Genomic DNA, 63,831 nt, shown 5'->3' with positions numbered 1-63,831 from the left:
GTGGGGACGGGCACCTGGCCCCAGGCAGAGAGGCCAGTACCGGGGCAGGGCGTGGGGACGGGCACCAGGGCAGGGCGTGGGGACGGGCACCAGGGCAGGGCATAATGGAAGGCATCGGGCCAGGGCGTGGGGAGCACCAGGCCGGTAGGTCTTGCTGTGGTCGGTGGGGGGTGCAGGCGGGACTGGAAGGTTGGGATGCAGGGAGGGGCAGCCCAGGAGCCCAGCCCCCATCTTCCAGGTGCCCGGGGGTGTCGGCACCCGCAGGCCCCACTCAGGCTATTTTTACCCCACGGCTCCTGGCGCGGTTACTCATCTCTGCGCCATTTGGACAGAACCTGCCTCGTTCGCACCAGCTGAGAGCCAGAGCCCACTCCCAGCCCTGCCTCATCTGCATATATTTGCATTTGAATAGCAGCAAGAGGGGGCATAAGCAGGGGTGTGGGAGGGGGAGAGAACGGCTGTTCCCAGCCTGACCCCCCCCGGGGAGTTTTCACACCTGGAGGCCCCCCCGCCCGCCCCCCATCCTGGGACCATGGACCTTGCTCCACATGGGGGGCCAGGCTGGGGGAGCCTAGGGGGGGCTCTGTCCCACTGTGGAATGTAACACGGGTTCCCAAAACTAAAAGAGAGTGGGGGGGAGGGGGCATCCCCCCCATCTGATCAGACCAGCCCCGCCCAGCGCTCTGTTCCTGGGCTGCGGCTGTAAATCAGCCCAGGTAATGGGCCCCCCTGGGGGCAGCTCCACCAGCTAATTGGGCTCAGCTGCAGGAGTGGCTCCCTCGAGAGGCAGCGTCGCTGAACCCCAGCCTGGCTCAGCCGCAAAGTGCCCCCCCGGGGGGGTCCCACATGGGCCCGGTGCAGAAACAACAAAGCTCAGAGCCCTTGGCCTGGCCTCCTGCCCCAGCCCCCGACACCAGCTGGGCCTGGTCCGCACTCAGACCCGGGCTGGGCCTCGGCCGCGCTCAGACCCCGGTGCTGGGCTGGGCCTGGTCCGTGCTCAGACCCGGGCTGGGCCTCGGCCGCGCTCAGACCCCGGTGCTGGGCTGGGCCTGGTCCGTGCTCAGACCCGGGCTGGGCCTCGGCCGCGCTCAGACCCCGGTGCTGGGCTGGGCCTGGTCCGTGCTCAGACCCGGGCTGGGCCTCGGCCGCGCTCAGACCCCGGTGCTGGGCTGGGCCTGGTCCGTGCTCAGACCCGGGCTGGGCCTCGGCCGCGCTCAGACCCCGGTGCTGGGCTGGGCCTGGTCCGTGCTCAGACCCGGGCTGGGCCTCGGCCGCGCTCAGACCCAGGTGCTGGGCTGGGCCTGGTCCATACTCAGACCCGGGCTGGGCCTCAGCCGCGCTCAGATCCTGGTGCTGGGCTGGGCCTGGTCCGCGCTCAGACTCCGGCTGGGCCTCGGCTGCGCTCAGACCCCGGTGCTGGGCTGGGCCTGGTCCGTACTCAGACCCGGGCTGGGCCTCGGCCACACTCAGACCCCGGTGCCGGGCTGGGCCTGGTCTGCACTCAGACCCCGGCTGGGCCTCGGCCACACTCAGACCTGGGCTGGGCCTCGGCTGCGCTCAGACCTGGGAGCACAGAGATGATGTGATCCCCTCGGGCCAAACACCCACGGGGAGCCGGGCCAGCCTGGCCGGCTGCATCTCCTCCCCCAGCTCCAAGCCAGCAGCCAGCCACCGAGGGAATAACCCAGCACGAGGCTCTGGTGTTCAGAGCCTGGGGCCTGGACCAACACCCTGCTGGGTTACATGCTGCTCAACAGCTGCTGCATCCCACCCCAGAGGCAGCTGCATTTCAGTGCAAGCAATCCCTGGTGGCGTTGCCATGTGCCACTAAACCACTGCTGCGTCAGTGCCAAGTGCCCCCTTTGCACCGAGGCTGGGGGCTGAGAAGGGCGCAGGGAATAGCATCATGCCCAGCGGGTCCCCTCCCACTGTATCGTGCCAGGGCCGCCTGTGTGAACCCCGTCAGCCCTGCAGCCACATGTTCAGTCTCTGGTGTTTACAGCCAGGCCCCTGGGCCTCCCCAAGGAATCCGGATCTGGGGATCAGACCCCAACCCGAGGGCCCCCCGCATCACCACCAAGGCTCATCTCGGGACTTGGCGCCCTGCACCCCCTGGCAATTCCGGCTCCTTGCTACGCCCCTGCTCACCCAGGCTGACAGCGCTGCGTGTGCCACAGGCGCCAAGGCCCTGCTCTGTAATTTGCCTGCTGATGTTACTCACTGCAAGCTGGGGAGGGGGAAGGGGGCTCGGGTATTTATAGCAATCAGCTCCTGGAGCAAGGATCCTCCTTTTCCCAGCCAGCCAGGCAGGGCGCATGAGAAGCAGTGTCCGGAGCACAGGGAAACTGAGGCAGAGAGGAGCTGGGAACTGTCCAAAGTCACCCAGTGGGTCAGTGCTAGAGCTGGGAAGGGATCCCGCATCTCCGGCTCCAAGGGCTCTGAAAGCCCCGAGCAGAGCTTCGAAATCCGCAGACTGGGGCAGGCGTCTGGGCATCACCCCTCCCCCTAGGCCCATTTCCCACCTGTCTCCCCTACATCCCACCCCCAGCAGAGCCAGGCCTCCCACAGGCCCCCAGCTTGGGCTGCTCCCAGCCAGGCTCAGATTAACCCGCTCGGCTTCCCGGGAGAGGCCCTGGGTTGGGATCTGGCCCATGGCATGTGACAGCAGGCATGTGCAGGGGGCGCAGGGCGGGGGGACAGTCACGCAGCTGCCCCCGCCCCCCAGCTCCTGCTTCCCCAGGGCCCGGCCCCAGCACAGGTGGCAGAGCCATTGTTCTGTTCTCAGCGAAGGCTATTTATACCCAGGGACACCACGTGCTGCTGTCTATAACTGTATCCTTCCGCCTACTCAGGGAAAGTAGTCTGTCTGTAAAACAAACTTGGGGCGAGCGCTCGCTCAGACTGAGGCCGGGCTGGACTCCCCTCGGCCAGGCGTCCTGCAGTGGAGAGCGGGTGCTGGGGGGGTACGACCCATCTGCCCCAGCCTGGGGAAATAGCTCTGCCTGGGCACTGGGAACCACCAGACCTCAGGCCGGGAGCCTGCACCTCCGTGAAACGCTGTTCATCTGCGAGTTGGCACCCCTAGCGCTGGGGGCGGGTGGGGTCAGGCCCCTCCTGAGCCCCCCTCCTGCAGTACAGGCCCCCTAGCGCCACACTGCCAGAGGAGAGCGCCCCCTGCTGAGCCCTCGCCTGCTGCCTGCAGCACAGCGCCCCCTGGTGCCGAGCCTGGACAGCCGGGGAGAGCGCCCCCTGCTGATCTCTCACCCTGATCCCTGCAGCACAGCGCCCCCTGCTGATCTCTCACCCTGATCCCTGCAGCACAGCGCCCCCTGCTGACTCCTGGCTCCCTGCAGCACAGCGCCCCCTAGTGCCCAGCCTGGAGAGCCAGGGGAGAGTACCCCCCTGCTGACCCCCAACCCTGCAGCACAGCGCCCCCTAGTGCCCAGCCCGGACAGCCAGGGGAGAGCGCCCCCTGCTGACCTCTCACCCTGATCCCTGCAGCACAGCGCCCCCTGCTGACTCGTGGCTCCCTGAAGCACAGTGCCCCCTAGCGCCCCCAGCCTGGAGAGCCAGGGGAGCGCGCCCCACTGCTGACCTCTCACCCTGCAGCACAGGCCCCTTAGTGCCGCACTGACAGGGAAAAGCGCCCCCTGCTGAGCCCTCCCTGCAGCACAGCGCCCCCTACTGCCGCCCGGACAGAGGGACAAGCTCCCCTTAGTGAGTCCCGCCCTGCTCCCTGGGTGGCTTGGGGGTTTGCTTAGACGTCTCCCAGCCACAGAGCGACTGGGCTGAACCTGGCGTCGCTTTGAGGCCCGACGCGCTCGGGGCATGAGGGGCAGCCAGTGCAGCCGCAGGCCGGACACCTCTGCAGGATTCACCCCGGAGAAGGAGGGTGGCAAAGCAGGAGAAGGCAGCCTCAGGCCAGGCCAGCTGTGGGGCTGGGGCCCAGGGGGATCCTCACTCCCTGTCCATGCACCTCCTGCTGCAGCTGCGGCGCTGCTCGCGGGAGAGCGGGCAGCTGCGGGCAGTGGGCGGAGCAGGAGGACGGGGGAGCCGGCCACCTGCTGTGCAGCCAGATGGGAGGCACGTATGCCGGGCCGGTATCTGGGGCTGCAGCCCAGCTCAGGGCCATAAGCAGAGATGGTGTTGGAGGTTTCTGCAGCTGAACATTCAGGCCCATGCCCCAGTGAGACGAGCTAGGCTGGCAGCTAACCCACAGGCCTCCGGAGCCCAGCACTATCTTGGGCCTGTCTCAGCCCCTTCCTTTGCCTCAGTTTCCCCAGGGATAAGTCTGTTGACCTAGCCTAGAGCGGGAGCTCCTGGCACCGCACCCCTGACCTCTCACTGCTGCCTACACACCACAGGCATCTGCTTGCTGGGGGTGGCAGGGGCCTCCGCTCTGGAGGACACTCACTCCCACACTGCCCTCTTTGGTTTCAGGGAGATTGTTCGACGGGTTATGGAAGCACCTCGAAGCCCCACTGGGCACAGAGGAAGAGATCTAGAGAGGGGAAACTGAGGTACAGAGAGATGACGCATCTGTGGCAGAGCTGGGAACCAAACCCAGGGGCCGATTCAAGTCTGAACCGTTAGCCCAGCCCTCCTGACAGTGCGTGTTTGCTGACCCCAGGAACTCCAAGCCAGATCCGCGTCCGGCAGGCTCCAAGCCCCACAGAGAAGCTAAGAACATAAGAACAGCCAGACTGGGTCAGACCAAGGGTCCATCCAGCCCAGTGTCCTGGCTGCTGACAGTGGCCAGTGCCAGGGGCCCCAGAGGGAATGAACAGAGCAGGGAATCACCAAGTGATCCATCCCCTGTCGCCCATTCCCAGCTCTGGCAAAGAGAGGCAGGGACCCCGTCCCTAGAAGCTCTGTTCCTAGTGGGGATTTGGGGAGTGCCTGACCCCAGCCAAGGCCTCTGGCAACACGGATTGGCCCTGCAAGTCTGGAAGGACCTTGGGGCCCTGGCCAAGCGCTGGCGGGGGAGGTGCCAATGCCCAGCAGAGATTGGCACAATCAAGGATCCATTGCAGGACTCTAACAGAAGGGGAAGGGCTGACTGCCGGGAGGACAGCTTGAAACTGCCCCCGAAAGACCCACTCGCTGCTGTAAAACAGACCTAAAACGTTCCCCCCAATCCGACCAGCCACCCACCCCAACCTGCAGCAAGGACACCGAAGAAATGAACATCGCATGCCCATCAACACAGGATTGTCCAACCCAGAGAGCCCCCCAACTGTGGGATTATACCACATCCTCAGGCACCAGACCCCTCCAGCAGTGACCCACGCACACAGAGCCCAGCAGCCGGGTTGGTGTGACCTCGCTCACCCCCACACACACACACTGTGAGGGAGCTCGACGTGACCCCTGTATTCAGTTTGCCTGACCCCCTCCATTAAAAAAACCACCTCCATGGTTTGCAGCAGGCCGGTGAAGTGCAGCAAGAAGAGAGCCCTGGGGCCAGGGAAGTACCTTTTCTTTGGCCCATGAAATTCCAGCCAGGTTTGGCAGAGATAGTAACTTTTTAAGCCTCAGCTTGTGTCGCCAGTAGGGCAAAATCCTCATTGAACGCGAACATTCCCCAGCGCTGGGCCCGTGTCCCGACCGAAGCAGCAGCAGCACTGCACAGGAAAGGCCTGAGAAACAAACGTCTTCTGCAAGGAGGAGGGGACCCTAGCTGGGCTCTCTCCTGCCAAGCCCCCTGCCCAGCACACGGCCCTGGTGGGCCAGGCCATGGGCAGGGCCCAGAGAAGGAGGCAACTGGTCAGTATTTGTATCCTGCTCAGTCAGCAGCTCCTGCCAGTGTTGCAAGGAACAGAAACGGGGTTTTCTCGGGTGCCCTTCTGTCCCCCCAACAGCCCCAACTCTGACAGCACTGTGGTCCCCCCACGAGAGCCAGGGAAACAGAGAGTTGCCCCAGGCCACAAAGTGAATTGGGGCAGAAGCAGATTTGCTTTCAGGACCACTTGACTCCGAACCCGGTGCTCACTCCACCAGGCCAGGCCAACACTCGGCACCGCTGCAACTCCGGCTCCAGCTGGCTTATGCTGGACACCCAGAACCTGAGACGCCTGTGGGGGCGGGTGGGGGCACCTACCATCAATTTTGCTGTCAGTGACATGCCCAGCACCGCACAGGGACTCGGTGGCAGGGGCCGAGATAGAATCCAGCTCTCCAGGGCAGCATTCGGTTGCCTTAACTCTGAGATCCTGGCTTCACTCACGGCAGCTCTTCCAGCTCAAGAGCCAGTGACCTACAGACAGCCCCATGCACTGCGCGGTGGCCACTGGAACAGGCCGTCCAGCACACGGAGTGAGCCAGGGCTCGGGTGGGGGGCGTGCACAGGCCTCTGGCATTTCCGGAATGCTTGGCTTTGCACCGTCAATGTTCATGCAATGCAGGTTTGTGTGTTGTTTATATCTCAACAATATACACATCAGTTCTGTGTGTATCTGTGTAGACACACACTCTCTGTACACCACACAGACACTCCAGTACGCCTGGAGTAGGAATCCGATTGTCCATACAGTTGTGTGTGGAGATACGTAACTACTTACACCTCTCCTAGTGAACACTGCACACTCGACACAGAACCCGACGGCAGAAACAGAACCTACATGCACGAGTGTCCCTAAGTGTGTTCTGCTGATCACAGGAGTGGTGCTGCATTGTGTGTGTGGATACACAGACACACTCATTCCCGTAGCTATACGAGATGGTCCCTATTCGCACATGTGCACAACAGCAGAGCTGTCGAATTATTCATGAGTGTGACTATCACATATTGTGCACCCCCCAGCCACAGGCTGTGTCTGTGCACACCCAAGAGTGTGGGAACTCTACACACAGACATGGACAGCGGCAGCACTGGGGAGTTGATTGGTGTGTAATTGCACAGCACCGTGTATGCATGTTTGTGCCTGTAGGTTTGTGTGTTTGTGCCTCTGGGTGTATGTGCCTTTGGGTGTATGTGTTTGTGCATATGTGTGTGTGTTTGTGTTTGTGCATGTTTGTGCCTCTGTGTGTGTTTGTGTGTGTTTGTGCATGTGTGTATGCATGTTTGTGCCTGTGTGTGTTTGTGTGTGCATGTGGGTGGGTGGGTGTGTTTGTGCACGTGTGTGTTTGTGCACGTGTGTGTGCATGTGTGTGTTTGTGCACGTGTGTGTGCATGTTTGTGCACGTGTGTGTGCGTGTGCATGTGTGTCTTTGTGCGTTTGTGTGTGCGTGTTTGTGCATGTGTGCATGTGTGTGTGCATGTCTGTGTCTGTGCGTGCATGTGTGTCTATGTGTTTGTGCAAGTGTATGTGTCTGTGCGTGTGTTTGTGCACGTGTGTGCATGTGTGCATGTTCTGTTACTACAGCTCCTCGCGTTTCGATTTCAAGGAACCATTGTGGTCTGGTCTGTGCTCCTGCAGGGCACAGGCCGGAGACCTGCCCCAAAGGCATTCCCAGAGCAGATCTACAAACCAGCCAGTCATGATCTAACAGCCCTGGGCTAGAGAATCCCCCCAGACCCTTGGGGCTGCAGATCTGGGTTCTATTTTCTCTCCAACATGAGGCGAGAGACTCGCTCATTTCTTCCCAGATGAGAGGAGCAAACGTGTTTGTGCAGTTCCACTCGCCAGCACAGCTCCCACATGGGCGAGACCTGTGACCCCTGCGGTCTCTGGGCATCCAGCAGGATTGGCCTTTCGGAGCCAGGGTGGGACAGTGATGTCCCCTTTCTGAGAGCCACTTTGCAGCCCGGGTGTCACTTTTCCAAACAAGACAAGCAAACAGCAGCTGCTTTGGGTGCGAACTCCACATCTGGGGATTCCCCTGATGGCCACAGCAGGCGGGGGCCAAACCCCTTCACAGGAGTTTGTAACTCGCATTCAAGGTCCCTGCTGCTTCCTGAATCTCACCCAGTATAGCAGCTCACTGTGTGTGTCACTGTGTCGCTCTGTGTGTGTGTCACTGTGTGTGTGCTGCTTTGTGTGTGTGCATTGCTCTGTGTGTGTGGCTGTGTGTGGGTGTCACTGTGTGTGCATTGCTCTGTGTGTGTGGCTGTGTGTGTCACTGTGTGTATGCATTGCTCTGTGTGTGTGGCGCTGTGTGTATGTCACTGTATCGCTGTGTGTATATGGCTGTGTGTGTGTGTGTGTGTATGTATATATAGAGAGAGAGCGAAAGATCTGCCTGGGTTGGCTGGGATAATGCTCGAATTACCGACCAGCCATGCTGCTGGGATGTTACTAAGTATTACACAAGAGGACCGTGTATTTATAGATTATCGCAGGTGGGTTTTTTGTGTCTCCAGTTTAAAAACCCCTTAAAAGACACAGGATCTAAAGACATTGTCACTCCGCTCAGCCAGGGGGTGAATTAAATCGCTACTCTGGGTCCCGTCCCCCCCCAGACTTGGCTACTCCAAACACTTGGGCGACAGATCCGAGACTGCGGCTGGAGCTCTAAAGAAGCCAGGAAACCAGTTGCCGCTGGGCTCCCTGAGGGGCCGGGCCTCAGGCCTGACCCTGGCCAGCAGAAGTGGCCATCAGGCCAAAGCGGTTTTAGATCCCACAGAGCAAATGAAATTGGCCTGAAAGTTCCCCTGGCGCCAGCCACTGGGACCTGGGTTCTCCCCCCACTGCCCAGCAAGGGAAACCCCCCAGTGTGGACCCCTGGCTGTCCACACTGGGCGCTGGCTGAGTCGATGTAAGTTATGTCACTCAGGGTGTGAAGAGGAGAAGCTGAAAATAACCAGATGACTCCCGTGGATTTCACCAGACTTTGGATCTGCCCCCAAACGCCTCCTCCCCACCCCCAGCCCACCCCTGACAGCGGGAACATTTGGGAGTTTGGGGGTCGGAGGGTCCCACTGAAAATAACCCCCCAGTTCAATCCAACGAGCCCCCTGTCCCAGGGGCTGGCCGGCTCCCCTAGCACGACCCAGGGGCTGTGGGTGGAAGATCAGCCCCCGGGCCAGTGCCCGGCCGGACCCCGCCCCGCTAAGCCCGGAGTTCGGTTCCCTGCCCGAGCCCGGCGAGCGGGCCATTCAGGGCGCCGCCCGGACGAGCGGGTGATGGGCGCAGGGGTCACTCACGTGTCCCATCGAAGCGGGTGGCGATGGTGTCCAGGAAGGTGTTCTGGGGCGCCAGCAGCCCCCGCATGGCCACCGGCATGTCAGCACGCGGGGAAGGCTCCCTCCATCCTCCCGCGGAGCCGCCCCCCGGGGGGGGTCGGATTAAATCTGCAGCTAACCCGACCCCCCCTCGGCCAAGCGGCGCAGCCCGAGCCCTGGGCTCCCCCCAGCGCCCCGGAGCAGAGCCGCCGTCCCGTGCCCCGGGCAGGGCGAGCGGAGACTCCCAGGCTCGCAGCCCCGGCCCCAGCGAGCTTTTCCCGAGCCCCCGGCCAGGGCGCAGCGCAGCGCAGCGCAGCGCAGCGCAGCGCAGCCAGCCTCCGCCGAGCTTCTGAGCCCGCCCCACGCCGGCTCCCGGCTCCCCGGCGGCTGCCCCGCGCCGCCCTGGCTCTGGAGCCGCGTGGAAACGCTCCCGGGCGGGGCGCGCCGCCCAAGCTACTCCGCGTGACGCCCCCGGGAGCCCGGCCGGGGAGGGGCAGAGCCGCCCCCAGCTCAGCGGTTACCTGCTCCCGGGTTCCCGTCCCGGCTCGGGGAGGAGCTGGAGTCAGGACTCCTGGGTTCTTCCCCCGGCTTTGCCACAGACGGGGGTGTGTGTGTGGGGGGGTGACCCCAGGGGACCCTTCTTTGCCCGGGGCCCCCGGCGGCAGGATGCAGGAGGGGCCAGCCTCCCCCCGTCCAGCCAGGGAGCATCGATCTGCTAGGGCCTTGGCCCGCACCCTGCAGCCAGGGCTTATTGCAAAGGGGGGAGGGGGGACTGGGGGTCTCTCCTCTAGTCCCATTGGGCGCTGGCAGGTTTCAAAAGCAACTTGGCCAGGAATTATGTAAACACCAAAAACCAGAGATCCAGGACCCTCGGCCCAGCCCCAGGCTCGGGAGGTGGGATCAGGGGCCCCCCTGTGCCAGGCACACAGACCCCAGGTGACAGCAGGGCCCAGTGGTGCCAGATGCTGCCCAGAGCACTGACACTGCGTTGCAGCAGGTGGAACAGGCAATGCCCAGCCATAGTACCCCAGGGACAGCCAGCCAAGGGCTGGAAATCCAGCACTGAGCCTGGGGAGTGCCCCCCCGAACAGGCTTCTTCCTTCCCACCAGCCTCGGGCTCTGCTTTATTAACACTGCCAACTCCTGGGGCGGGAAGGGGTCATGCTGGGGCCAGGCAGTGCCAGGCCCTCCTCGCAGCAGGGGCTGGGGTTCAGGCTGACCAAACTCCCAGGGGCGGGACCCTGCCTTCCCTGCACAGCAGGGCGCTTGTGGGCTGCCAGCAGAATGCACCCCCCTTGCTGGGCACTGCCTGGCAGGCTGGGTCCAAGCAGGGCCAGGCTGGGGCTGGGGGGTTTGCCCAGGCTGAGCGCCACACAGGGTTCAGCTCTGCCAAGGCTGCAGGGGGAAGTTGGCCTCCTGGGGTTGTGAGCTGGGAGCTCCCAGGCCCAGCGCTGAACCCTTGGGCCCTGCTGGTGAAAGGGGCTTTGGGGGAGCCCCATGGTGCAGGGAGCTGGTAGGAGGGCATTACACCATGGTGCTACCTGGGCCGGGCGGGGGGAAGGGAAGGGCCCAGCGCTGCTCTAACCTACCTGGGGGCCAGCCCCACCCTACAGGCAGCTTCCCCTAGAGAAGCTCAGAATCAAGCCCAAGGTGGTTTCCTGGCAACAAGTTACCCAGGTGATCCCAGGGAGAAAGGAGCCTCCTGCCCAAACTAGGCTCAGTGCCAAGCTCTGTGCCCCAGCGAGCTCCCCGCCCCTGGTGTTCCAGGGATGCTGCACATGGAGCCCCAGGCTGGGGCTTCTAATCCCCCCAGCGGCTGCCCCCGCCCTGCACACCTGAACCTGCCCCACCTTAGAGCTCCCCCCGAGGTAGCAGGGAGGCTGGGGGCTCAGTGGAGTGAGGACATCCACTGGGACAGCAGACAGGAGGGAACTGGCCAAACATCTATCCCCTCCCATGTCACTCCTTGCGGGGAGAGGAAGAACTGCCCCGGGGCAGGTCAGCCCAGGGCTTCCCCCTGCAGGGGCTCTTGCACCCCCTCTGGAGCAGCTGAGCTAGGGGATACTGGGCTTGATGGGCCTGGCTGGGAGCTGCCTGGCAATTCCTGCTTTAGCAAAGATCTGTCTCCAGGCCAAAGTGCAGCCTCCACTGTTGCTATCCCTGGAATTGTAAAGGTGGCAGATTAGGAACCCTCACCAGTTACCCTGCGACCCCCCCGTTTTCTCCTCCTTCAAACCTGTCCCCCGCACCTTCTCTCCCCAGCGTTCTCTTGGACCCCCACCGGCCCTGACCGCAGCAAGCTAATGGCTGCAGACCCTCAGGCTGGTAGGGTGACTCGGTCCGGATCTGTTTGCAGGATCAGGGCCTGGCAGGTGGTTAGAAGCCAAGGGCTCTAACACGGGAGCCTGACCAAGGCAGGAGAAAACCCAGTGCCTGGGACTGGTGGCCATCAAAGCTCACAAGGGAGAGCAGCCGCACAGAGCAGGAACTGCCAGTGGTTTTCTGGCCACAGCTCAGAACAGATAAGTACCCAACGGCCCCTCCTGGCTTCCAGGGCCAACAGCTTTAGCAGTAACTGGGCTGGACCCCATAGAGTTTGTACTCGATGCTGCGGGCGGCAGCTTCTCCCCAGCCCCGCGGGACTGAGTCAAACCAGCTCAGATCAGTCACGGTGCCAGGACAGAGGGGTCACCCTGCCTCCTGCTACCTGCTCCCCGAGCCCCATGCTGGCATGGGTGGCACCCAACCTTTGGAAAAAGCCTTTGTCTGCCAACGCAGGATCCAATCCCCAGCGCGCTGCGTGGGCTGGACTGTGGGCGAGCCAGCTAGGCAGTGAAACGGGAGAGAAGAAAAGGCAGCTCAGGGAGCTCCTGGAATGAGGCAGCTGGTGTTAGAGGCAGCACAGCAGGGCTGGGGGCAAGAGGCCTCAGTCCCTCCCCTCAGGTGCTGACAACCTTACCTGGCAGCCGAGGGGGGGATCACAGCCCTCCAACGCATACCCCAGCAGGCCCTCTGGCATCACCCAGGGTCCTGCGCAGCCCCAGGGAGATGCAGCCGCAGCCTGAGAGCTCACAGCTCCATGCCTCCTGTGGGCTGGGTTTTGAGATTAAACGTGCAGGGTTCACTTTTTGAGTGTGGGCCTCCGTCTCACAGGTCAGGTGAACCTCCCCAGCTGCTATTCCCAGTCGAGGGGAGAAAGCTGCAGGCACTTGCTGGCCTGGGAACTCGGAGTCCTGGGGAGGGTGGATCCTGGATTAGCCCTGGGTGCTGGAGGGAGATGGGGATAAGAACCTAGACAGGAGGGAGATTTCCACATTACCAAGACTGAGCCCAGTGTCTCAGGCACTAGACTCAGGAGCTGGGTGAGAACGGGTCCCGGGGTCTGGGCCTGGCTCCAGTGGCTAGTGCTGAATGTGAACGCAGGCAAAGATCTCCCTGGCTTAGACACGCAGCAGGCCAGTGGGCAGGGCATGGATTCTACAGCTGGCTCTGCCACCAAGCTGGCAGGTGACCTTGGACAAGTCACTTCCCGTCCTGTCCTGGGGCTATACCATGAAACCCTCAGGGCAGGGCCCATGTGCAGCCCTCGGCAGAGCGGGCACCAAGGGGGGTGAGGCCATTGGCCGTTAGCACAGGACCCGCCCCCAGCGCTTTGCACACCCAGCACTGCGCCCCACCCACCTTTTCTGGGGGCTAGGAGCAGAGATGTGGAATTTCTTTGGAAACCCGGAACACATGAAAGCCAGGAAGACACACTGAGCGGCCCAGTCTCACTGGCTGCAGCTGGTGCCTTGAGGGCAAACCCCAAAGCGACACACTGATGAAAAGTGAGATTTTGTACAGACCTTGCAGTTCCAGTAGCTGAAAGCGGGATTAGCTACAAGAAAGGCCAGTTTAAACTCCCTTAATAAGAGAATGGGGTGTTCACCTGGGACTCAGGAGTCCTCAGGGCTATTCCAGGCTCTGCCTCTGACACCTGGGCAAGTCACCTGGACTCAGTTGTCCCATCCTTGAAATGGGAATAACGACACTGCCCTCCGTGAAGTGCTTTGAGACCAGCGGATGACCAGCCTAGAGTACAGCTATGAAATAGGGTTTCTATATCTCTCTCTCCTCCCTTCACAACACACACAAATCACAGATTTAAAACATTCAAACCTAACATGCTGCAGAAACCCTCAGAGTATCTGGAGGCATTTAAGAGCTGGGAGGGGCTTTATGCTCAGGTTGTGAAAGCCTGATGCACCTACGATTATTTGTGATTAGACAAAAGAGTGAAAAATAATTGCAAAAAACATCTGCACTTAAAAACAACTTATTTAGCAGTGCCCTTGGTGACAGCTTGATTCCCCTAGCTGTCTGTATTTATCAGCACTCTCATCTTCGTGTTCCTGGGCACTGGAGAGCCCACAGGGTCTTGATTAAGAGACGTACGTTTATTTCCAATTTCTCAGGACTCCCCTCAAGCCAATTTTCCTATTGCAGCGAAGTGCACGTAGCTGCAGCTTGTGCCAGTGGCAGTGACACCTGTGCAGACCCCAGGGCTGGTTTAATGGCTTTTATTTATGACCGGAAAGACCAATCTGTATTAGAAACCAGGGGAAAACTCATAACACTGGGGATTGGGTTTTTATGTACAGATTTTGCACGTAAGAAGTTCCCTCTGAAGAATGTCAGGGCCTTCAGCTGTTGACAATTCCACGGTCTGCACAGGACAAACTGGGGCCAGCGCTACCCATTCTGGCCCTGTGTTGCCTGGGGGGGGAGACAAGGGAGGAGTGTGGTCCAAAAGCAGGTAGCCTGTCCCCATTTTAACTGGTAGGGAAGCAGGAGCGAAGTGACTCAGCTGAGGCCCCGCTGACTCAGGAGGAGCAGGGAATCGAACCCAGGAGCCTAGGCAGAACTAGATCTGACACTGCCTCTCAAATAGGTCCCTTCGAAACCCCTTTCCAGCTGCTCCCTCCCCCTGGCAGCGACTCAGGGATGGGAGAGAAGGGGAGGGTGCGGCTGTCACGTTGATTTGCTCCAAAATGCCAGTAAAGCCGCCACAAGCAAAAAGCAGCGTTAACGCAGGAGAGCGCGAAGAACGGGTTTGTGTTCCTCTGATTTGATTGATGAAAGCTCCCAGGGGCAAGGGAGAGGGAAACAGATTCAGGGAGGGATCAGGCCTTGGAGACAGGAAAGGGGGCAGACGGCAAACGGGATTCCATTTGCACAGCTTTTCATCAGCGCATCTCAAGCTTACTGGCGCTAAGGGGACCCCGTCCCCGTCATATATTTGGGAATGGGGAAGTCTCCATTCAAATACTTGGCTGACCAGCACTGGAAACCCAGACACTACACAGCTGACCCCAAAAGATGCTGCCTTGTGTCACCGAACCCCTCCCTGGTTTATTCCAATGCCTTGCATTCGACAGAGCAGGGGAGAATCAGTGTGTAATGGCTGCATGCAGAACCGGCAGCATGAACCAGGTGGTAAGTAACATACCCTGTGCCTTTGGGTGGAGAAGGCTGCAGAGGTCAAGCCAAGAGGCCATGTCTACACCAGGAAAGAAGGCACATTTTTAAACACATGTGGGTAAAAGCTAGGCTCTCCTCTGAGCAGCTTGTAGCATGCCAAAGGGCTGCATCTATGTCACATTTACAGTTTTTTTAGCGACATGTTTTCAAACGTCACCAAGTGACTGTGCACTGAATAGCCGGAAGCCATCCACGTTCTCTCATCTCAAATGCTGCTGGAACGGTTAAAGCTCAGAAGTTGGGGGGTTATTTAGTAAAACTATTCACCAGACTCAAAACCCTGAAAGGACTTAATTGCCAGGCATAAGAAATTCCATCACCACAGGAATGTTTGAGGATGATCTAGACACCCAGAAATAAGCACTTGGAAGAAAATCACTTCCTCTGGTGCAATCACCACCACAATGCTGTAGTTCATGCACCAATATGCACAGAGACTTTGCTATCAGCATTTCCCTTTTAGGAGGGGTTGTCAAAGAACCACAATGTGGACTCCACATGAGGTCCCCATTTCAAGACTCAAACTATTCCTCTTTCCACAATGCCCAACCTCCTCAAACCCAGCAACTATCTCCAGCCAGAAGGAAGGAAGCCGGGAGTTCCCATTCACTGTCTGATCTGTAATGTCACAGCTCAGATTTTGTCACAAACAGGTGAGGAATGAGGCATTTTCAGTCTTCATTAAGTTCTAGGCACTTGACCTGAGGCCTGCTAATGACCCTGGCCGGCACTGGGATGGTGCAATCCCTAGCAGACATGCCCCCGCTGTGGGATTATGCTGCAGTCACTGACAGCAAAGCCAGGAGGGAAGGGGGGTTTCCTGTCCCTACAAACAGGCCGCTACAGAATCGCCCATGTGGAATTTCAGCCACATCAGTTCCTCCAACTCATTTTGCCTAAGCCTGAGAACACGTGGTCAGAGACCTGCTTTCAGTCCCCACCGCTCACCCCAGAGGTGAAAGCTCCTTATCCCACCCTTTCCGAGCTCGGGAGTGACTGAGCAGTCCCCGCTGCAGGAAAGCACAGACACCAGTTCAACGTGTCCATCGTCAGCATCGTCTTTATTTGTACAACTACCAAGAATGCTATGAGCAATCTCTGACTGGTGTTACCCAGGGTTAGCACTGCTAATTGTTATGGTTAGCAATTTAGTTTAGGAACAACATGGGGTAGGGACGGGCAGGGGGGAATAAAATAAAGAGACCTCCCCCCCAAACATTAAAAATAGGGAACATCTAAATGTGCACAGGAAATATGCATGGGCCTTTACAACTGCTGCTTGGCTCCACTGAACGGTCCCGATAACAAGGGTTTGGGACTCGGGTGAGCAGTTTCAGCCTGGGCTACTGCCGGGATTCAGATTAGCTGCAAGGAAAATGAAACAGATTCTGTATGGCTCCCTCCAATCTGACAACTCCCCTAGTTAAAGCACCAGCACTCACATTTCACAGCGACCCTCTTCATTGCCAGCATGAACCGTGTGCTGTTACCAGTGAGAGCTGGCTGGGGGGTGGGGCTCCGCTCATAGGTTGCCCCACGAAGGACCACAACTGGGAGGGTATTTTTGCCTCGGATTCTGCTGGGGGTTCCGTGGATAACTGAAGGAAAAGGAGCCATTGGGATCCTTGGAGTTCCCAGGGGAAGCCGCAGCTCTGGCAGCAGCAAGGTGCACTCCCGGTAAAGCATGAACCCGTCACATGGCAGTAGCGCATATGGAGACGCATTAAGTAGCTTCCACAAAGAGAAGAAAACAAAGGAAACGCACAAGGGAGGAGAGAAAAACGTGGCACAAGAGAGAAGTGTAAACGTTCCCTTGTTAATAGCTCTAGCTAGGAGTGTCCTACGGTCCAGTTATCAAGCCGAATCTCTGGAGGGAATGGAAATCTGAAGCCTCTCAGGAATTTGCCTCTTCAGGCTGGCTTGACCTTGGCTTACGCTGTGGGAGCCCCTTGGTGTCTGTGCTGGGTGCGCCTGGATGCATCTGTGCTGAGGGGACGGGCTGGCTCGCCAGGGAGGCGGCACCAGTTCCACTGGTGCCCATGGAACGAGTCTGGCCAGGGTCAGTAGCAATCCCTGGAGGTCGGAACTGGGAATTCTGAGACCTAGAACTGGACTGATACCAAGGCCCATTTCTGTACCGGTTCGTACTGTCGTGTCTTCCTAGATTGGAGGGGCCGTTATGGCGCTGGCCTTGGGGCCGGTAGCCTTGGCCTTGTCTCCTGTTACCCTGGAAGACCTGAAACAGAAAGAAAGGCTGGCAAGGACTGGAGAGAGGAGACTAGCAGAGCCAGCAGCTGCAAAGAGTGAGCTACATGCAGCAGAGATCTATGAACCACTCGTGCCAAGGCCCTGGATGATCCCCTCTCCAGCTGTCACCTTTCCAGCCACCCTGGAAGCCCCCTAGCCCAGTGGCACCTCAGGGGACTGTCTCAGAAGACAGGCGGGTGTGGTGGTGCGTTAGACGCACTCCTCCCCAGGAGATGTTGCAGCATGCAGCTGTGGCTGACTTCGTACCGACAGCTGCCATTGCAGAAGTAGGGGGTGCTGCTCTCTGAGAAAAGCCAAGGTTCCTCCAGTCATGCTGTGATGCCCTGCACTTTTATCATGCCCTCTTGTCTTGTGAGCAGGGCACACAGCCACTGCCCAGTCTGCACCAGGCAAGACGAATGCCCTCAGACCAGGCACTTGGCAGGAGGGACCCATTAAATACAGAGGAAATGGCCCTGAGCTAGGGTTGAGCTCCATGCCGTATTTAAAGGCTTCTCTTGTGAAGTCGTCACTTACCTCTCGGTGAGGCTGGTATGGACAGCTGCCGGTGCTGGCTCCAGCTGCAGGTGTTTCTGCCAAGGACGGGGGCTTCCGGCTTGTTGTGGGAAGGCTGGGAGCAGAGGCACACTCCAGGGTGGAGGGATTGCTCGGGCTCAAGGACACGGACATGACGGAGCTGCATCGTGATCTGATTGAGTAACTGTTCTTTGGATGGGAAACTGCAATGGAACCACAATGAAGGATGGCGTAAAGGAATTGCACACCCCTCCACACGCGGTCCCTGAATCTCACCTACTGTGGGCAACAGTGCTGTTCACTCCATGACAAGAAGGAAAGAACAATGTTCCGGTGTAGTTACACTACCTCCTCACTTGCTGCCAGCCTACGATCTGTGCCAAAGCTCAGCTGGCCGGGGTCAGCACCTTGGCGTTACAATGCCCCGGGAAAGGGCCCTGACTGGCACTGGGCCCAGAAAGCACCGCACATTCCAGCGAAAGCCGACAGGATCATGTCCCGTTTTCATCACTAGACGTGTTCCTCCTTCCCCAAACTAAGCAAATTGCTGATGAAGGAGACCACTTCGCTCCTGCACAACTTAAGGGCCTGAGAGAACTGACCAGCCTTCCCAGAGCTTTTGTGGGGTTTAAATAGGATCTGGACAGACTCTGGTAACACACCACACTGTCAATGCTATTGATGTATTCACATTTATACATACGGCTACATGGGGTCCCTGTTCTCACACCATAAATTAAACATAAACATTAAACGGCCAGCAGACTGCTACTCTCCCCATCCCCGCCACCAATCCGGGCTTGCCCCAAAGCTCACTGCCCACCGCACTGGGTGAAGATACAGGGGCTTTGCGGCACGCAGAAGGTCAACAGACTCCGGCTATTCTGAACAGAGGGGAAGCTTCTTCCAGAGCAGAGAGCCTCCCACCCAGACAGTGCTCTACCACTGGCCCCTTGTTTAAATCCAGGGACTCCTCTGAACTCCCTCCTTTGCAACAGTACCTGTCCCTGTCCATCCCTGCCCGCTCTGCGCCAGGCACCTTCTCATGCGCCGCCTCAGGTCAGCTCACCTTGCCCAAATGAGCTGATGCTCTTCTTTACTGCATCCAGGTCACAAGTGAATCGTGCCACTCTGCCCAGGTCTTCATCATATTTGCGTTCACTGACAAAGTGCTTAATGAGAAAGAAAATGCTTGCAAGTTAACACAATCTTTATGCTAATGCCTGGTGACAAACTGGCGCGTAAGATGGGAAGTTGAAATCAGAGCCTTCTCCCTCACCTGGTAACAGTGCCTCAGGTCAGGCACGGCTCTGACAGCCTTGCCAAGAAAGGTTACAGTTAACACCACGAGTCACTCTGGAGTAGCATGGGCTCTGCTGCATCAGTTCCACCTACACATGTGCAACCAAACCAGTGTCTGCAGCCTCCCCTAGAAGTTAACATTTCCAGGTAACTCAATCTCAGCAGCTCAGTCTGCTGCTTCCAACCTACGGAAATCAAGGTGGCTTGCGAACCTGCCTTGGATGCTATCGGCAGCAATAGTCCAACTGCGGGGGAAACAAAGTTGGTCTAGGACGGACTGTTGCTGGGAGAACACAGCGGACCCGGTGACCTGACTTTCAGACTGGGTTTTAATTCAGCCTGTAGAGAACATTTTACTGACCTCTGGTGGTAGAAATAAGTGCATGTGTCTGAATACAACGGTACTCAGCGATCAGGTGCCTGCTGATGCTGGTGGAAGGGACACCGACCCAAATCGTTGGCACACCCTGTGGTGTGAGCCCTGGCAGGAGCCTGCCAGGCAAACCCGCCGTGCCAGAAGCCCTGTTCCAGGCCAATTCAAAATGGTTAAAAGCTGCACTAAGTGAAGTGGTGTTAAGGACCAAAAGGCCCTTTGTTTGCTGAAGTCGGTATTTTGCCAAGCAAATGCTATAAGAAAAAATGCAGGACAAAGTGCGCTGAAGCTTACTACACCGTCCTGGACAATGTGCACGCGCACCACTAGGAGCGAATCTATTTTGGGAACTACTATTTCTCGCTGAAAAGAAATCGAAGTTTTACAGACACAGGTGCTGCCCTGAATGTACTTCTGCAGAAGATGGGCAGTGTGATTTGATGTATACACAGAACTGGAGCTTAGAACTCCCAGCTATTCACCTGGCTCCATTTGAAATCTGTGTGTCCTTCAATGGTCACTTCACTTGTGTCAGTAAGAGGAAGCTGGCACATACCTGACTCACCGGGCATAACTAACATTTCATTACAGCATATGCAAAAGGCCGTTCATTCCAAACACAGGCCTGGGGATGCGCCGAAGGCAGAGCTCTCATGTCAGTGCCTGTTGTAATAGGACGGAGGAGGAAAAACGGTCACCTTTATGTCAGCTCTAAGCTCTACCAACTGCTCCTCTGACATGCGCACGGCAACATCAGTCATCTTCTTTAGCGCCCCAGCTTTCTTTTGTCGGCTGACCAGGATTTCCACTGAAATATAACGAAAGGGAGACCAAAGCTTATGTAGAATTAATGCTGAAGGAAGTGTCAGTCTGCCAAGCATCTCACTGGGACATGGAAGGTTTAACCAAGCACCCAAATGGGCAGCTCAGACAGTGGGGTGCTGGGTTGAGAAATGGAACATTCAAGCACCACCACAATACCATTTTGTAATCTACAAGCTAACTACACTGTCCAGATTTGACCTGTTTCTGACCACAAGAGCGTCTTGCTAGGGAAGCCATTGGAAAGTGAGTTTAAGAACAGATCTGGGTTTTGCTTCTATTAAATCCCAAGCACTTCTGAGGGTCAGTAGCACCAACATCTTCACTGGCACACACACAAAAACAGAGCCTGTCTCTCTTCCAATTCCACTTCCTTCCTGATCACCCCAGACCGCCTGCACTGACGGGCAGCTGCCGAGCTGATTTGCAGTACAATACCAGAAACTGAGATCAAGGACATCCAAGAGGAATTTATGCCCTCAGCTTCAGCCTACACTTTCTGTGCAGCCAGGGATCCTGCTTCCTAGCACAAAACAGCCTTTGGAACTGGTGCACCACAGAGAAAGCAACGATTTGGAGAAATTGTTTAATACCCCACCACAAGCCAGATATTCTGTCTTTTGTTAGAACAGTTTACCTTATGTGGTAACAGAAAGTTTTGGTTAAGTCTTGGTGGCACTGCAAGTTTCAGCCAGATCAAAAACAAACCTGGTACATTAAGACCAAGTACAAAAAACAGTGGTTATATAAAGAAAGGTATAAGTATTTAAAGGGACTTCACCTGGTTAAAAATATTTCCTTAGCTTTGTAACCCCCCAGATTATTAAAATTGAAAGGCTCTTATATTTACTTGACTGTACACCATTTATGTCACTCATTTCTCTCATTGGAACACAAAAATAGGCTAGTGAATTTCACTTTATTCTTGTAATGCTCTTACACAATGGTCAGATTGCAACCACTACAAAGGGATGTTTGTTTAAAAGAAACTTTCTATTGGAATTAGAATTTTTACAGCATTGAAGCCCAAACTTAGCAAAACAAATGTAGCTTGTGACAACTTTGATTTGTGCCCCTTTAACAGCTAAATGTCATTCTAACCTGTAGAGAGAAACTTTTAAAAGAGTGAGTGTAGGGAGGGAGGGGTTAGTTTACCTGGGAACAATGGAAGTTGGAAGACGTACAGCACATACTGCTCTCACTGGAGCAGTGTCTGTTTAACTTTGCTGTTAGAGTGGAACAGCACCAACTGTTAAGATGAGCCACTTTTAAAAATAAAACATGTCTTACTTGCTTCTGCCTTCACTTTGTCCATTTCGGCCAGCAGCGCTACCTCTCGGTCCATGAGGCTAAGAAGAGAAGGTGACAGGAATTAAAAGGTCTGATCAAGAGCCTCAGTTCACAAACAAATAACCCAGAATTCAAAGCCAGTTACCAAAGGATTTTCTGGGGGGAAAGCAGACAGTAAAAGCTCCCCTCCCTTTATGTGGCCAGCTGCATACAGTACAGAAGCAGGAAGCTGTTGGTCAGAATTGGCAGAGAACAGGCCAGCAGATGGCGGCAGAAAGCCAGTGTTCCAATGACCGCAACCTGGCCCGGCCTGGAGCAGACACTGGAAGTCTAGCACGCACCTCAACGCTCTCAGTTACTGTTTGGGCTGGAAGTTTGAGAGCTCTGTGTGAATTTTTTTTAGCATTACAAAACCCAATTCCACTTTAAAAGCAGCAAAGAATCCTGTGGCACCTTATAGACTAACAGACGTTTTGGAGCATGACCTTTCGTGGGTGAATACCCACTTGGTTACCCACGAAAGCTCATGCTCCAAAACGTCTGTTAGTCTATAAGGTGCCACAGGATTCTTTGCTGCTTTTACAGATTCAGACTAACACAGCTACCCCTCTGATACTCAATTCCACTTTGGCTCACATAAATTACTGTGTTTGTTGCCAGCGAAGCCTGGGTACCGGTGCAATCCCCGTATGACATGGGAGGGGAGAATGGTAAAGCTGCTGCATGAAGCTGTGCTCTGGAGACCTGCATCAGCAAAACCCGCTTTTCACAGATGAGGAAACTAGGCCACAGAAGTTCAGTGACTTGCCCAAGTCACACGTTGGGTCCGGGGAAGCACAGGAGCAGAAGCCAGAAGTCTTGATGGCCAAGACCCCGACCTTACCACTAGGTAACACTCCCTCCAGAACTGTCTGTCAGTAGGAGCTGAGCTCTAGGACAGAGCAGGGACATACTTTTAGTCTCTTGTTGCCCCATCCCATGCTGTGTGGACAGTGTTGGTAACCAGCCTTGTTAGAGAGGGGATTTGTGTTCACGCTCTCACCAGGACAGGGGCAGACACAGACAGACAAAGTTCACTGGGCTTGTTATGAAACACAACGCTAAAAACCGAACTCCCTCTGTTCTGGCTAGCCACATGGCAGGCTTGAGGGAAGACCTTTGAGAGGCTGCTGAGAAGGTACGAACGTGGCTTTTGTGCAGCAACAGAAAGGTGACTTAAGAAATCCCAGCAAAGGCCCAATGCTAACAGCACTTCAAACCAACTCTCCAGCCTTCACTATGGCAAAGCAGCAGGCAGGGGGGTGGGGGAGGGAGGGATTTTCTCCTCTAATCACAAAGGCTGAATGCTGATGCAGAAGCTCATACCACAGAGGCACTTTAACAGCTGAACACACCTTACGAATGAATTGACAAGCTCAGGACCTCTCTCACACACATACCCGTACGTGTGACATTCAAGATTTTAACAGCTAAGACACCACTCTGGCCTCCAGTTGTCACCACACACAGAAAGCAGCCCACAGATGTCAAAGTACACGGTATGACTCCCCAAAGCCCTCTGTGACTGTAACAACTTTCCAGCAAAGGTGAAACCAAGAGGATCACAATGAAGCTCCCTCTCTCATTTGCCTGTAAGTTGTACTGTGACTTGACTGTATCTGTCGCTAGGAGACTAAAAATTCCCCGAGACCTTCAGCTGGCAGCCTGCACTGGCAGCTCTCGCTAGAACTTCAGATGAGGACCAGGTTCAAACTCGTAAGTGCTCTTCAGTTCGCTCCTTTGGTTGCTCAGCTCAACCACTGAAGAGTTGACAAGGAGGCACTTCCTGTAGCTGCTGCGCAAAGGACCAGGCCTTGCGGAGAAGGGCACTTGAGTAACCTGCGTTACTCCGACTTTGTGGAGGCAAAGGAGGAAAGGCCAGTGCCCAGAGTCTGGATTCAGATACAGATGGGGAGGGGCTCAGGTCTCCATTCTGCTCCCTCCTCTATAAGAGGGGAGGGAGGCAAGTTCTATTAAGAATTCTGTTGGAGCCACACCTTGGGCTTCTCTGTTTCCTTATCACTGTGTCTGTATTGCCTAACTGGATGAAATTCAACAGTGACAAGTGAAGTACTTTGCACTTAGGAGGGAAAAAAACAAATGCACAAATACAAAATGGCGGGGAGTAACTGGCTGCACATTAGTCCTGCACAAAGGGATCTGGGGCGATAGTGGATCACAACAAGGCTAACGTTCTGAGCTGCGTTAACAGGAGCATTGGATGTAAGACACGGGAGAGAACTGTCCCACACTACTTGCCCCGGTGTTGACGACACACTGGAGAGTCCAGAGGAGAGCTCAATTGTGATAAAAGATTCCGAAAACTTGACCTAGGAGAAATGGTTAAAAAAACTAGGTATGTTTAGTCCTGAGTAAAGGTAACCGAGGGGTGGGAGAGACCTGAGAAGTCCTCAGCTATGTTCAGGGCTGTTAGAACGAGGACAGTGATCAGTTGTTCTCCATGTCCACTGAAGGTAGGACAAGAGGTAATGGGCTTAACCTGTAACAAGGGAGATTTAGGTCAGATATTAGGAAACACTTTTTAACTATAAGGAGAGTTAGGTACTGGAATTGGCTTCCAAGGGAGGTGTGGAATACCCATCCCTGGCTGTGTTTAAGAACAAGTTAGCCACCTGTCAGGGCTGGCCTAAGGTTCCTTGGTCCTGCCTCAGTGTGGGAGGAATGTCCTAGATGACCTCTTCTGCTCTCCATTTCTAGGACTGTGAGCTACTCAGAGCAGACAGTATGTCCATGCCCAGGACAAGAGGACCCTGTCCCTGGCTGGGGTGCTCTAGGCACTACCAGAATACAAACACAAAATTTACTAGTAATGAACGAGCACAAAATTAAAAAGATCCACAAGCGACTTAATCTTGCCTGGTTGACAATTCCCAACCACATCAGAACCAGCTCAGACAGACTGTGTGGTACAGAGCGTGAGGGGACAGGAAGGGCCTGTACCCCATGACTGCACTCTGCTAACGCTATCCCATACTGTGTTCCAGGAAGGATTCCCCGACAGAGCATACCAATGACTATCCAGCCATGGGTGCAGGGCCTGAATGACTCTTGTCTATCTCCAGGGTTAGAAGTAGCCTTGCTGTGCATCGTGTGACCACCCCAGAACTAGCCGCATGCTGCACCCTACTTATACACACAACAGTGCCAAAGCAGCCGCCTGTTTCTATCAGACATTCCTGGCTTAGCACTCCAGGCATCTGTATAGGTTGATGGGTAAACCCAAAAGCAGGCCGCGTAGCCTGTGCAAACTCAGGCTTGCTTTGGTTTGTAATTTAGTTTACCCAGCAAAGCTCAGTTGGAGCCTTTTACGCAATTTTACAGCTGGGCTCACTAAGGGACAAAGATCAAGTGGCTTTGCCTGAGGTTCATACACTGAATGAGCCTCTCAGATCCAAACCCAATGGTCTGTTTCTGAAAAATCCAGACTGCAAGGCTTTTAGTTAAAGAAACAAGCTCCTTGTGCCAGACCCTTTCAGAAACAAGTATTCATTTTTTGACTGCTCTGCCTCAGGGGCAAATCTATGTGGGGGGGAGGGGAGACCAGTTCACAGCAGAGATCTGAAGTGCAGCTCCTGAGAAAGCAAGTTTAGGAGAGGAAAAACCCCAGCCAGCTGGTAGCTGCTGAAATTCAGGGGAAAATGAGGAAGGTGAAATAATGCTGACCACACCGTTGTGATCTCACCCAGCGTTAGAGGAGCTGACTTCAACTGCACCCAGATTCTGGTAACAGCACCTGCAAGATGTTGCCCGTTAGTGAAGTAAAACAGATGTTTGCCTTTGCACATGCACACAAAGGGTTTTGGGCCAGGTTTATTTCAGGCTTAAATACAACACTCTCTGAAAAACTGGAAGTTGCCTGGCAGCTCCTCCACAAGACAATGAAGGCAATGTACGGCACGTGACACGCATAAGTGGAGGTGGAACTCCTGGATCCAGCGCCCAATGCATAGCATGTCCAAAGTACTAGAACCACATATCCCACAAAGCTCAACACCTTGTGCGGAAAGCCATTCTCCCCATACCATTGAGTGAAGCATTCTGGTCAATATACATGTTCCCCGGTCAATACTACCAGCCTGAACGCCAACCCAAAGACAGGAAGAGCAGAGGGAGGGATCTGAGAAGCAGAGGAGACTGCAGTCCTTCAGCACAGCACCAGGCAGTGCCCCCAACTGACTAGCCAACTGTAATGCCCACTTCACTGCTTTATAAGCACCTCAGCAGAGCCCAGGTTGGAGAACGCTCTGCTGAACAGTGGAAATGTCACAGGCTGAAGAGAACTTCTGAGGGCTTAAGGATGCCTTTGGCTATTTCCACACGGAGACAGACCTGACATTCTGGGGAGAGTGTCAGTCCTCATGGACTGGAGTAAGTCCAACCAGTCAGCGCCTCATGTTTGGTGTAAGCGTTGGGTCTGTGACAAATGTGTAAGAGGACATGAACCAGCCAATCAAATGGCAGTCATCTGAGTACAGCTTTGATGACTACAGCATCAGCAGCTGTTCTGCAGCCCACCTGCACAGCCTCTAAAGAGTCCAAACTTTGCCTTTCAGTCAATGCCAGGCCCCCAAAGAACAGACGGCTTTTGAATCTAGCACTGGGGCAAGTACTCTACAGCCGAAAGCCAGCAGGAGAGATGGCTCAGTGGGCACCATTTGTGCCAAGATCTTGGTTTGTGCCAAAAGGAGTTAAACGTCCTGATTGTTCTTTGAAGCATGGAGCATAAAGGGCACTGAAACGATACTTGAAGGCACAAACCTACTTCCCAAATGAGTGGCAAGTGCGTCACTTTCGGGAAAGGGCAGGTCATCTTCTCTCTAAAGTTAAACTGACCCGGCTGCAGAGCCCTGGCTTATCAATCTTATATACACAACCTCCCAGCAGGGAGGCACTTCATTTGGCATTTACTGAAGGAGGTTCCCACTGGCTGCATTCCAGACATGTATTCAATATCTCTGCCTCATGGAACTGTTTCCTGGTTCGTGCTGGTTCTGTCTCTTAGCAATCAGAGCTTATCAGAGCAATGCTGCTAAACGGGACTTGAATCTTTACCCTTTCTGGAAAAAAGACACGAGTGTTTCATGGACTATAATCCAAAGGGCAAGGAATTACTGATACAGAACCAGACACTAAAAGCTTTCCATTCCAATGGGAGGTTTTTCAGAGATTGTCCCTACAGACAGGCAGAGGATAAAGCTGCTCACAAAAAAAGGTCATAGTAGTAATAATTAATATTAGTTCAACTCCTGCCACAGAAAGTCTATGGAAACAGATCATAAATAAATAGTATTAACTCCCACCCATAAAAACATTCACTTGAGTTAAGATTGTAAATATCTCAGTTATTTATAGGGAAAATCTCTTGAGAATATTGGAAAGACCAGAAATTCCAAGTTAAGGTTACACCAAGACATCCCAAACAATTAGAAAGCCTGGCAACAAAGGCAACGTCACCCAAACAGCCTTAACTCTGCCCCACAGCTGGGAACAAATTAAGGATGCCTCACAGATCTGCTTCAAACACTACAGACGACACCAGTTTATGGAATCCACACATTTGCTGATACAGGCCCCATCCCTGCAATCATTTACACACATGCTTAATTTTGCTCCTGGGAGTAGTTCCATTGAAATCAACGGACTGTCTCACAGCAGCAAAGTTAAGCATGTGCATGTTTACAGGATTGAAGACATGGTGATCACACAGCACTATAGCATTTGAACTGAGTTACATCACTACAGCAAAACCCTCACTCCTTATTTATGGCCAGCTCAGTCACCAGACAGGTTTTAACACATCTGCAAGCCTGCCACAGAAATCTACTCTCATCCCTTATCACAAGAGTTATTTAGCTGCCTGTCAAACAACGTTACTCACTCCAGTGAGTTTTTTAACATTTCTTCACCAAAACTGACCCTAATTTGGGACCATCAGGTAGGGGAATTCCTCAAAAAATTATGACAGACTCAGCACAGACAGCTAGTGTAATAGGTACTACCAGCTTAAAAGGGCATCATCTTAAAATAAGTCCTTCAATAACATAGCTATGACACATGCAAGGTGCAGCAGTTCCATACTGTGGAAGGCTGGCCTGGGATGGGGCAAAGTTGAGGTTGTGTGGGATGATCTCTCATGTGTGTTTCTTCTCTTCTACTGGGTTTCTTTCCTCCACACCCAACACGCTACCCTTAACACGGAATTACCACCAAGCCCACCATTTATATTTTTGAAGAAAACTATAGCATTCTCTTACCGCGTTTCCCTGCAATAATTGGTAGGATTAAGATGATAAATACCTTAAATATTTTGCCTGTGAATTTCCTCAGATTATCAGTGTCTAGAAGAGTGTGTGTGTTGGCCTGGATGTCGGGGCAGTGACGATAGCAGCACCCTGTCAGCAATTCCAGCACCAGAGAGTCATGGCTGGGGTGGGAATAAGGCACACATGGTACAGCGGCTCCAAAGTGGGCTGTATGAAGGCTGTAGCCTGGGAGGGCAGGTGTGCTAAGGCACAGCAGGCCCTAGGCTGATACAGGTGTTGCTGATGCCAGCAGCTAGAATTCCTGTTTATTCCTTAATATTGACGTGCAGTGTTTGGGGCAAGGGGAAAAGACAAAGGAGCGATCCATGAGGTAAAACATTAGGTCTCCTATTTACTCAGTTTGTTGATCCCAATTCCTAATGGTTGGATCTCTTCCTATTCTACTTACCAACTCTGCAGTTCAGCAAAGGCCTGCTTCATTTTCTTAATGGAGGCATCCATCTCCTCTTTAACCACAACCTGATACCGTGCCAGTGAGACTGTGCAACGCTGGAGGTCCTTCACTGATTTTTCAATATTTGAACCTATCGACAGAAAATAATAAAAACCAAACAACAAAAGAGCCAAGCACGTTAGATTATAAAATCTTCCAGATTGTGATAAATCATAAAGGCATCTTTCAGCTCATTTCAAAACCACAGACTGCTTGGCTTTATACTCCCCTCTGCCTTTTCCTGTTACAAAAGCATTGGATTTAGTCTGGACAGCTGCGGAGTTTACCATATGTGGAAGTTTTTCTGGGCTTACGAAATCTCCTCCTTACTGCTGAAAACACAGATGTGTCACTGGATTTTCATACACAGGAGAAATCTAATGCATTTCTTGTGTGTCGCTCCTTTGCTACAGATTGGTGACTACTGAATGGAAGCCCACATCAAGGAACAACAAGCAAAAGCATTGAATCATATGGAAAAATTGTCCAGTTGTCAAAGTTTACAGGGGAAGGGAAATCTTTTAGAAGCTAAATCAAATCCATGCAGAGCTATTTCCTCTGAAAGAAAAAGAGATGAAAGGCTTGGCTATTTGTTACAAAAGTTTGTCTCTACACTTCAGATCTCCAGCAGAGCAGATCACCATGGCTATGTGCGTCTCTGCAGCTCCCTGACTGCCATCACCCCCAACAAGCTAAATTACCAAAGGCTCGTCACAGCAAGAAGGTGAACTACCAGCACGAGGGGCTGGATGTTTTCATCTCACTAAAGCAGAGGATAACAATGGTGTTTAAAATTGGGGTCTCAGAGGTCTTTCCTGCTGACAAGACAACAGAACAGAGGTGGAGAAAACAGAAGGAAGGAAAAATAACCAGAGGCCATTGTTTCTTGTAACTGGGTCTCTGAGCAGCTTTGGCTCCTAGACAAACTCTCACGGAGGAGGAGAAAGAGCACACAGGCTCAAGTCTCTATGATGGGGCACACGGAGAAACAAGCTAAGCACATGCAGCATGAGTGACTGCTTATCCACTACCCTTGTCCTAGAGATGGGTTTGGTGCTACAGGCATTACAGCTAAACTGCTGTCAAGACTCCAGCTGCGCACTACCAGCTCCCAGATAATAAAAAGGATGCTAGTATGCATCACAAACAAAGTCCAGCGTGCCTCTCCATCCACCAGCAACCAGCTAAATTTGGACAGTGCAACCAGAGAGGTGGTCACAGAACCCTGCTGGAGGTAACCAGCTTTATAACTCAAGCGCAAAAAAGTCCTCAAGGCCTTACCTAACTTCTTGTTTGAAGAAGAAACCGGAACATCTTCCAGCATCGCTGGAGACAAGGAAGCAGACGTCTGATTGCTTGCCGTGGACCTAGACAGAGACTTGCTAGCATTCCTCTGCTCTGGCTGCGGCCTGACAGATGGAGGGTTCTGGGAAGAGTGCATTATGGGTGACTTTGGCTCAAAGTCCACTATTCCACTGTCTAGCTCAGACACTGCTGTAGAAAAGCAAGTGAGTTCAGGGAAACAAACAAACAAAACAGGGAGCATAGAAAGTATTCCAGGCTCAACAGCTCCCTTCCCACCAAAACTTAAATCAGCAGGGTGAGCAGCCCTTCTTTCTGTGACAACTGCCACAGAGCGGAAAGCAAATAGAGTATTTACACAGCCAAAGAGTTAATGCCATTTAAAAAAACCTTCGTATTCAGAACTGGCACAGAGAAAGGCAGCAGTAACAGAAGGGAGAAAATAGCTGTTTGAAAAATTACTGAGCTGTTCAATTCCTACAATACTTTAGAAAGTCTAACCTGTTCCATCGGGCACGTCAGGTGTGGCAGATTCACAATCCTCTAACTCTCTGGCATCTATTGAAAGCATATCCAAGCCTTCACTGAGCGAGTCCACAGACTCCGTATCATTGGCCGAGCCATTGACATGGTAACCATTAATCCCGCCCTTCTCAGAGGAAGCTGCAGACCGTTCCCCTTCGGTGGATGCCAGTTTACCAGGATCTGAGAGGCCCGGGCTTGCTTCAACTGGAGGTTTGGGTTTCGTTTTCTTCTTTTTGTTCTAAGGTTTAAATTCCCATCCCACAAAAAATAGGTTAAGCTTAATTCCTGAAGGGAAAATTCATTTTGTGCTTACTGATCAGGAATCACTGAATTAAATGCTTTTTCAGACCCCGGATGTTTGTCCTATAAACGCAGGAGGGATTTATTCAACGAGAAGAGATAATGAGGTGTGAGTGCACTATCCCCTGCAGCAGTTGGTGGGGGAAGCCGTGCCCCCGTTACCAGATGAACCCTACCTTTCGTATCAGTAACACAGCAGTGACATTCCACACTACCTCCTCGTGGTTAATCCTGCTGGGTGACAGTGATCCAGGAGGTGATACCATATCCCCTGCCTCAGCTCACACCTATCCACCGTTAAGAAGTGACTCAACACTGTTCCACCCACCATCAGCCCTCACACACTCCCTCTCTTCCCCCACATCTCCTACACTTTCTGCTCATCAGAGCTATAGTATTTTGTTTTGTTCCTTAGTGCCTGTTGGTTATTTAGCAAGAGTAGTTTGGTATGATCGTAGCTTAAATTCCTACACTGTAGTGTACTTCAATACGATGGTATTAATCACTGAAAAAATAAGTGAACCCCCCCCCCAAGTTAACTGTTTGTGTAGGGCTCTGAACAGACTAGCAGGCAAAACCATCAATGAGCAAAACATGCGTTGAAAAGAAGGGCAGCAAAGCAGAGGCTGCAGGAAATAGAGGCTGCTCAGCTCCAAGGGTTCATGACGGGACACACAGAATAGGCTGAACACATGCAAAGTGAATGACAACTTCTCCCACAGAAGATGAGAGCCTCGCAGCATGAGGGTGGGATGGAAGGGAGGGAGTGTTTCCATCATAATGGCAAAGGGCAGGGGAGGACAATGTGTGGCCAAGGTAGTTAGTGTTCATGGTGATTCTGCAAGGCAGTGTCATCAATATTACACCATAGAACTGAGCTAAATGCATTATGGTGTTGGGGGGGGGATGGGGGGGGTGTTTCAAACTTTCTTTTTAAGTCATCAGATAAAGCACTTCACCTCAGCTGGGAGTTAGACTAGCTGGACTGATGACTACCTCATGTGAGGCAGTTCTGCCCACAGCAATATATCTATCTATACCTATATTCTCCCTGTGGTTTCTTTCCTTGTTCTTTATGATTTAGCACGGAATTATAAAGGGTGCTGGGTCTCTAACATGCCCTGGAGCCGTTAAAGAAGAAAATGCCAGGGTGATATAGTAAGTTAAAGCACATTTTAAAGGTTACCTTTTTCTTGCCTGTTATTGTCCATTCTTTCAATACTTCACTGGCATTGCCTGAAATGAAACTTAAGATAAGCAGGGGAGAATGCTTCACACTCTCTTACACCCGTGCCATACAAAAACCAGGGAGTCTCCATACCTAGAGCCAGCTGGAATGTGTCCTGCAGCAAATGACGTAAAGAAGTTAAGTTTCAATTCTCTTAGCTGATTAAATGAAAGGATCAGTTTCATTTTTGCTTTGGGAACATCCCACTGATCAGACTGACTCTTCCGATATAATGTTCTGTGCTGGCTGCTTCCAGGTAACAACCCCCCTATCAGCACTGTCATGTTAAAGACTTTAGCTGTGTTGGAACTTGGACTAAACAGGGATTCAGTCAAGGTCAGAGGGTTTATATGACTCTCTCTCTCGCAAGGACAATTCTATAAAGTTGTTCCAGGCATTAGGAGTAGCTGCACAACTCATATCTACTCTTAGCCAGAGGTAAAGCACCATGCTGGGAGTGAGGCTTAGTACAAGAAACAGACAAGAAGTGCAAAAAGACAGTTTCATTGGTGAGCACCTCCTGTCCTACAAGGTAGGAACTTGGTCAGATGCAATATCCCACCGGCTCCTGATACATGAGCTGTGATCCACGTTTCAAAAGGGAGGAGAGAACTACCTCAAGGCTGATGCAGACATTCCTTTTCTTGAGCACACGAGCAAGAAATACAATGGTTAAATACTTGGTATCTCCTGGATTCGGTATCTTTTGGTACAAAGTAACTGTCTTTTTTTCCTTTTAAAACCTAATGGGGTGGATTCTGAATAAAATTATGGGAAGGCCGAGAGGAACATCTTTGGATTGTCTTCCAGGAAAGCCAATCTGGGAAGAGTCTATACTTGGATGCTTTGCAAAGAAGATCTGAGAGAGTCCCCAGTCAAAGTATACATACTGTGTAAAAACAGCACATGGCCCTTTCCTGAAAGCTGTATGGTGCCTGCTGAAAAGCCATGCTATTTCTAAACGAACCCGCAATCAACATTGTCGCTAAAGCCCAGTTACCCAGATGACGAAACTAGAGATCGTTACCTTCCATAAAGGCCTGTACTGTTCGATCCACACAGTTATCAAAGTGCTGTAGCACCAGGATGATTTCATTGTTGCTCCTGTTGGGGACCACCGCACGCACTGCACTAATCTGGAAGAGAGGAACAAGGAGTCACATCTTTGCCACTTGCTTACCTTCTTTGTACCATCACTGTAACTGCGAAGCTTGCATCAAAGGGTATTATACTGTATGGAACATGGGATCACTTGGATATGGTTTTAATAGGCCAGGACAATGCATCTTGGAGAGCAAAACTGTCAAAACAAAAACTTTAGTCGGTGCATGTTTTCCCCATGCCTCAAGTAATAGCTAAGAGATGCACTTTCACTAGCACTTCCACTGCCAAAGAAAAGCTACAGAATTGCCCATAGTAACACTTACCTTCTCCTTCATGTTTTCAAAGGTTCCTCCTTGGGCCATCACGGTGTTGGACTGCACATCAAAAATGAACCCTGTTGGCTCTGTAAAGACACGAAAGACTGTGCTGTGAATGGTGGACATCAGGAAGAGACATTCAGAATAACCTAAGGCAACAGGTTAGCTCAAATGCTTGCCTTGCAGCGGAAAGCAGGAGACTGTTTTCTGAAGCTTCTGCTGAATGTGCAGCAGTGAAGAAAAAGGCGAACAAAATGTTAGGGACTACTAGGAAACAGATAGAAAATAAGACAGAAGATATCACAAGGCCACTGTATAAATCCATGATATGCCCACACCTGGAATACTGTGTCCACTTCTGGTCACCCCATCTCAAAAAGGATATAGCGGAGCTGGAAGAGGTTCAGAAGAGGGCAGACATGATCAAGGGTATGGAATAGCCTCTGTGTGAGGAGAGACTAAACAGATTAGGGCTGGTCAGATAAGAAAAGAGATGACTACGGTGGGATACCACAGAGGTCTGTAAAAGCATGAATGGTGAGGAAAAAGTGAATAGGGAAGGGTTATTTACACTTTTCCACAATCCAAAAGCCAGGAGTCACCTGATTAAATTAAGAGGCAGCAGGTTTCATACCAACCTTTTTTCATACAACGCACTATTAACCAGTGGAACGTGTTGCACGGAGATTTGTAAAGGCCAAAAATATAACTGGGTTTAAAAGAGAACTGAGTAAGTTCATGAAGGACAGGTCCATCAGTGGCTGTTAGCCAAAATGAAGGCTGGAGAGGAAAAGGGGGTGGATCACTCCAACTGCCCTGTTCTGTACACTCCCTTAAAGCTCTGGTACTGACCTTGGTCAAGATATTGGGCTAGATGGACCATCATTCTGACCCAGTATGATCACTCTTACTTTATCACCTGCAAAAATACAATATTAACTGGCTAATTCTATCATGCAATCAATGAGGCTGAATAGCAGCATGGACTCAGACACACTATAGCCTAACCTCAGACCATGAGGCAATAGCAGATCGATCTGGCACACTAGACCCTACCTTGCAACCCAAGAGTCAGTGGGACAAATCTAAGGGCCTCCAAACGATCCTGTCTGGAATGAAAAGCCATGGTAGGGGAACCAGAGCGATAAGGTCAGTGGGAAGATAGACTTGGCTGGTTAGTTGTGTCCTCACAAACCTAGATAGGCCAATTTTAATTTCCTCATGTAAGCTTGCAAACGGAGCAGTGCTGAGGGGACCTCCATCCTGCCGCCAATAAGAACTGCTCTAACATCTGGAACACTCAGCCAAATTAAGAATTGCCTGTGGACTAGCTATCATGAACAGAACATTTTCTTCATGCAACAAAGAACATGGACTTCCAACATCAGATAAGTTGGCACCTGTTCTTTGATAACATTTTTATAAAATGAATTTTGCTAAATAAACCTTTTTCAATGTCCAAAGCATTGAGCCAAAGATTGCTCCCTGCCTTGCCCCAGATAAAATAAAAATGATCTAACATGTTAAAAAAAACAAACTATTTCAGTTGGCAACATCTTTAACTAAACGTACAGTGAATTACAGTTTGTATTACAGTCTTAACAAGTCACTGAAATTCTGATTCATTCTTCAGCTCCGGGCCAAATGAAATAAAGAAAAAAGCACTGTAGATCACAGCAGCAAGCCAGCAACTTTAACCACCAACAGGGTTGGTCTGACGCACTAAGTTAAGTTAATCCAAGCAGCCCAATGCATCTTTTGTATTTCTGTACTAATCTTAGAACAATGTGCTTTTATTGGGCTCAATAATAAGGAATAACCAGTAACCCAAGCACCTTGGCCTTTGCTCTACATTTAGCAATTTCACCTACCAGGAAATACAAACCACAGACACTTCGATAAACATCCAATAGCTTCTGTTAAGTGCTACTATAACTTCCAATTAAATGCTTATTTTCTGCCCTCCAATCAATCAATTATCCTGAAAACATTTCCACTTTCCACCCTGTGCTGGAAACACACTTGTCATCAGGACTCTCATGTCTTCTACCCTAGCGCCGACACTTCAAAGTGCAGACCTAAAAACAAGTTTGCAGCTGTTGACTCCAGCTTGACAAAGATGACGCAGGGCTGGCTACAAAGGAGTTGATTTTAATGCCAATAAAGCAGTCATCTCCACTAGATTTGGTTCCCACTAGCCAGTAAGGGTCACATGAATCTGCAAAACCTGCCATTTGTCATAGCACACACAGAGCTGATACAGACGAAAAGCCAACCGCATTCAACAAGAAGGATAGCAGATGAGCTGCTCCAGCAGTAGGTATGCATCTTTCCATTTTGAATTCAAACACAGTTGTTTCTTGTCCAACATCCTCTCTGTACACACACCAGGAGCTATAAAAGCTGTGCAATAATCCTCATTCATTTCAAACCACATTCCTGAGACTATGATCAGGCATAGCACAAAAGACATTGCCACGCTTGGTGACATTCTGTAAGGATGTCTCATACTACTCAACGCTCTTTCTAATGCTCTCAAATATCTATTCAATATCACTGCTTACGTGACCTGAAATGTTAGATAAACACTATGATATTTATGCAACTGATAGACCTTTCAAACTAAACAGGTCTCTCCAGTGGAAAAACCGAAGGCATATTATCTACAACAGTAGTGTTTCAGTGTGCAAGCTTTCAAAAGATGACATAGAAATCAAAGTGCCAACAATTAAAGCAATGACCTGATAGCAAGTCAGACTCTTTCAGTTAGCACTGGTGAAGATAAACAGAATCTTAACACTCTCTACATATGTGGAGCTCTAATATCTTCATCTAACGCCGCATTAACAAAGTTGACCAAAAACCACTGTTTATGTAACACGTATGTGTCTGTCTTTGTGACGTTGCCTCTGCACAGCAAGGGGAAGGATACATATACCCTGACCAGCAAAATGCAGGACTTGAGGGCAGGGCCGACTTTAGGCCTATTCCACCAATTCCCCCGAATCGGGCCCCGCGCCCAGTGAGAAGCTCTTCCCTGGCTAGAGGCGCCTTTAATTTTTACTCACCCGGCAGCGCTCCGGATTTTCGGCAGCACTTTGACGGTGGGTACTTCGCTGGCTCCAGGTCTTTGGAGGTGGGTCCTTCAGTGCCACCGAAGACCTGGAGTGAGTGAAGGACCTGCCGCCGAAGATTTGGAACACTGCTCAGTGAGTACAAGCCTCACATTTTTTTTAATTTTTATTTTTTTTAGTCATCCCTGCCAGGCCCCGTCGAAACTGTTCGAATTGGGCCCCACACTTCCTAAAGCCGGCCCTGCTTGAGGGATTTGTGCATGCCCTGTAACATTCAAATACTGTTTCAAAAAGGTTTGTGGCCAACCACATGAGTTCTACAGTTCTGTAGGGACAAAGCATAGAGAGTGACTTGGTAAGTAAGCCCTTTTCCTCCCCCTCCTGAACTGCCTCACCCTGACTGCACTGCTGTGCTTAAAGTATTTTATCCCGCAAAGATCAGGCAGTGTGTCTTGCCTGGGCAACAGTGAAATATGAACTACAGTGAACTAAACAAGCAGCCTAGGCAGGAGTTTCTATACTAGGAAAAGACATGGGGGATGTCTAGTTTACATCTTATGCTGTTTCTAGTTGTTTGATGCTCCAACTCCTGTTATTCCTGACGGGAAGTATCCTCTGCAGTACACTAAATATTTAGTGCTAGGCATTCAAAGGGTTATAATCAACAATAAATAATGCCTTCTTATAGGGTCAGAAAAGTTAGCGATGGAGACGCATACAATTTCCAATTCCTTATTGGCAAACATACCTGTATTTTTGAGTTTTAAATGCCTTACTCAACATATCTGCTCCTAGTGCGTATTGAAGCCATAGCTGCTCACCAGTTCTTATTTCCCATTAGCCCTGCAGAGACAATACAGCTCTGGGAGATTGAGCTGAGTTCTAGTCTGTCTTGTGCAACATCACTAGAAGTCAAATTCACAAGTGTAATGTCTTCAGTGACAAATCAGAACACAGGTAGATTTTTAGATTCCACAGAGTTTGTGGCACCAGCAGCTAGAAAAATAATCTTTTAACTCGTAGGCTAAGATCATTAGCTCTGGATTCACTGAAGGAGAATAAAAACGAAATCTAACATTTTTACAATTCCTTTACTGACTATAATTCCCGTTGTGAGAAAAATGCTAGTTTCTAGAAAAATTTTAGCATGTAGAATGATCCAGCATCAACAACATAAGACTGAAAAAAGAATTCTCTTAATTTCCAGAATCCTTGGAAGAGGCTATGAACAAGTTCAGATATTTCTTTAGCTTGTCACACAATTCTAGCCTTTCTATCCTCACAAACACACATGGGACAAAAATGACACTTTCCTTAAAACAGTCTGTCTGGTCAAGACAGAAGTTACAAGACCATGATACAATCAATGAAAAGATTTTCCTTGCAGAAGAAGTACTTCTGGAATTCTGGGAACAGAAGTACCTGCACTGCTGGACTGTGACTATGTAGTAGCCAGATCATTTTACTTGATAGCTAATAGATGCTACATTAGATTACATCAAACGCGTTCTGAAGATGGAGACCTGGCTTGTCTACAAGGTAGAGTGATGAACGTACTAGTCAAAATCTTCCTTCACATGGCTTGTCTAGTTACCACCTTGCCCTGTGGTAGATGATCATGTGCCATTACCTACTGCCTTCTGTGGCACACTTCAACACTGGCATCAAGACTGCCTATGTTCCATTCTTACAAGAGTTCACTGAAAGCCCAGTTAGAAGTAGCATACATTTTTCAGTTAGGCAGGCAAGAGGACAAAGCTGCCCTTGGTTTCTGTTCCCTGCCTAACAACTAAAATCATGTTCCAGACAAATGGCTGATTCTTCTGCCTGTCCTACTAAAGACCCTAGCAACTGGCTGACTATGGGGAATTATGTAGCATAGATGCCTGAAATCCCACCCAATAAAACTTCACCTAAACTGTGAAACATTTATAGTCACAATGGCTTTTCAGGTCAGTGATAACTGCTCTTACTCTCTCTGGGATAACACATAAGACCTTTGCTGATATGAAATAAAAATCTATTTAAAAAATGGAATTTTACTGCAGGCTAAGAGCAGCTTGAATTTGCTCTAATTACAAGTTCTCTTCAGCTGTTCCTGGATCACAGTGATCATTAAAAGTCAATGGTAGATATTGCAGAGAAGGCCAAACCTGAATTGTTGTTGAGCATTATCTTCCTAGGTGAATTTGTCTCAATGGCATTAGGCTGCTAAAAAAAAAATAGTATTACTTTACCACTGATCTTCTGCCATGGCCAGGGGTCACTGAAAGACATGGAAGATCTATGCAGAAATTAACATCTCAAAATTCCTTGCAAAAAAAATGCTACATAATTATTCTCTAAGCCTTAAATACCAAAAGTTGTCATAGCTTCACTGACACCAGGACTCAAGGCATTGTGCTTTAAGAATGCACAATGCAACAAGTCTATTTTAAAAAAGTAGATATATGTTATATTCTGCATTTATAGCTGTTTGTGAATTTTAGCAGAGTATCTTGCTGTTCTTCCAACCTTTGTAGAAGTATTGCTCTTGTAAGAGACTGGAGCCATAGATGTGAAGTGTCTTCCACAAAGTTACACAGCAAGTTGAAGGCAAAGTTGGGACTAGAACCCAGATCCCCTAACTGCCCATTGCTGCTCTAACCACAAGAGAAGGCACTGCGTTTCCCTTCCATCACCAATCATACAGCACCAGAATAAAAGTATAGAGCAACATTATAAACATTCACACTTTACCAAGACTGAGTATACATCAGGTTTACAAAGTGTAGCTTAACCACAGCATTTCAGGTCGTGGAGAAGGCAAGTTGAAGTCTCCTGCATGGTTTTTGCTCTGAAATGGCAACTTGTACCTTTCTTTGTGGTCCCTGGTGAAGAACATCTTTTTCATGCACACATCTATTCACACACAAATGAAAACACTAAGATAGGATTTTAGAAGACAGGTTGGTTAATAAACCTGTATCTTAAACTCCTCCTCATGCCCCAAATCACTTGTGTACAGCCTGCTCAGATAAAGAAATCCAGGCTTGAGACTTCAATCTGTTTCTATGGAAGTTATTTTTAACAGCACAAGGGCCCTGTTGTGATCTCATTGTATTGTCAGCAAGAGGAAATAAGTGGCAGTTGCACACAAGGAGGCTGTCTAGACAAAAATATCACTTACTTTCCTCAAACATTTTAAATACATCTCCAAGTAGGATACGGCCTCTATAAAGTCAGAAATAAGAAATATTGTATTTGAAGGTTGTCAGCTCATCAAATTTTAATTAAAAACTCTCATTGACAGTCTTATACTGTCTACCACTGTGAAACTCCACGTGTTGCAATTTAAAGACTTCCTTCACAGGTGAGCAGATTAAACCTGCCAGCTATAGGATCCTCGAGTTTGACACCTGTGAGATGAGAATGGAATCCTCTTCTTGAGGAATACACTGAGCTTTTAATTTGGCAGCAGGCTGCAATTCCAGCATATGGACACACGGTCATGTGGAGGCGGAGGGTTGGAACAGAACAGCACTAAAAAAATTAATATTTTAAAAGGTTTCACGTTCTCCCCAATAATCGAGCTACGAGGAAACAGGGTAGAGAATCTCTGCACGCTAATTAGTGCTGCTAGAGTGCCTACAATGTTAGCCATTGCAGACAGCCGAGACCTACCCAAATATGTGAAGATGGCATTTCGACTCTAAAGCCAGATGTTTCAAACCTGACAGTTTAGTCCCAAGGTAAAACTCCCATAAGACGCAGGGAAAGTTGGTGGTATGAATACAGAGCCCTTAAGAGCACAGTGCTTCCTTTCCAGGAGACAGGTAGAAACCATTCCAAAACATCTCTAATTACTCATCCAGTTATTACCTACTGATTCAATTTAGCAGTCACTGGCTCTTTACAACTCACAAGTGACAGTAAGTCACAGCTGGCAATTTTAACCCAAGCCCTGCACATCATTTTGAATTAGCAAGTAATGCAGCAAGAGAAGAGGGAAAACCTTGCTGTCTTTAGCAGCCTGAAACCTAAGAAATAAACCATTTAACCAGCAGAATTTTCACTGCACCCCATGTAGTTCCCATCTGCAGTTGGAAAATGACAGCAAATTAAATTACAACTGCACATTTCCAGCTACTTTTCTAAAGACAATGCGGTTAATACTCCAATACACAGAGTGTTATGGTATAAAAATATCCAGCAACTTCTTACTCCACCGTTCCCCTCTGTGCAGCATCTCTTCATGTCAAATCTGTTGACTTTACTGACAAGCCAAGTTCTACTCTTATCAATGACAGAGGAGCATGTTGGAAACTTTTATCCCTTGTGTATTATCAACCAAACTACCAGCAAAGTTCTGAGCTGCAGAATCTACTGCCTATGTCAGGGGCAGAAAGAACTCTGCTGAATTATTCTGATCACAAGTTCAGATTCACAGAATGGGCAGTTTAAAAAGTGGTCTTGATTTATAAATTGAAAAATATTGCTAATGAAGGTCACCAAGAGAAAATTAATAGGAGTCCCCCATAATCTGATTGTCAATTTCCTGCATAAACTTTGAACTCTTTCCAGAGTGCTGCAGCTTTATTGACACGTCTGCCTTTGGCTCTCATACCAAGCAAGAGCCTCTGTTTCGCTCTACTCCCAACCCGACGGGAACCAGCGAGGTGATGTGCATTAGCGGGAGCCGGCTGGAAAATGAAGGTGACGGAAAGAGCTTGGCAATACAAATAATGAGGCTATTATTTCAGGCAGCAATGAATCAGCAGAACCACCAAACTACCCAAAATATTTACTCAGACAGTTAGCACTGAGAGTGCCTTTCCTTTGAATCTCTAAGCAGTTCCATAGGGAATAAGTTAGTCACAAGTTTAAATGAAACATACGGTATAACCCAGATACAGTCCTACATCGGGACACAAGAAACTACATTTCAAACGGAGATTCTAGGACTGTATTGGGGTGCAGTGGTTTCTTTGCAGTAGATCACTTTCAGTAAAAAGTTATAATTAATACAGCATTATGCAAAAGATACAAAGTGAACATATGCCAATACTTTGCATGCAAACTTTCAAAAGATTTTAAAAATATCCTTCCGAATAGTTCAGAGGAAAATTCTACTCTGGTGCTTCAATGAGGAGAAACAGATGGACCCATGATTTGGTTTCAAAACTGCTGCGTTATTAAAAATAGTTACAGCTCCTCTTACAAATCTTTCAATAGTTCTCCCTGAGGTTTTGTTATAAAGCAGAGGTGGCGATTTGAGGGAAAAGATGCATCAAAATACCCGAGAATAAAAATATTCCCTCACTAGCCAGGTTTTTTGATTTTTAAACAAAGCAGTTAAAATTGCTGTTGACTAAGTTAAGGCTATAAAACAAAACAATTAAAGATCTGATTGAAAATTCAGTCCAGGTTCAAACATCTCTATTGACTCTGACCCTGTAGCCCTGCTTGCTGTCCACATGTATGTTCCTCATTACTTTACTTGGTGTGTCCCCAATACTCTTCTGTAGGCTCTCCACATGACCACCTGCTACAAACCCAGCCGGGGCTCCTCATGTAGACAACTGAAGCAGGCTTCCCACATTCAGTAAGCGACCTACAGGTCCCCACAATTAAAGTTTCTCACAAATAACTGCTTTCCCTGCCCCTTTCCAATACTCCCTATCTAGCTAGTTTAATTCCCCTCTGCTATCTCCAGATGAATTTCTCTCTTCAAGTTTGTTCATCAGTTTAATTGTGCGGCGTTGTTGCTAGCAGTGAAATTTAGTAATCAAATCATTCATGACACAGTATTTCAGCCCCTGACTATCATTTTGATACAGCATTTTAAAGTTATCCAAGATTATCCTATGCAGTAATCTTCCCCAAGAACACTAACCTCTCTCAGAGTCCTTCTATAGCTAAATTCTGACTTAAGGACCAGATCCTTCTGGCAGAAGACCATTTCAATGTAGAAGCTCCCATGAAAATCCTTGGAGAACAAGAACTCCTTTCTTCAGGTAAAAAGCTTTCATTGTGAAATCCAGTCACATTAAAGTGTTCATTGATAAAATGATTCTACGGCAGCAGATAAGTCAGTTCAAAATAAATACTTAGAAAATTGACAGGATGTTTCAAAGAGGTAAATTTGTCAAAAGGGCGTAAGTGCCTTAAGGAGCCTACATCTGATTTTCAAAAGAGACTAAGGCACTTGAGCCTAAATTGCACTGAAAGTTACTGGCACTTTGTCTCTTCACTGCCTAAGTCACTTTGGCTCTTCAGTGCCTAAATCAGTTTTAAAGATGAGCATTAAGCATTTTTAAAGCGTTACCCAAAGTTCTTAAACATTTACATAACAATATTTTGAAATTCTGTTCTTCAAGTAATTTGAGTTATAACAACCCTCTCTCCAAAACAGTAGTTTGCAAAAGGTTTAGGAAATACTAGCAGTAAACCCAAAATTCCTGGACCAATTTCCTTCAACTGTTCAGAAAATGTACGATTCAAATCACAAGGATTTATTTTAAAGAAAGTCTGAAGAGCATCCACAAGGTTTACAATCGAAATCTTATTACAGCCTTAACTATAAAACTGGTACCAATCCATCCACCAAAGTCTGAATAATAATTAACAATTACCTTGGCAGTATATCTTCTACTATAAAGAGGACAGGCATAAGATAGATACGAGAACAAGGAAAGCAAGGTCTAGAGAGAAAAGGAATAAAGGAGGAAGGTTATTTCCACCAGGGACAGTTAGTATCTGGAATAAAGCTACTTACATAATTACAATGAGGAGTCAAAGTATGTAAGCAAAAAAGACGAAGGCTAATTCAAAAGAAGAAATGGACCTAACCACATATCTGTTATTCTAAATCATCCTATATGTGTATATGGAATCTCTCTCCATGCCAAATAGCTCCGGCAGTGCCCAAGGCAATATCAGTTTGCTACAGGTAACTGTTACATTTTGGAACACAGGATGTGAGAATATCAAGTGTGGACAGCTGGGTGTGAAACTAAACCAGATGGCTATTTGCATATTTCTGTGGTCTGTGAAAGAAATGCACTGTGTACCTTTTGTGGCTATTACAGATGCTACATGTTATGCAAAAGCCATATTAAATGCAGGCAACAAAAACCTATTTTAGTGTCATTTGCAAAGGCAGATACAACTGGCGGGTCAAAATGTGCATGTGTAGAATGTAAAGCTACTTCATTCAGTTCATGGCAAATCTAGGTATAGTTAGATGCTAAATTAAGTATTATGTGACTGTTGTGCCCAAAGAAGGTTGCCCAACACACTAGCAAGTCTTATCTGGACTTGGTAAGGAAGCAGGATGGTGGTGGGAGTCACAGTATGATACTGTTCATAAATATTCATTTGCGATACGAGGAGCAAACAAAACCCATAATGTATATAAAAAAGATTCTCTTAAAGAAAGGTTAATAGGTAACAGTAGTCCCAGTGAGATGAAAATTAAGTACCTGCATAAGTGTTTGCAGGATCAGGGCTTTAATTAAAAAACAAATATCAGTTTCAACCACCATGATAAAACTAGTAATTATTTTCTTTGTCCGGGATAAATTAGGTACTCAATTTTGCCCATTTTTTTGTTTGTTTAAGATTACTGTTTTGCCTGAACTGCCAAATTAATAGGAAAACCAGGTAGGTTTATATAAATTTCAGAGACAGAAAAAAAGCTTCATTTCCCTGAGTAAAAATTATTTGGCACTATTACTTTGCAATAAGACACTCCAATGATGAACAGCAAGAGTTCACTCTTACATAAACTGTGGAAATGGTATAAAAATCCATTAAAATATAAAACAAAACACACCAGCTCATCACCAACTGATTTTAATATCTTCATAAATTAGTGCTGACTTTACCATGTGCCTGTTAGTCATCTATTTCTCCACTGACCTTTGTTCTCTGGGATACAAACAAATCCTGTTACAGAAATACAAAACTATACCCTTGCAGAATGGCAATGGGGTAATCATTGCAAATGAGATGTCACTCACTAGTATAAACCATGCAGCTGTGGTATCTATTTCCAGACATTACAGCGGAGCCTACTAATGCAACCATAATTAATGCAGTATTAGCATTTAAAACACCCTGGAAAAATCATGTACTCTAGAAATAACATTTAGGCCTAGGTCAGAAATTGTCAGATTTTTTCATAGGGTGGACCACATCTGTCATTGCACTCCAAGAGCTGGCAACAGGGAGAGTCCAGCCAGGATGGGAAAGTAAGCCAGAATCTCAAAGACCAAACCATAACCTTTGAGGGCCACAGCCAGGGAGAAAGTCTTTCAAGTACAGTTGGCTACTCAACAGTGGTGAAATGTCCATGTTTAGTGTACTTTTGGATCCCATGTCAAAGACATCATATTTAAATGATCTCTGGTTTGAATCCAGATCAGGGAAGTGGTGACCACAAGGTGGCCTCACACACCATCTGGCATCTGTTCAATGTCTATAAAACAGCTAAGTGGTTTCAAAATGGTTCCTAGTGGGTAGGTGCCCACAGCCACAATCACAACTGGTGCCCTTGTTTAAAAGTTCCAGCGGATGACCGAATCCATGTAGAATTATAAATAGTAGGCTCATGAAAAACCCCACACACTTAGGACATCCAGCCTAGTCCCTGAACTTTGGCATGGAAACCAAACTGCTTTCCCACTCCCAGAAGTGATCCCTAGGCCAAGGAGGACGTGTGTCTTACAAAGGCAGCATGAGGAAACTTGCATGGTCATTGCCATTTCTTTGGAGAAAGGACATCAGTTTATCCTGTCATCAACCCAGAACCTTTTGTTAGCTCTAACATGGACAAAAACTTGTGTCTAGAATTTGGTCTAAACACTTATACAAGAAGCTGGAAAAAAATAGCAGAAATACTGGAAGGGGCATTCAACTTAAAAAAAAAAAAAAAATTATATATGAAGATCTCTGTCCAAACAGCTTTACTTGTAACCCTAAGACCCTGTTCTTGCAATGCTTCGTGTGCAGATGGACCCTACAATTGCACAGAACTCCATTTCCTTTATGCAGACACAGAGGTTTGCCTGTGTGAGTCCCACTGCAGGATCAGGGCCTAAAATTGTTACGACTGAAACAGATTACAGACAAAGTTATGTTCCTCTAGGATTTCAGCTTGTTTACTTTGCGAATTTGACAGCATGCTGTAGCTAGTCAGTCCCATCGTTTCCCTGTTGTCTTTCACAGAGCAAGAAAAGAGAAAGATTTCAAAAAACAGGGCAGCAATTTTAAAGACAAAAACTGTCAGGATGGCTTGGAGGCAGGTGTGGTACCTGAGATGAATTTTAATATATTTTTTTAAAGCACTAGATTCCAACTTGACAGTATCCCTTTAACTCTGAGATGTTATTATGCATATATAGTCATTCTTCACAAGTATTTTAATGGCACACAGAGCATGTGACAAAGACACTGTCATGCCACTTCTGAAAGGATGCAAACTTGGTCATCACTTCTGGAGTGAAAGAATGATCATACAAAATGCTAATAACCAGAGAATGCCCATAGCTTCATCAAGTCCAATGTGCACTATGGACATCTATTCAAACTCAAAAAGAACAGGAGTACTTGTGGCACCTTAGAGACTAACAAATTTATTTCAGCATGAGCTTTTGTGGGCTATGAAGTGAGCTGTAGCCCACGAAAGCTTATGCTGAAATAAACTTGTTAGTCTCTAAGATGCCACAAGTACTCCTGTTCTTTTTGCGGATACAGACTAACATGGCTGCTACTGTTAAACCTATTCAGACTCACACATGCAACAGCAAAACAGTGTCCCCACAGGAGATTATTTTGGTTCTAGTAGATCACAACTATCAATCCAATTCTCTGATCTTATTTCCATACAGGCTGATTGCAAATACGGTGCAATATTCACACTGCAGTGGAATTACCTGGAATCAGATGCTATCTGGAACAACAACTGAAGTGTTAACAGAAGCAAGACAAAAACATGAATTATATGGAGTCCACTAAAGTAGTGGGGACAAGCTGACAAGTTCTGTTATCAGATTTGGAAGGGACAGGGAGAGCAATTGTCCTCCAAAGTTGTCAAAGTTTTTACAAACTGATCGCTTCAGAACCAATAACCATATTAACAGATGCATGATCCAGACAAGAACGCTTCATTCACAAGTAATCTTACCTTTCTGATTTTGTTTCTTAGACATCCCTGCGTATTTGTTTTTATGGGCAATTAATTATGTGAGGGGAAAAAATAGTCCTCTCCCTTGAATAACGTGGCTGACAGCTGCAATTCACACGTCGTCTCGTATCAAACTGGAAATGGCAAATATCTGGTATGGACAGCAAATGGGAGCTAGAGTCGTCAGAAATTCTGCTGACTGAACAGCAAAACAATATAGGCTCCTTCCTCCCAACACCAACTTCTCAGGATGCCTGAAGGTAGCAGCTCACATTGTCCTTTTCACAGATTCTGGAAGTAAAAAAAACAAAACAAAAAAAAAACAAGAAAGGAATTAAGTTAGAAAACGCCTGCTGTATTAGCCATGTCTGTAGAGGAACTCTCATAGGCTACTGAGGTCTTCTGGGTAATGCTTTTTAAAAATAAGATTTATGTTGCTTAAAGGGCACTGTAAAACTACCGGTAAAAAAAAGAAAATCGAAATACAAAGCAGCAAAGTCTCTAAAGACTTTGCCCTGCGTTTCAGCAATCTTGCACTTCTGGAATTCAGAGTCAGTGTAGCCTTTACAAGACAATTTTATTGAAGCACAAAAGCATTACGGCCAATTTACGACCCATTATAAAAACAGCTGTCTAAACTGATAGTAGCATGGAGATTACATTTCTGTATGCAGGGTTCATTATGCAAGGGACTAAGAGCCCGAATTCCTATATTAGACAATAAAATTTAGCAGAACTTTCATTCAGGAATCTCTCTTCATATTAAGTAGTGTTAGCAAGTTCTGTTTGAGCAGGGCACAGCATTACTTTGCTCTGATTTTTCTCTAACCACACCCATAGTTTCTGTTACTTTATTTCAGCAAAGAACATGACAGCAATTGACTAAAGCAGGAATAGTTCTCGCTCCGCACTGCATTGTTTTAAATTTGAAGAACTGAAGGCATCAGTTATATTACTGTTCTTGCTCCCATTAATTAGTGCAGGAGCCTTGATAGCAGTCACCACTGTCAGGCGTGACAGGCGAAACAAAGAACAACAAGGTACTCCCCCCCCCCAAAAAAATAAAAAAAAGACTAATAAGGAATTCTCTGCTACTGTAAATTGGCACAGCTCTGCGGAGCCAGCTGGCCCGCGAAAACCTTACAGCCACATTCAGAAGGAAATGTAAAAACTCAATGAAGAGCTGATAGCACACATACCTAAGCAGTGGTTTACTAAAGACATTCCTGGGATATGGTTTACACATCTATGGAAAAAAATGAGGTGTCCTTGCGGCACCTTAGAAGTGTATCTGGGCATAAACTTTCGTGGGCTAGAAACCACTTCAAAGTCCAAGAAAGCTTATGCTCAAATACATTTGTTAGTCTCTAAGATGCCACAAGGACTCCTAGGTTTTTTTTTTGCTGATATAGACTAACAGCTACCACTGAAACCTGTCACCCACATCCAGGGAACGCCGAAACACTAACATAATACAAGAAACTAGTAAAAACACTGGCCAGATTCCTAGCAGATTCCTACTACACAGGTGCTTACACAAATGTATTTGATTTATAAATGAAGTATTTGCTATAACTAAAACTTTCCAAGCTAAACTATACAAGTGTTCAAAACACTTCTTACTTCTAGTCACAGAATTCAAACACACACTTTACAATCATGAGACATATGCTCTAAGATACAGAGGAAGCTGCTAGAATACAACCAAGGCTCAGTGTATTTTGAAAGCTGCATGCATAAGAGAGCCCTTTTACCTGTCAGCAAAGCTCTTGAAAGGAAGAAAGGAAGGAATACAAACTCCTGTCTTGCTGCCTTCAGCTCTTGGAATTAAATAACGCAATTGGTTAGGTTCTGGTGCCTTGAGGCACACCCCATCCATTAAATTTGGAGTGTGTCAAATGAAATTCAGAAAATAAAATGAGATCCTCACAAAAGCCAGGAAATTTAGTGAAGGACTAAATCTTCATTATTTGGATAGAACAAGGGAACCAGCTGAACTTTTTCCTACTGCCAGGAGCTTTAGAAAATCATTGCTTGCAGAAACACTCTCAGTGCTCATACAGCTGTGCTCTGGATCATACCAGTATGTGTAAGTTTCATTTCCCCACCCTCCTGCCTGCTCCCTGGCTGTGAGCAGGCAGTACACTGTAAATGATACAAGGAACCTGCTGTTGGAAATGCTAGAACTGAATTGCTGTAGATTTCAAGATAATTCCTGTTCAGGAGAAGGAATGTGGTATATATACACACTTGTGATCACAGAACTAGTACCTAGAATTCGTGTAGGATCTTTCAGGAACATAGCGATAATGTAAGGTCTAATGCAACATTTATTTTCAGAAAACAGAACAGCTTCTGCAATTCAGAGTAGTCTGTGAAAATACCCAGACAATTTTAAATACAGAAGAAACATTTTATCTATAATGCTTGACCAGAGGCGAATTAGGGGTTTGTGGGGCCCTGAGCCAAAGCAAATGGGAGCCCCCACACCCTGATCCAGCTCCCCAGCGCTCTGCTGAGCAGGAAGAGTGCATATGAGCACATGGGCACCCATTTTTCCAGGGGCCCATGCCCTATTGGCTCAGCGTTTAATCCGCCACTGCACCTGACGGCCCCTTTAAATGAATCTCCTTGCTTTATGGGATTGTCTTAACCTTGATTTTTTTTTTTTAAACAGTACTTTTGACTGTGGATTTTCTATATATGCAAATTCCTGGACAGTAAATAGCTAGAGAGATGCCTCATTCGGACAAAATATGGCAGCAATACATTTAAATAGCCTAATGTATTATATATTGCTCTTCTCCAATCCCTTTTATCTGAGGATCTCAAAGCACTTTGCAAAAGGTAAGCCTCTCCAACTGTGAGGTAAATTATGTCTTCATTTCAAAGAGAAAAATAATTGCAGTAATTAAGTCTTGGAAAAAACAAAGGAATTTACCAGCAATTATAAGTCATTCTTTACCAAGCCTGACAATATCATATAAGTGACACTCTAGTAATGGATCAAAGGAATATAGCCATTGATAAATCTGATAAGCATTAAATGGCTGGCCATTATATTCGCGAGGATGGAATCAATAGTACATTATCAAATGAAACTGCCAGGGTGGAAACATAACTTGGACAATACGAAGCAACTTCAGCTTATGTTAATATTCAGTTTCATAAAGTTGTGCAACATTCACAACCAGATGCTTTGTAAATAACTGACCAGCAGGAAAATTGCAACATGGTTGTTAGATGAAAGGCTTAGATAAATCACTTTTGTTTTTAAAAACAAAGTGGAAGCATCTCTTTAAATTCCAAGACCGGTAAAATAACCGAAGGGTAGTATAAGTTAAAAAAAATTGCGAAGGATAGTGTATTTAGTCAGAAAAGATATCCCAACATCTAAGACATTAGGTATGGTATATTTCAATAAAATCTGTATAAAAACAAATATTAATCTTTAAAAACAGTAAGAAAATTTAAAAAATGAATATCTGATTTGCTGGATTTTAAATAACTTCATTATTAAATTTAAATCCACAGACTATGTAGGACCTATAAAGGAAAAACTACAATAATTTGTGCTTCTTTTTCTGGCTCTGGAGCAATTAAGCCATTCCCAGAGCTGTGCAGTCACTCAGCTGATTACATAACATAGGATGTGAAAAAGAAATTAGCGTTTCTAAAGTAAAGTAAAAAAAACCACAACCTTTGAGATACATTCAATCTTCTTTATGCCTTTATTGTAGGAAGTATCAACTTTAAAATATACTCATCTATAGTCTCTTTTAAGAATACTATGATAATAGTCTAGGACTGATAGCTAGTGAGTTAAAATACTATCTAATATCAGAGGCGTAGCCGTGTTAGTCTGGATCTGTAAAAAGCGACACAGTCCTGTGGCACCTTATAGACTAACAGAAGTATTGGAGCATAAGCTTTCGTGGGTGAATATCCACCTAGTCTATAAGGTGCCACAGGACTCTTTGTAGCTATCTAATGTTTGCTGGAAGAAAAAGTATCTACCTGCTGAAAGCTTTGTATGGGTTATCTATTAAATAAGCTACAAAAGTTGCTTCTGCTGCTGCTATCCTGAAGCCTAAAGAACAAGTCTGCTACTTAGAAGGATTTTTGCCATTTTTATGCTGGGATTTCAAGCAAGTAGTGGTTTTTTTTCCTCTTGAGCTTAAACAACATAATTTGTGCTATACAGTAGCATCTGGCTAATTGGCTTTTGAGTAAAGTAGTCCCTTATCAAGCTATTTTAATCTTGTTGATCAAGCACACAGAAGTCTCTGTGATTCTACACACAATACCATTTCACTAGGATAAGTCTTTCCATTTGTATTTTATAATCATTCACAAAAAGAAACTATTAGCAAGATACCAGGATGACTACCATCAGCAGAGGCCTCAAAAAACAAAGATGTTGATCCAAAATATTATGCACCCTGGCTTTGTAACACATACACATGGACACAGGATTAAAGATCATTAAGTCCCATGTACTAGAAGTGTCCACAAATTAACCTAGGAATCCAAAGTATCGTATTTTGTCTTACCACAAACAATACTTAGAGCCGTAACAGGTTTCATATACCTGCTAGGGGTAGGAATAGCGAGAATAATTAAGAATACTTTAAAAAACCCTTAAAGTTTTCTTTTTTGTTGTGTCCCTGCAAAAAACCCTGCCTCCCAGCTGAGCGCATTCACTTTATTTGTCAGCCTGCACTGGATCTCCAACACTTCCTCTTTAAGCGAAAGCCAAAAAAGCCATAGAATTCCAACTGCCAGCATCATGAAAGCTTGACACAGGCCTCCGTCATTCCTCTTCGAAGACTTTTAGCTTTTCCGCTCCAGAAGAGAGTTAAACCTCGTTCACAGGCTAGTGAGCCAAGATGGCCCGCATCACACACTAAACTTTACGTGCTCAGTGTTTTAATAGCAGGTTAGCTTTGATATCTCCTGTCAGAAAAGGGAACAGAATATGCCCAGGAGTACTGGAACAATTTGTATAGTAGAGGTTCTGAGAGCCACTGAACTAAGCTGTCAACCCTACATATGATGGAAACCACTTCAAGCCAGGGGTGCGGCAGTGCCCCCAGTTTCAGCACCCACGAATATGCCAGACAGCGGTAAAAGCTATTAGAAAAGCATGACAGGAACTGATTTTTGAATCTATACAATCAGATTCCAGAACCTTATCAAAGAACAAAGACACATTTAATACATAGTGCTATTAACAACTTGACATGAAGAGGAAGGGAGAGGTAAAGGGGAATTTTTATGCTCTCTGGTCACCTTGGTTTTCTGAGCACAGAGTCTGAAAGTGTCTCCAATACCAATGGCCCCAGGGGAATCTCTGTTTGCATAAAGCAACATTTTTCCCCTGCCCTAGACTAATCCTTTGATGTCTGTAGAAGAGGAAAGCAAAATCATTTTGTAAAAAACAATCTTTTCCTACTATCCCATTCAAACTTTTATTCAGGATTTTTCCAAATTGAACATATCTTGCTCTAACCAGTTCATTATTCTGTCCAAGAATGAACTGAATATTTAAACAGAGATGTCACTGTCTATAGTCTTCTTAAATCCACACCTGTATTGTTCTTTCAATTAAAGCATTATGACAAGCACAAGCTAAGCATTACATATTCTAGAACATAACCTCTTACAATCTAGTTTTATATGGTATTGCACCTTAGAGAAGTGAAAATGCAAACACTGCTCAGAACACACTGATTATTTGTTGCACAAACACACAACATGTGCACATGTAGATGCAGTATACAGAGGTAAAAAGCAAAAGACAAGCATTCAACTTTTCCACAAATTTCAGATCACCACACCACCCACCAGCAGACTGCATGAGTTAATGCCAGGTTATACCATGTTTTACACAACTGTATAGTGAATGGATACCATTCAATGCAGGATTGTTCTTATAAGACTTTCAATATTGAAAAAAAATGCTGTAGTCTAGTGACTAGTCACAGAACTGGAAGCAAGAACTCCCAAATTCCAATCCCAGCGCTACCACTAATGTGCTGTGTGGCCTTGGGAAAGTCACTTCACTTCCATGCGCCTATTGTAATGTGGGGATAATTCACATCTGTTGCAAAGTGTTTGTATTGGTGTAAAGTGCTGAGTATTACTCTGGTCTTCAACTGTTTTGTTCCAAGCTCTTTGGTCCTGAGGGAGGTATGTGTGACACACAGACAGTGTAATCAGGCCCTGTACAGAAAGAGACCCTCATGCTCTAGCAGCCATTCTGGATGGGCCTGCATCCAGCCCAGCTTGGCCAGAAAAACAATTTGGCCACATGAGAGGAGACAAAGACATTGCATATTCATGTGAGAAGAGGAGACAAGAATAGATAAGGAGGAGTTGAGTAAAGGGAGCAGAGACTAGCAGAAGTCCTTGTCTCCAGATCCCTAGTAGAAAATGTAGAGGGAAAGAAAGAGATAGAGATTCTTGTCCTGATGGTATTTTAGTGTTTCTTACAACCAGCTGTGAAGCTTTAAGGCATACTTTAGAGTATGCACACAGATGCAGTCCACCAGGTGTTCCAGGCCATGTCTAAATGCATTGCCACCACCATCACTTTATCAAAATTCTTACTTCCCTATTGCAAATATTTCTTTACTCTTCATTCTATAAAACCTTCCATTAGAGATCTCAAAGCACTTTGCAAACATTAAATAAATTTCAAGACTGTCCCCCAAGAAGTAATAATGGATATGAGCTGTTTGCTTTTTAGATGCAGCTTGTTCAAATAGATACACACACGAGTTTCTCTCTGTTGTTTTTTTGTTAAACCATCACGATTACTTTCAAATAGCTTTCTGGGTCTGAAAGACACAAAAATAAGATTTTTGTTCGACACTGATCTATAGAAGGATTTATTTTTTTTTAAATGAGCTGGTGTCTTTTTGGCTATTCTTTCAACATAATCTGTAAAAAAAATGCTTTTAAAAAGTTCAGATACCATCAGAAGAAAAGAAAGTCATGGAAGACATGCAAAAAGGACTTACTGGAAGTCTCAGAAAATGTATGCTGTTAGATCTCCTGCCTTAACTGAAGGGGCAAAGGTGTTGAATCTTTAAGATCTCCTAAATTACATAGGTGTTAACAACAAACAAACAATGAATTTTAAGAAGTCCCACTTAAAGTTCCTTTCTCTCAGTTGCTCAGCTTTCACTCTCCTGGCTCTTGTGATGTCAGTTTGAGTGGTCCAAGTCTATCAAAGAGTCATCCAACAGATAGTACTTGATACTTTAAACTTAAAAACAAGCAGATTTAAAAAAGCTCACACCTTCTTTGTATTAATAAAAAGTTTATAAAAAACATGTATCTATCCTCACTCTTTGCAGGTCACCACTTCCTTTGTCTTGAATCTAATTAGTCCCTTTTGCTTAGAGACTATACTGCAGTTATTCAGCAAAATCATAAAATAATTGAAAAATACTTGAAAAGTAATCTACAATTCAATACACAAATCAACTCTCCCTCCAAAACAGAAGTATATGCTGGCAAACCCTTAACTACAGTGGCTCCAGCAACCACCACTACCACTGCACATTTGTGATGCAGGACAAATTAGCTGATAGATATGTATTACTTCTGTGTGGATTGTGTCAAATGTTTTCCATCAAAGCTGAGTTTTTGTCTAAACAAAAATTTTAGTGGAAAGTATGATTTCCTTGAAAAAAATATTTGTATTGGAAAAGAAGAGTTTTCTGTTTTCCGACTAAACAATTTTTCATCAGAAAACTGAAAACTTCATTTTTTCAGCTGTAAATTTAGACAAAACCAAAACATTTTGATTTTGTTGAATTTTTCTACCAAAACCACAACATTTTACAGCCAGTGCTAAAAGTTACTAAACCAACCTGTTAAACATTTCCCCACACACATACAGCTGCCCAACGGATTCTTTATTACATGTTAAATGTTTGAATAGTCAGGGAAACCATGCCAAAACCCTGCAGATTCCGAGCACCGTCCTGCCTATCACAGTGTTACCTGCCTTTCATCAGACATATTCCTGCTGCCTCATTCCCAGTCATCATTTGTTACTTGCAGGATAGTAATGCCTGCAGCCCCCCCGGGGGGGGGGGATCAGGATCCCATTGAAGAAGTTGTTATATAAACACAAGACCCCCAAAGAGTTTACAGGCTGGGATGAAACAAGTGGGTGTAATATACAGACACAGGGAGCAGGGGCAGGATGGTGAGGGCAGCAGGACACTTGGCTGCGTGTGTGCCCCTGTGCAGCACAAATCAGGAGTCCTTCGCCCTGACACAGCTGACACCAGTGACCGTAGTCTCCCCTTTTATGTTCTCCAGCCTGTTGCTGTACAGCTCCCTCATCACCCCCGTTCAGCCGGTCGCCCCAACTCCTCGCTGTGTCACCTTCCTGTCCCCGCTTGCTGCTCTATCAGAGACCGCCCCAGACCGCCCCCACGCACCGCTCCGCCTGCTCCCCCCGATCTCTTCGCCCCCCTCACTTGCCCACCCCTCAGCCTCTGCCCCGCAGCTCCCACGCCCTGGGCCACAGCCCCCTCCCTTCCCAGAGCCCCACAGGGCCCCAACACGTGTTACCCTTATTGGCCCCCCGCACGCTCGCCTGTCCCCCCATCGCCCCCCTTCACTGCCCCCGCAGCTCCCAACCGCCTGGGCCACAGCCCCTCCCTTCCAGGCCCCCACCAGGCGTTACCTTATTGCCCCCGCCGCTTTCCTCCCCCCGCCACTACCCGCCTCCGCCGGGCCCGGGCGGCTCCCTCAGCCCGCCGGCCCGTGCCCGAGGCTGGCGGCTGGGGCGGGCCCTTTTGGCCGCGCGCGCAGGGAGGCCAGACGCCGCCGCCGCCGCCGCCACAACCCCCCTCACCGTCTCCTCAGGCCGCCGCTGCCAGGCACCGGGGAAGGGGGGCGGGGCCGGGGCCCGCTCCGACCCCGGCAAGCGCCTTCGAGCCCAACCAACCAACGGGAAAAGGGCTCGGGAGCCACCCAGCCAATGGCGAGCGCTAGAGACGGAAAGCCAGCGCGCGGACAGCGAGGCCAACCAATGGCGGCACGAGACACTAAGAGCCGCAAGCCAGTAAGGAGCGGCGAGGGGCCGATCCAAGTGCCACCGGCCAATAGGACAAGGAGAAGTTCCCTCGCGAGGCCGCCTGCGCGCTGCAGCCAATGGGCAAGCAGAGCGCTCGAGCCAATATGGATAGCGAGGAGGCCCCAGGGGAGGGGCGTGGCTAGAGACGGTCGAGGACCAATCCAACAGCGTCCAGGAGATACCTAGCTCCACCCCCTTGTCTCGCCGGCTAACGCCGAGGGGCGGGGCGGGGGAGCCGAGCTGAGCCGGAAGTTGCCGAAGCCGCCGCAGCGGATCTGGCGGAAAGAGACGAGCTGGGAGCTGGGCTCAGCACCCATGTGCCAAGGCTGGAGCCTTGTGGGGGGCAGCTGCAGGGGACTCAAGGGTCACTGGTCCTGGGGGGCTCTGGGGTCACTGGTCCAGGGGGGCTCTGGAGTCTGGGGGCCCTCGGGTCACTGCTTCCCCACCTTCAGGGTCCCAGCCTGTCCCATGCATGATGCCTACTCCCATGGGGGCCTCTTGGCTCGAGGGTTGCTGGCCCCCTTCTCCATGTCTCATGCAGAGGGCCTGCTCCCCACCCAGGTCCCATCTGGGCAGCTTTGGCTCCAGAGTCTCTGTTCTCTCAACGCCAGGGTCCCACATCCCAAATAGCAACCGCAGTGCCACGTTCTGCCCAGATTTTCCACCCACAGGGCCCCACTCCTGCCCTCCCCGACGCTGCCAGATCTGGACAACAGCAGGCCCTTCCTGTCCCGGGCTGGATAGGAACCAGTGACCCAGCAGCCAAAGGCTCCATCCCCTGGAGCCCACCACTCCTTCCCAGAACGTCTGACCCAGCCTGCCCCTTATCATCTCTGCCCTAGATGCATCACAGCACAGGCCACTCCAAGCCCCACGCTCCTGCTGCCTTCTCTGGCCGGGATCTTTGGGTCTCCTCTTTCTACCTGCAGCCTGATGCCGACACCTACTGGGCACCCAGGGCACCACAACGACATCGAATGCCAATGTACCGTTCCCACATTCAACCCCAAGCGCTTCGCTGGTGCTGTTTATTTGTTGGACAAATGGCCAGTGGGCCCAGCCCAGAGCAGAGCTCAGGGCTGGCCAAACGCAGGGTAAAAGACAGTCCCCGCCCTCCATATCGGCTGCAGAGCTCGTGGCAGCGAAGTGCAGAACCCCCAGGCCACCGCCGAGTTTGGTCCGATGGCAGCTGGCAGCCACGTGAAGTTGTCGGTCCTTGGCCCCTGCCATGGGTGGGGGCCGCTCATTGGCCCCAGCTGCACATGGACCACGGCCTGTTGGATCAGTTCAGAAGGGCCCAGGAGCAGCTGTTAAATCAAAACCAGGGGCATGTTTGCCCAGTCAGTTATAAAACTTTGCTGATGCAACTCCACCCCTACGTGCGAGCCATGGGGCTGGCCCTGACTATGCTGTAGCTCAGCGGGGAGGGGAGTCAGCAGCGAAATGCAGCATGACCGGTCCCTGCCCTGAAGCGCGTGCAGTTTAAACAGACAGGCCAGACACAGAATGGAAGGGAAACAGATCAAGTGACTTGCCCGAGAGGTTCAGTGGCAGAGCAAGGACTAGAACCATGTTCCTGGCTCCCAAGCCAGTGCTCCAGCCACTAGGCTACACGACAGCCGTCAGAAATGACAAGGGAAAAACCCTGCTTTATAACACGCCCTGGGCCCGACCCACAGCCCATTGCTCTCAATTGGAGCGATGGGGTCCTGAGCACTTTTGGCCATTTCATTGAGGCTCTTCTGATCATTTGTCCCCCGTCCCTGGTTTCTGATGAGCCCCGGCCCATCTTGGCCACCTTCCATCCCTGGATCTCAAAGCACTTTGAAACCAGTCACCTCAAACCCCACCTGGGGACCAGGCACTAGCCCCCTTTCTCCCGGAGAGGAGACATGGCATGTCACGTGATGACTCAGCAGCAGAGCTAGGAACAGCAGCCAGGAGGGCTGGTGGCCAGTCCTCTTCTCACAGGCACATCCAGAGAGCCACCTGCCCCCTCAGGAAGGGGAAAGCAGCACACCTGAAAGCCTCTCCCTTGCTGCCCTATGCAATGTGCCAGCCCGGTGCTCTGTCCGTCCCTGCCACAAGGTCAGGATTAAAGGGAACAGCTGAGGTTACTGCCGCTCAGCCGGACCGTTTTCCTTTGCACCTGGGTCGCTGTTTTGCATTTCACTCTGCTTGTGAGAGCAAACCCAGCCTGCTGAGTTTCACTTCCTGGTTCTCCTGCCCTTACCCAAGAAGTGCTGGGGGGCTGGGTGGAGGAAGCAGGCACATTCTCCAAGGACTCTATTGCAAAGCCGTGGGAGGGGCGCGGCAGCTTGGCCTCCCCCACAAAGGCTGCTGCCCATCATGCAGGCTTGGCTTTCCTCGACTGCATGAGGCTCTCGTAGGCGGCCTGCACCTCGATGAACTGTCTCTCGGCCTCTTCCGCCTGGTGGCGGTTGTGATCTGGGTGCCAAAGTTTCACCAGCTCCCGGTAACTCTTGTGAATCTCCTCCACGGGGGCGCCGTCCCGGAGGCCCAAGACCTGAGGGGTTGCAAAGAGAAATGACCCCACTGGACTGGCAGCGGGGGAGGGATGCAGTGGGTCTCTGAGCTCTGGGGCCTTCCGCCTAGGGGATTGGGAGGGGAGATGGATCCAGACTGGTGACACTGGAGACCCAGGAACTGCATCCTGCCTGGAGACTGGGCCTTGGCAAAAGTTGGGCAGTGCAGGAATTCCCCTGCAGGAGGTGGTCACCTGAGCCTGCTGGGAGCAGCGCAGCCCCTAGGGGGCGCTAGTGCTTGATGTGGCCCCGTAGGTTCAGAAAGTCACGTGCTTCCATTCACGTGCGTTTGCTCCCCCTGGAACGTGGGTGTTGAACGACTCCCACCCCCACCAGCTTCATGTAAACCAGACTGGAAGCCGCTGCCCCCTCAGGTCCCCGGGTTTCCCTCCCAAACAGAGCTGGGGATGGATCCCAAGAGCCGTGGCCCCCGCTTTCCCCACTGCCCTAACCATTAACCCCCAGCACAGAGCAAGGAATAGAACCCAGGAGTCCAGGCTCTAATCACTAGCCCCCACCCCTCCTCTTACTCTTCTCCTGTGTCCATGTTAACGCTAATCCGCACCCTCGTGCTGTGACCTGGCATCCCCTCGGACACCCTCCCTGCTCCCCACTGGAGCCAGCGGCCCCCCACCTTGTACGCCAGTTGCTGCCGCTCACTCTGGAAGCTCTGCACAAACTCATAGACCTTCTCCCACTCCTGGAAGGAGCCAGCCCCAAAGCCTGCGCCCTCCATCAGCAGCCTCCAGGCGCAGTAGGGCAGCAGGAGGAGCTGCTCCAGGAAGCTGTCAAGGGTCGGGAAGAAACTGAGCCAACCCAAAACACCGCCAATGGCGTCAGTCAGGTAGTGGGCAGTGGCGGCTGTGTTGCAGAAGGCGCAGTAGGCCAGCGGGGTGGTGAAGGCCAGGTAGGCCAGGCCCAGGTGGTACAGCCGGGAGCGCAGCGTCTCGCGGGGGCCCCGGCAGGGTTTGTAGCGCCGGCACTGCTGGGCGGTCACGCTGGCCGTCAGGCTGACGGGCAGGATGGCCAGGACGCGGCCGTAGAAGACAGGGGAGGTAAGGAAGGCCGCCACCAGGGTGCTCCTGAGATCCGAGGTCTGGTCGCCCACGCTGGACACCATGTGCACCCCCAGGCCCACGGCCAGCGGCAGGGCTAGCAGGTAGAAGCCAGCCAGGGAGGAGAGGCCGATCAGCGCCACCAGCCCGAAGTAGATCCCCACCAGGACCTGTCCGAAGAAGCGCACGGGGCTGAGGGCTGGGGGCTCTGGGCCTTGGGGCTGCAGCTCCCGAGCGTCATTGGCTCGTGCCACCCAGCCGGGGAGCTGCCAGAACTCCCAGAGCCAGCCCACCCCGAAGCCCCCTAGCGTGAGCATCCACAGCAAGGCGTGGCTGTCCCGGCCCAGGTAGATGTGGTGCAGCCCGATGGGGCCCCCCAGTGCCCACAGGGCGTAGGTCACCAGGAGCCGCTTGGCCATCGTGCGGGAGGAGTGGAGGAGGGGTTGGCTCACATGGGCTCCAATGCTGGGCTGGGGGGGTGGGACATCACCCTGCTGCGATGCCCCCTGCTGGTTTCTGGCAGTTCTGCAGGTGTCCTGTCACCCTAGAGGAGGGAGGTGGAACAGATCATTGCACAGCACGGGCGGGAGGACGGGGGCAAAACTCCCTCCTCCTATGTTACACAGCTGCCCCCTTTGCCGGTGCTGAGAGGGGAGACAGGGCGGGGGGGAAGACTGAACGGCCCCGTGGCTCTGTGCCCTGGACTCCCTCCCTAGCCAGACACCTGGCCCCCCAGCACAGTAACTAGAGATGCCTCCTGCCCCCCCATCCAGGTGTGCTCAGTGCCCCGGCGTGGTCCCTCTCCACCCCCCAAGTCCCCAGGAGCCCTCTTCCCACCAGAGATTGGGGCCGGCAGGGGCGTGGAGACACTTAGATGTCCCCCACTGCTCTGGAGCCAGGGCCAGCGTCAGCTGGGACGGGGGCACCCAGAGCCTGCTAAGGCCAGGAGAACCGGGACAGTGAGCAGAATCCGCCCCCCGCCACACAACCCCCGGCCCCATCCCAGAGCCACCCTGCAGCTGGGATCATGTACCTCTCTGCACGACCACCCAGGCACGGGCCCCCAGCTGCAGACTGCAGGGCACGGAGGGGCTGGGCCACGAGGACTTTGGTCCCCTGCTCCCCACGCCGGGTTAGACTTTGCCCAAGTCCCACGAGTCCGAGCGCTGACTCAGTGGGGCTTGGCGAGGGCTGGATTCTGGCTGCACCTAACACCCACTGGTCAAAGGGCACCGGCCTTCCCAGCAGCCTCTGCTGCCCTGGGGGCCTGGCAGGGAGCGGAGAGGGCGTCAGTGAGGCCCCCTGGAAATGTCTGGTGGAAAGACAAAGACTCGTGACCCTCACTCCTCCGCTGGGCGCTGCAGCCCTGCCCCAGGGCCTGAGCTGTGGGGCCAGCATGTCCCTTCTGTCCCGCTCGGGGCCCAGGTTCGCTGCCGAACCCGGCTCCGACCTGGCTCTAAGCCCGTGAGGTTCGTTTCCTCCCACCACCTGGATTTTCCACACCGGGGCCCTGAGCCCTGCCCTGGTCTTGTGGGGCCATGTGCTGGGGCGCCCCTGCACCTGACCTCTAACCACTGGGCTCCCCCACACTGTCCCCTGGCTCCAGGAGCCATCCGCCCCGCGGGGTCCATGGGAATCCCCAGCCTCCGCTGCAGCGGGAAAACAGCAGATGGAGCTCGTTCCCTTCGAGTGTGAAGCCTGGCATGGCCCCCCCCCTCTGCCATCTGCTCCCTTCCTGACCAGGGCCCTGCGCCCCCAGGTGTGACGGAGCAGGGGGCGGGCAGGATTGACCTGGGGATGTCGCAGGGGAGTTTTACTGGGGCTGTCTGCATGGGGGAGGGAAGAACAGGGGGTGACTTCACTTGAGGGACGATACCTGAGCCTGTAACCTGAGCCCGGACAGCGGTGGGGCCAGGTGACACCTTTCCCGGGACAAAGGGAGAAGAAGGGTGGGGAGGCTGGGTGAGTCGGCTGGAGGGGGTTTCAGTTTGGAGCGGTCTGGGGAAATGGAGGGAACCCCAAGGCTGGGGTCTAAGCTCCCTGCCTCACCCCCAAGGGACCCGGCTGAAGGGTCCTGGTTGTACCTACAAGTCCTGCTTGGGACTGTGTCCTGTTGTCTAATAAACCCTCCATGTCACTGGCTGGCTGAGAGTCCCGGGGAATTGCAGGTGTCTAGAGGGGCCACGCTCAGGGCTCCATTGTGCTGCACAAGCACAGAGAGGGGAAGTGACTTGCCCAGGGTCTAGGTGAGGGGCAGAGCCGGTGTCCCGCGTCCCTGTGCTGCACACTGGCCGGAGACAGGGGGATGAGGTCCCTAGCCAGTGGGAAGGGCAGGCGGAGTTTGAGAGAGGGGCCTGACTGCCCTGTGAGGCCGGGGGGCTGGAGCGGGTTGTGTGTGTTTGGTTTTCCAGTGGGTTGCATGCAGGGGGGGTGGGACTCAGTGCCCCCAGGTGTTACTGGTTTAATGAGGGGAGGGGTGTGACGAACTGGGAATGTTCTTAATGTTTGCTCTGAATACTGTGTTGGTGCCTCAGTGTCCCCTCTGCAGTTCTTAATGTCTAGGTGGTGGAATAAGGGGTGTGATTGCTGCAGAGGAAGGGGCCAGTGCCCCTAAATGCCTGGCACTCTGTCTCCTGGCAACTGATGGCCTGGGCCCCTCCTCTGCAAAGGTGCCAGCTGAAGGTGTTGGAGACAAAGGGATCAGGTGACCTCCTGGCCCGGGAAAGGGGCTGAGAAGAGAGGAGGGGCTGGAGGGGGTGGTTAGTCTGGAGCTGCCTGGGGACGAGGAGTGAAGTGCAGACCTGGGGGTCTGGCTCACTGCCCCCCAGAATGGACCCAGCCGAGGGGTCCCATTCTCTGTACCTACAAGCTCTGTTTTAGACCCTGTTCCTGTCGTCGAATAAACCTCTGTTTTACTGACTGGCTGAGAGTCATGTCTGACTGCAAAGTGGGGGTGCAGGACCCTGTGGCTTTCCCCGGACCCCGCTGGGGCGGACTTGCTGTGGGAAGTGCACGGAGGGGCAGAGGATGCAGAATGCTCCAAGGAGAGACCCAGGAGATGAAGACGTGTGAACTTCTTGCCCTGCAGACAGTCTGCTCCAAGGGAGAGGAGGCTCCCCAAAGTCCTGACTGGCTTGGTGGGGAGCAGTTCCAGAGCATCGCCCGGGGACTCCGTGACAAGGGGAGAGGGAGTTCGTTGGTACACAGGACCGGAGAGGGACTCAGGACCCCAGCCGATGGCCTGGAGGATGGAGACCCCAGTGACCAGTGACCTGACAACACAGAGACCCAGCTCAGGAGTTGCAGCCTGTTCTGGCCAGTGGGAGGACAATGGGCTGCGAGGAGAGGACCCCAGTGACCTGACCAGCCGGTTCCAGCCAGAGGGGCCAGACGACAGAAGACAATGGAGAGAAGACAATGGACAGAGGGGGCTTGGGGCCGGGGATAGCGGAGGCCCGGCTGGGAAGCAGGGGGGCTCGGGGCTGGAGAGGGGGAGCAGGCAGAGCCCACCTGGATGCAGGCGGACTGGGATGTGCTGGGCTGAGGGAGGCCAGGCCCGAAGCCCTGAGAGTTTCCTGTGCTAGGTTCAACGCTCAATAAACCTCCTGTGTTACGCTGGCTGAGAGTCACTCTGGGCTAGAGAACAGGGGTGGGGGGCATTGTCCCCTTCGGGGTGAGGAGGCCCAGGGGGGCCAGAGTGCGTGGACTGCCTGAGAGGGCCCATGGCAGAGCCAGGTGTGCTAAGGCTCCCTCCAAGAGGTGCGGCTCCAGGAGGTGCAGGGGCCTGACTCCAGGAGAGAGTGGCCCCCCAAGAGGGGCTGTCGCACTGAAAGGGGCACCCCCCACGGACCGCACGGGGCCACAAGTGGGCACGAGCTGTGAGTCCGTGTCAGCATGGCCCAGACAGACGTTGCCTGACTATAGCCTGGAGCATGGCAGAGTTACCCAAGCCAAGGGCCCGGCCCGGCCTCCCCGGGTCCCAGCCAGGCCGAGCAGCCCCAGGGGGCAGGCTATTAGATATGATGAGAGATGGGGTGAGGGACCCGTCCCCTGGGGGCCTGATCCTGCAAAGGCCCAAGGGGAGAGAGACTATCTCGGATGCCAGGAAACTCTGGGGCATGTGGGCCCGATGGCCCCCCCATATGGGCCCCAATCCTGCAGAGTGCTGAGCACCCTCAATTGTGGGGGGGGGGCAGACAGCTCCCACTGAACCTCACATGTGGCTGGGCTGGGACTTGGGCCAATCAATCCATCAACCCCCCAGGTTATTGTGGTCGGTGGCCCCGGCCGGCAGATTTCATAGGGTCTCTCAGCTCCTAGCAATGGCTCCCCGCCCCCCCCGTCCCGCCGTGCTCGCCCCCAGGCTCCTGTTTGCCGAGGCCAGCGGCAGCAGCACCTCTATTTACATGGATTAGCAGGGAGCAGGCCGCCAATTTGCTCGAATTCATTATTAATCAGCCCAATCTCCAGCCTCGGCCTGTGCTGTTGACTTAGCCGCCTGCCGCTCGCCCCATGCAAATGGGATCCGTCCTTCGCCCATGGTGGGAGGGGGCCTTCAGTGTGACTTCTCTGATTTCACCCCCCATCCAAGTCTCCCAGTGGGACTTGGCGGCGGTTCTGGGGCCCAGGGGGGAGTCAGACGCTGGGGTCGGGGCCGGCTGGCTCAAGGGCTCAGGGCCTGGAACCCAAAGGCGTGAGAGGGGGCGGGGACGGAGGGCTGGCTGGCTGGGGTGGGGGTGGGGGTATCTAGTTACAGCGGAATCAGGGGAGCAGGTCCCTGGGGTGCTAGGCCCACCTCTGCCACTCAACTGGTTGCGTGACCTTGGGGTGCACATGGTCCCTCTCCGTGCCTCCAGCTGTACAACAGGGCTAGTCCTTGACCCCTCGCCCCCCCACCTTCCCCCACCCAGCCTCTCAGGTGCTCCCACAGTGCCCCCCTCAAACCAGGCCCCACCCACCCCACTGGCAGGAAACTAGCCAGAGCCCAGCTCCGCAGAGGAAGGGAAGGTGGGGGGAGGCATCTCTGTCTGGGGTGAGCAGGGGGCTAAAGAGCCATGGTGGGGTGGAGGGGTCTGAATGGAGGGGGTGGGGTGGATAGA

At 50.4% G+C, this 63,831-nt stretch overlaps 3 protein-coding genes across 4 annotated transcripts in view; all 3 read right to left on the bottom strand.

Moving 5' to 3' along the window:
• The window catches only part of KCNH3 (potassium voltage-gated channel subfamily H member 3), a 27,691-nt gene extending 18,442 nt beyond the window's left edge, over positions 1-9,249 (bottom strand). Inside the window, exons 1-2 of the mRNA XM_075061244.1 lie at positions 9,086-9,249; positions 915-1,535 (exon numbers count right to left, since the gene is read on the bottom strand). Of these exons, the coding sequence (XP_074917345.1) occupies positions 915-1,535; positions 9,086-9,164 (700 nt within the window). The 5' untranslated portion in view covers positions 9,165-9,249. The remainder of the gene's footprint in view (positions 1-914; positions 1,536-9,085) is intronic.
• A 6,416-nt stretch (positions 9,250-15,665) lies between these two features.
• Positions 15,666-54,965, bottom strand: SPATS2 (spermatogenesis associated serine rich 2). Of its 2 annotated transcripts, none has more exons than XM_032785560.2 (13): positions 54,910-54,965; positions 46,029-46,319; positions 32,793-32,872; positions 32,393-32,501; positions 31,324-31,373; positions 29,814-30,075; positions 29,292-29,504; positions 27,966-28,101; positions 21,195-21,253; positions 19,781-19,890; positions 18,477-18,579; positions 17,408-17,610; positions 15,666-16,859 (listed from the first exon to the last, which is right to left on the bottom strand). In XM_032785560.2, the coding sequence occupies exons 2-13, from the start codon at positions 46,051-46,053 to the stop codon at positions 16,518-16,520; spliced, it is 1,692 nt and encodes a 563-aa protein (XP_032641451.1). In that variant the 5' UTR covers positions 46,054-46,319; positions 54,910-54,965; the 3' UTR covers positions 15,666-16,517. The 2 variants fall into 2 exon arrangements, with proteins under 2 accessions (XP_032641451.1, XP_032641453.1); XM_032785562.2 differs by having other exon boundaries at positions 29,292-29,501.
• A 2,513-nt stretch (positions 54,966-57,478) lies between these two features.
• Positions 57,479-59,151, bottom strand: DNAJC22 (DnaJ heat shock protein family (Hsp40) member C22). The gene is made up of 2 exons (XM_032785582.1): positions 58,312-59,151; positions 57,479-57,658 (listed from the first exon to the last, which is right to left on the bottom strand). Exons 1-2 carry the CDS (start codon positions 59,149-59,151, stop codon positions 57,479-57,481), a joined length of 1,020 nt encoding a protein of 339 aa, XP_032641473.1.
• Between the last annotated feature and the right edge of the window lie 4,680 nt (positions 59,152-63,831).

Source organism: Chelonoidis abingdonii, chromosome 26 (genome assembly GCF_003597395.2).
Source record: "Chelonoidis abingdonii isolate Lonesome George chromosome 26, CheloAbing_2.0, whole genome shotgun sequence".
In the NCBI taxonomy this organism is placed as follows: domain Eukaryota; kingdom Metazoa; phylum Chordata; order Testudines; family Testudinidae; genus Chelonoidis; species Chelonoidis abingdonii.
This window is presented reverse-complemented; position numbering and strand designations above follow the sequence as displayed.

Excerpts from the sequence above, each read along its gene's own strand:
- SPATS2 (XM_032785560.2), bottom strand. The coding sequence starts at position 46,053 with ATGTCTAAGAAACAAAATCAGAAAG. Across the intron at positions 32,502-32,792 it reads TTGAAAACATGAAGGAGAAG|ATTAGTGCAGTGCGTGCGGT; the intron begins GTAAGTGTTACT and ends CCTCTCTTCCAG. Across the intron at positions 16,860-17,407 it reads CATACCAGCCTCACCGAGAG|GTCTTCCAGGGTAACAGGAG; the intron begins GTAAGTGACGAC and ends TTTCTGTTTCAG.
- DNAJC22 (XM_032785582.1), bottom strand. The coding sequence starts at position 59,151 with ATGGCCAAGCGGCTCCTGGTGACCTACGCCCTGTGGGCACTGGGGGGC. Across the intron at positions 57,659-58,311 it reads GGCAGCAACTGGCGTACAAG|GTCTTGGGCCTCCGGGACGG; the intron begins GTGGGGGGCCGC and ends GCAACCCCTCAG.